The following is a 72089-nucleotide window of genomic DNA, read 5'->3' on the forward strand; positions in this document are numbered from 1 at the left end:
ACGATCCTATGAACATCGACCTCAGGGGAGGGATAAAGCGAAGAAAACGACAGAGATCTAAGATGATCTTAGATCATCATCATTGTCATGGAGAATAATTGATACCAAACCCAAACTGAAACAAAGAAGGACCCTTTAGTGCTAATGAGGTTCTGTAAATACTCCTATGAAAAGATGACATATACTAGTTTTGAATCCTATGTCACCTGACCGTCTCCAATTCAGTTTTCTTATCTATAAAATGAAGGATTAGAATGAATGGCCACTAAGATCCGTTCAAGCTCTAAATCTAGCTGCTATAAATTCATTATATGGAGACCCAGAACACTTCCTTCTCAGTGAAATCCACAGCAATGCAAAAGATATTGGTCTAACCATCCACCTGTAAAAATAAAAATGGACAGGAAAAATATTTAAATTTAAATTTAAGCTAAATTTAAATTAAAAAAAAATGTTAAACATACTCTAGACAATGAAATGCAGCTGAATAGGCACCCTATCAAGCTAGTCCATGAATATAGGCTGTACAGATGAGCTGGATGTAGAATTAAGTCAAAGGAAAACATTCGGTTGAATCACATTTGGGAAATTGCCCAGGACTTCCTATAATCGCTAACTTCTCACTGTTGTGAAAGCTCATCTTCTTAATGTAAATGTTTTCCCAGTGGTGCTCTCTCACTGTGAATAATGGAAGACTACAATCTTTGAAGAAGTAAAATGGCAAGAAACCCAATGCAGTAAGGCATCTTGGTTACAAGTAAACTATAGCATTTTAGCAACATTGACTTATAAAGGAGAAGGAGCACAAAAAAAATAGCATCAAGAACCTGTTTTTTTGCCAGAAAAGGGTATGAGCCTGCCATGTACTAAAGAGGAGTCAGAAAATGGTCATTCCATGTGTTCCATTGGTCCCTTGTGGTTAAAATATGTTGGACAAATCTCTGTAGAGGATGTATGGAAAACACATGGACAGAAATCAAACAGGCTTAGTGGAGGGTGAACAGCTCGATGATGGAGTGGACAGAGTGCCAGGTCTGGAGTCAGGAAGACTCGTCATCTTCCTAAGTTTGGATCTGGCCTCAGACATTTACTAGCTGTGTGATCCTGGGCCAGTCACTTACCCCTATCTGTCTGTTTTCTCATCTATAAAACCACATGGTGAAGGACATGTCAAACCATTTTAATCCCAAGAAAACCCTAAATAGGGTCATGAAGGAGAACGGTACATGACTAAAGCGACTAAACAACAAAATTGCAGTAAAGGGGAGTGAAATCTGCATTGGTGAATGAACTATTCACACGAGCCTGTCTTTCCATTTGGTTTCCCGTCACTATTTTGTTGGCATCACATTTATGAATTGTGAGTTTGGTCAAATGTGAACTGCAAGTTGTTTTCATTTGGAAAAAGAGTCTTTATTTGATGGGCCATGTAGGACCATTTTATATTCTAGACTTCATTATTTATAGAATAAACAATATTTTATTACCTATTATCACTAGCATTTATTATTTATGAAATAGATAATATTTTACCTTAGGCAGCCAGATGACATCATGGACAGAATGCTGGACCTGGCTAGAGTCAGAAAGACCTGAATTCAAATGTAGTCCCAGACATTTACTCTTTGTACGATCCTGGGCAAGCCGTCCAGCCTCTATCTGCCTTACTTTCCTCCTCTGTATAATGGAGATAATAACAGCACCTCCCTCCCATTGTTTTGGGGAGGATAAGATGACATCATACTTGTAAAGTGCTTTGTAAATTTTAAAGCATTATGTAACTGTACTAGCTATCATCATCCTCACCATCATTAGAATAGCTGTAGTCTTTCTCATAGCTTGTTAATTTAATGAGGACACATTTCATTTCCTACCCAATGCTTCATAGCATCATAGATGAACAATTTTAGAACTGGCTGGGACGTCAGAGGCCATTTGTCCAAATCCCTCATTCTAAAGAAAAAATTCTGTGGCCCCAGGAAGTAAATGGATTGTCCAAAAAATACTCAGGTGGTGTATGAAGTGAGATCTGAAATTTGCCCTGAATTTGAACATCTCCCTGAATTCCTATTTGTTTTCTCTTTTTTGAAAGCATCATATCTATTGGTGGTGAGCTGCGGGAAGGAGTCGGGAAATGGCATTTTTTTATTAAATGTTTTATTAGAAACAACATTACACATGAAGACAGACCACTAAACCTTGCATAGCAACTATTTAAATTTAAATTGATTTATTTCTGTGCATAATTTGTCATAACAATTTCAGTTGCTCTCAGAATCCCCATCAAAATCTCTGTGCATTCATTTTTATTGACTTTTCCTCATCTGATTTTGGTTAGGTTTGTTTTCTACCACCCTATTCTTCTTTCTTTGCTCTTTTTGATTTGCATTATAATGGTCTTTTTTTCTAGATTTCCTTGTAATCCTTGCCCACATTAATTACATTATATTATTACATTACATTTATGTACTGTGATTTATTTTAACGTTTCCCTATTGTTGGACATTTAGTTTATTTTGAAGTGGGTTTTTTTATTATGTATAATCTTGCTTTTGAAATCTTTGATCAGAGGGCATTTAAAAAAATAACTGTCATGGTATAGTTCCATATATATTGGTTCAGAATACATGATTTTAAAAGTATTAATGAATAACAATAGATTGGACTCCAAAATTTTTTTCTTAAGTTAGCAATCCTGCCAAGAATGAAGGAAGCTATGTATTTCTCTAAAATTCCACTAGCAGTGAATTTCTTTGCTTTTATTTCTTTTTTCAATGTTAATGGTGTACATCAGAATTGTTTTAATTTCTTTTCTCATAATTAGTAAGATTGGGAATTTTAAAAGTGACTCTTAACAGTTTATGTTTCTTTTGTCTATTCATTACACTTGATCATTTATCCATTGTAAAAAAGAAAGAGGAATGATAACTTTTCATTAATCTTTATAAATTTTAAACGTCAAGTTTTATGTCATATTGTCATGATTTCCCAATATGACATTTTTCTTTTGATTATATTGTTTTTATTGAATTGAAATTGAATTGAATTGAAAAATTGAATTGAAAAAAATGTGATTTCCAAATTTCAATTTTTACCAGAGCAAACTTTTGACCCCAACAATTCCTTCCACTTGTTGAATAAAAAAAATCTTCTTTTTTCCACATTGAGATAACTAATTTGTTTCATTTCCCTTCTCTTGTTCAAAGCTCAGGTTTTTAAAAAATGTTTAAATCTCTCATTTTGACAACCAGAGTTCATCTAAGTATATTGTATAAAGTAAGGAAGATCCAAATCACTTTCCTAACAAATTGGCAACTAATTTTAACCTTTATCCAATTTTTATTATCTAATGATTTGTCAAATACTCATCTTTTGCATATATTTAATTAGAAATCTAATGTTTCATTGATCTATTTCTTAATCTATTTTTGCCCAATAATAGTTTTAATGATTGCTTGGTAAAAAAAAAAAAAGCCTTGGTGTTCCACACCCTATCAACTGTCCAATTAGAATGACCTTTAATATCTTTGCCTCTTTGTTTTTCTACATATATTATTGTCCAGTTATATAAACAATATCCTTGCATTAAATACAAAAATTAATTAGAGAAATATTGCTATTTTCACCTGAACAATGAATTTCTTTCCAGGTAATAAATTCCTTTTTTATTTTGGTCATTATCATTTTATTGTTATTTATATGGGGTCTGCATATTCCCAAGTAAGTTAATTCTAAAATATTTGATGATTTTGTTTTTCATTTTAAACAGTATCTTTTAAAATTATGTTTTCTTCATCTTTATTATAGGTAAATAAGAAGGCAGATTACATTTTTGACTAATCTTGAATCCTGCAACTTTGATGAATTCATTTACTGGTAGTGGCGACTGGATTTTCCAGAAAGATTTTTATGGCATCTCCAAGAAATTATATTTTGACCTCTTTTTTTCAGTGTCAATACTTTGAGCATCATTTTCCTCTTTTATTGCAATTCTAATAATTTTTCATATGGTTTCAAAAAAAGTGATGAAAACAGGTACTACTTTTCTAACTATTTTTAGTGGAAGCGATTTTAATGTTTCTTCAAGGCCTATTATGCCATCTTAAGGCTTAATATAAGCTAGATTTTTTTTATCATATTGAAGAAAATTTCTTCTTATTTTTAGCATTTTTAATAATGAATGAATATTATAACCTATGAAAAACTTCTAAATCTATTGATATAACTATATTTTCTGTGTTTTGTTTTAGAATTTTGTTTTATAAATATCTTGTGTTGATAGGTGGTTTGTTTTTTGCTGAACTACATTTACAGATCTGTTAAAAAAACCTTGTTTGATCATGAATGTTTTTTTTTTAATATACAGCATTCTACTGGTTAATATTTTAATTGGCATTTTGGTATTTATTTTCACCATGCAAATTGGCCTGTCATTTATTTTTGATGTTGTGTTTACCTGGTTTTAAAATAAATATATTTGCCTTATGAAAAGTATTAAATACTGGTCCACATTTATGGTCATAAGTAATGTAAGTGATTAAATGTTACTTTTTCTTGAAATAGTTAAAAGAATTCTACTGTGAAATTGTGGATAGATCAGTTTTGTTTTGTTTTTTGGTGAAGTAATTATTTGTTCATTTATCGTACATATTTTTATTATTAATTTACTATTGTGACAGTGTATTTTTTGGTTCATAATCATTTGTTTCCTTTAATTAAAAAAATTATTAGGCTTTATCTATGTATAGTATTTACTGGTAATATTCTTCATTTGTTTTGTGTATGTTGTGACCACTTTTTCAGCTTATAATTTTACTGATTTGTGTTTTATGTTTCCTTTTATGATTAAAGTTGCTTTTAATGGTGTGCTAGTTTTATGGGCTTTTTCAAAAGAACCCCTTCCTAGTTCTATTTATTCAAATGTAATTTCATTTTCTATTCTATTTATTCCTTTCCTTTAACTCTCTCCATTTTTTATGTTTTTCAATCACTTTATATTCCTTTTGTTGTTAAATAATTTTCAGTGGTGTCCAACTTTTTTTACCCCATTTGAGGTTTTCTTGTCAAAGACACTAGAATAGTTTGCCATTTCTTTCTTCAGCTCACTTTACAGATGAAGAAACCAAAATGATCAGGGTTAAGTGACTTGTCCAGGGTCACACAGTTATTAAATGCTTGAGGCTAGATTTAAATTCAAGTCGTCCTGACTAGGCACTCAATCCTTTGCACCAAAATTAATTAATTTATTTCTTCTCTTAATTATTAGTGGAAACATTAAATGATATAAACTTGCTTCTGTGAACCACTTGCCCTGTTCTCACAGGTTTTGATAGATGGCTCATTTTTATAATTGTCTTTGAAGTATTCCATCATATTTCTGATTACTTAACCCAATCATTGTTCAAAAAACTACATTATTTTTCAGTTTCCATGTAGTTTTATAACTTTTACTAATGTTATTGTTAGTCATTCATAATTTTATTATATTATGATCTGAAAATAGAGCATAAATAATTTTTACCTTTTAATTTTTGTGAGGTTCCTTACTGTATGATCAGTTTTTATGAACTTATTGTTATCTACATTAACTGCTTTTCCATTAGAAAATTGAAATATTTTCATTCATGTCATTTATAATACAAAAATTTAATAGAAACTTGAATTTGATGGCTTCTATTATAGTCAAGATTGTATGCACACACCATATGTATATATATTTATGAACATACATAACGTCTTAATAACATATTACAATGGACCGAGAATATTATTATATTTCTTGCATTCTTATTATTCTGCCACTGTGGATTTTTCTTTCTTTGTTACTTTTAAGCATTTGTTTCGTTGTGTATTTTTGTTGATAAAATCCTATAGGCAGCATCTCTGAAGCAAATTCTTCGGTTTTCAAACAGTGTGGACATGACAGCAGGGAATATGATTTTGATGGTCAAATCCTATTTTTGAGACTGGAATTGGGATGTGTGTGTGTGTATGTGTGACAAATTTAGACAAACAGGACAGAGGAAGGTAGTTTGGGAATTTTCTGAAATTCCTCAGATTTTGGGAGGGGGAAGCACTCCAACTGACTACCTACCCATCTACCCATGAGTAGATATGACAGGATGGTCAGCCAAGGCCAGCTTATGAGGCTTATGTACCATAGATCTAAACTGTTGATGCTACAATCTCTGGATGTTTCAACGTATTAGAACCACAGAGTAGGGGTTTTTTGTTAATTAATTTTTTTCAATTAACAAGCACTTCTCTTATCTGCCTCCAGCAGTCTTCCTAAACACACACACACACACACACACATGCTTGGCCAAGCAAAACAAATTTTCCACATTGGTCATGTCCAAAACTACATGTGTCATTCTATGTGCCAAATCTATCTTCTCTCTGTCAGGTGGTGCGGAATATTCTTCATCATCAGTTCTCTGGAATCCTGGTAGGTCATTGAATTTATGATGATGATAATAATAACAACTGACATTATATAACTCCAACTATCCTAGGCACTGAACTAAGTACTTTACAGATATCTCATTGGATCCTCATAAAAACCCTGTGAAGTAGGTGTTATTATTATCCCCATTTTACAGTTGAGGAAACTAAGATAAATAGAGGTCAAGTAATTTATCCAGGGTCACACAAGCTAGAAAGTGACTCAGGCTGGATTTGAACTCAGGTTTTTCTAACTGCAGGCCCTGTGCTCTATCTACTATGCCATCTAGCTGCCTCAGCTAGAATTCTTAAGTCTTTCAAAGTGGATTGTTTTTACCATGTTGTTATTCTATGAATTGTTCTCCTGATTCTTTTTACTTTACTTTCCATCAATTTATATGTCTTCCTTCCCAGGGTTCCTTTTTGTCATTTCTATGAAGTATTCTATTACATTTTTATACCATAATTCATTCAGGCATTTTCTGTTTGATGAATCCTATTATATCTATTCTTTGGTGCCACAATAAGAACTGCTAGAAATATTTTTGTACCCGTTGATCTTTTCCTTCTTTCTTTGATCTCTTTGGGACATATGTCACACAATCTAATAACTTTCTCTTGATAATACCAAACTACTTTCCAGAATGGCTGGACCAATTCACAGCTTTACCAACAGTGCATTCATATGCCTGTTTTCCTATATATCCTCCATCATTTGTCATTTTCCTTTTCTGTCAACTTTGCCAGTCTGCTAGGTATGAGAAAGGAATTTCCCTTTCAGACAGTATCTTTCATGCAGGATCAGTTTTTTTCCCAAATAATCACATTTTTTCCCATTCCCTACTCTTTTTACTTTCTTTCTTCTGTTTTTCCTGAAACGGAGAGAAGTCAGGTCCCATTCTCAAACTGGCAAGACATTTCTTTATCTTGGTAGTATAAGATTTAAATTTAGGTTTTTTTACTAAATATGAGAGTTATTAAATAATATTGTAGTCACCAATTTTAAAATATTATAGCTTAAGTCAAAAAGACTTTAGCAGCTTTTATTTACAAAGAGGTGGAAAGAATGAAAGTGTAAATGTAGATAAAGAGATAGATTCCTCACAAGTCTACCAGCCCTTCTCTGGTCAAGTCTGGCTCAGCCCCAGAAGGGGCTTCTCCAAGTCTGATCTCCAAGTGGATGTCTTTTGGTAATCCTCAGCAAGATATCTGGTGGTGTCTTCAGCCAGAGTTTCACCAATACAGCCTCCTCCAAAGCCAAGGCAGAACTTTCAGCCACTCACCCAGCAAGCTGATGCAGGATCCAGGGAAAAAGTCTCTTCCAAGGCCAGGAAAGGAATCTCAGTCACTCACTCCAAACACCAGGAAAGGAATGATGTCCCAGACCAGGTTGTTCTCTTTTTATACCCCTTTTTCTATGTCACTTCCTGTCTCTCCCCTTCACAGAAACTAATTGCAGTCTTTCAATTTGTCTAGCACTGACCAAGGAGGGGCAGTGACCTTTTGAGGTGTAAACTGACTCTAGTAAGTGATTTGTGAACTCTCATACTTGCATAGTCAAATGATCTCTCTAGAAACAAATATTTCTGAGCCTATCATATGTTAGATATCTGCAAACATTTCCATCAAACAGTATTTCATTGCAACTATCAGATTGGTTCACACTTTCCAATGGGACATTCTTCTTTCTTACTGAAATGTCCCCTCCTAAAAACTTAAAAGTCATTTCAATTCTATTTCTCATCCAGCTACCTCCATGATAAAGACTTTGGCTCAGCTAAATCAAACTTTGTTGTGTAACACATAAAGTATTAACATTTGACCCAAATCTAAAAACCATTACTTTGAGGGATATATTTGTTAAAATTGCACACAACTATTAGATCAAAAGAGTGAACTGAGACCAGAGAACTTCTGTCAGCAAATAATGATCCTCCTGGAGCCAAGCTGGTGGTGCAGCAAAACTGCACCCAGAGGAGTGCTGGCTGACCACTACCCTAAACCACCCACCCACGACACCAGGTTCTGAGACTGGGCATAGGCCAACTTCAAGATCCCAAGACCTTGCCTACACCACCAACAACAGAGCATCCCAGACTCTAGTCTCACTCCTTGAAATCCCAGGCTCTGGCACCACCCCATAGTGAGTCCTGAAAGTCCATAGTCCTTTACCCTTTCAAGCCTTTGCTGTGGTGAAGACCCAGGGCAGAATGCAATGGAGTGCTGAGACCTATAAGCCACCAGCAGAGAAGTATTAAGAGTAAATTTTAGGGTTGAGATTGAATATATTATTTAATGGTCGCCAGTAATTAAAATTTTAAATCCCAATGAAATACTCAAGTCAGAATGGAATTTTATGGTGGCTTATATACAATAGAAGGAAGAAATTAAGAATGAGGGAGAGAGAGAAAAAGGGAAGAACTGCTCTGACCTGGCCTGAGCCAGGGTGAGTTCAGAGGCCTCAGCCAAGGGACCTTCCCAGAAGATTAAATCTAGCTTGGCTTCTAGCCACGAGACCTCCTCCAAGATGAGAGGCCTCCTTGGAGGCTGGTGCCTTCAGAAAGGTCAAGGGAAATGGAAGCCAGTCTTAACACTCACTACATGGTCACCTAAGGGAAGCAGTCTCAGGACCCATGCTCCACTAAGTCAAGTTCTACCACCAAAGTCCTCAAAGCCTCCCTCACAGGAAGAGATGTGAAATATAAAGGCAGTTCTTTACATCACTTCCTGTGTCTCCCATGTTCCAATGGTGGCTTAAACTTGGCTTAGGACAGCCCAGGGGGGCAGTCAGTTGTTTCTGATTTGTCAGTTGCTAGCACATGTGGGTCACTGACCATCCTCCCTTACAGTGGTAGTCTCTCGTGATCGAGAATGACTATTGTCTTTGTGCAGTTTCATCTACGGTGTACCCTCATGTGGCTCTGGAGTCCAAAGGCTGAGGCACAAATTTTGTGGCACACGGGGCATGGGACTCCAGTTGTTACGGGAGGTGCGTTTGTGGCCTGGTGTCGGCGTTCACGTGCAGCGGCAAGACGTTGACATCACTCATCTTCAAAGGTGGTGGCGGCATGGTTAATGTGGGTTTGCCAGCTGCTTCTGACAGAGGCAGCAAGTTCTAGTTGCTTTTGTGTCATGCCAGCCCACTTCAAGTTGGACTTTAGCTGATCCTTGAATCTTTTCTTTGGTCGGCCTTGTTTCCTGAGTCCAGCTGACAGTTCACCGTAGAATACCTGTCTTGGTATTCGCTGTGGGTCCATGTGGATGACGTGTCCAGACCATCGTAGCTGGGTTTTGAGGACCATGACTTCGATGCTGGTGCAGTTGGCTCTGTCAAGGACTTCCTGATTGGTGATTTGGTCCTGCCATTGGATCCTCATGATTGACCTGTGGGAGCTTTGGTGGAATTGCTCCAGCTGTTTCATGTGCTTCCGGTACAGTGTCCATGTCTCACAACCATACAGGAGCGAGCTGAGGACCACTGCGTTGTACACTTTGAGCTTCGTCGCAGTGCTTACACCTCTATGTTGGAGGACTTTGCAGCGCAGCCGCCCGAGTGCCTGGCTGGCCTTTTGGATCTTGGCATTAATCTCGTGGTCTAGGGACCCGTCGTTGGCGATGGTGCTGCCCAGGTACTTGAAAGTGTTGACGTTAGAAAGCTGCGTGCCGTCGATTGTAATGCATGGCTGGTTCGTTGGCCTCCCTGGTGCAGGTTGGAACAGCACCTCTGTTTTGCTGAGGCTGATAGTCAGGCCAAACAGTTTTGTTGTGGTGGAGAACCTCTCCACAATGGTTTGGAGATGATTTTCTTGGAGGGCCATGAGAGCACAGTCATCTGCGAAGAGAGCTTCCAGGATGAGTCTCTCTGTTGTCTTTGTTTTTGCAGTCAGGTGGGGAAGGTCGAATAGTGGGCCATCCAGTCGGTATTTGATGTAGACACCCAGGTCTAGATCCATCACAGCATGTCGTAATACTTGGATGAACGATAGGTTGAATAGTACCGGAGTGAGGACACAGCCTTGTTTCACGCCATTGGAGATGTTGAAGCAATCGGAAGTCTCTCCACCAGATAGGACTTCCCCTGTCATGTCGACATGAAAGAGCTGGATCAGTTTGACAAATTTTGCTGGGCAACCAAGCTTGCTGAGGATCACCCACAATGAGTCCCTGTTCACTGTGTCGACCGGCTTCGTCAGGTCTATGAAGACAATGTAGAGACTCAGGTTCTGCTCAAGGCATTTTTCCTGCATTTGCCTCACCGTGAAGACCATGTCGATGGTGCTGCAATCTGGTCGGAAGCCACATTGTGTTTCAGGCAGGTTCTGCTCTGAAACAGATGACAGGAGTCTGTTGAGTGTAACATGGGTGAGGATCTTTCCAGCAGTGGAGAGTAGTGAGATGCCTCTGTAGTTGTCACAGGCTGCTCGTGAGCCTTTGTTCTTGTATAGGGCTACGATGGAGGCATCTCTGAGTTCTGGGGGCATGTCTTCCTCAGTACTATGTGGAATGCCTGGAGTGCTTTTCCATTTAAGGCCTTGTACACCTCGGTTGGGATCCCGTCTTTACCGGGTGCCTTGCCTGCACTCATTTGTTTAATGGCTTTTTGGACTTCCTCTATTGAAGGAAGGACCTCAAGTTGTTCAATGGAACGGTTTTGGGGGATCTGGTCAAGGGCGCTTTGGTCGACTGAAGAGGGTTGGTTGAGAAGCTGACTGAAGTGTTCTTTCCACCTGTTGCTGATGCCTTTTTTATCTTTCATGAGAGTGTCACCGTCAGAGGATAGCAAGGGAGTGGTGATGGGTTTTGATGGCCCATAGATAGTCTTGAGGGCACTGAAAAATTGTTTGTAGTTTTTCATATCAGCAAACCGCTGGATTTCTTCTGCCTTTTTTTCCCACCATTGGTCTTGCATCTTCCTGATCTCACACTGTGCCGTGGCTTGGAGAGACTTGAATCTGTCTTTTTTAGGAGCAGAGTTTGGGTTATTTTGCCACTCCATAAAGGCATTGTTCTTCTTGCTCAATAGGTCTTCAATAGCAGTGTTGTCGTCGAACCAGTCCTGGTGGTTGCATTGTTTTGGGCCTAGGACTGCCTTTGATGTTTCCTTCACTGCGTCTCTGAACTGGTTCCATTTCTCGGTTGAGCTTCCAGTGAGTGGTCCCTTGACAGACAGCTTGTTGTCCAGGCAGGACTGGAATGTTTGCAAAGAAGATGGATCTCTAAGACGACTCACGTTGTAAAATGCTCGAACTGTCTGGGCGCTTTTTGGATGGCGAGGCGCAATGCGCATTTGAAGAGTCGCTCTAACCAATCGGTGGTCTGTCCAGCATTCAGCTCCTCTCATGGCTCTGGTGATCTTTACATCCTGGATGTCTTGCTGGCTTACAATGATGTAGTCAATGAGATGCCACTGTTTTGATCTTGGGTGCATCCACATTGTTTTATATTTGTTCGCCATTCTGAATACAGTGTTTGTGATGGTGAGTTCGAACTCTGAGCATTTGCTGAGTAGCAGTAGGCCGTTGTTGTTCATTTTGCCCACGCCGTGTTTGCCGAGCACTCCTTTCCATCTTTCGTGGTCCTGGCCAACGCGGGCATTGAAGTCTCCCAGTAGTATCAGCTTGTCATTTGTGGGCACTGAGTGCAGGATGGCACTCAGGTCAGAGTAGAACTGCTCGATGGTCTCCTCTGTGCTGGTCAGTGTTGGGGCATATGCGCTGATGATTGAAGCATACTGATCTTTGCTGAGAGGCAAACGGATCTTCATGAGCCTCTCGCTGATGCCTACAGGCAAGTCTGGCAGCTGTTTGAGCAAACTGGTCTTGATGGCCAGGCCAACACCATGGATTCTGTCTTCATTTGAGGCTCTACCTTTCCAGAAGAAGGTGTATCCAGTGGTGGGTTCGCTGAGTGATCCCTCTTCTGGTAAGCATGTTTCACTTAGGGCTGCGATGTCGATGTTATATCGCGCCAGTTCTTTACCGATTAGAGCTGTTCTTCTCTCAGGTCTTGGGGCATTCTCTCTATCAAGTAATGTCCTGATGTTCCATGCTCCTAGTAGGAGTTTCTTTGTATTTTTTCTTTGATTTCGACCACTTAAAGGGATGACCCTCCAGCCGCAGTGTGCTGACCGGGTGTTTGTAGGGCAGGCAATGTTTGGGACACCTTTTCTAGTCCCCTCCCTTGATTAGGGTGAGCAGTGCTGTCCTAGAGAGGGCTGTTCAGTCACCCAGGATGCTGCCGAAAGTCCCTGCTGCCCATAGGGCCGAGCGACCACTGGTCCGTGGGCCGCCTATGTGCAGGATCGTGACTACAACTGCCAGTGGTCACCTCCACCTGTTTCGTCGTCACTCCCCCATCGCCGCAGGTCTTGAAGAGGGTGGACGGGGTTAGGATAGATGAGTGTGCACAAAGATACTTGTGATTGAAAGAGATTTAAGTGAAAAAGTAGATGCACAAAGACAGTCCCACTCTCTTGGCGTTGGAAGCCTGGGTCCAGTGGCATGAAAAATTGTTACGTCTGGAGATTTCCTCAGCTGCATTGGATGGCCATGTTGTCCTTTATGCTCCAACACGCCCTAAGCACTCCACAGTGCTTTGCTGCGTCGCCCTCTCAGCCGTTGAACCTTCTTATTGGTGTCTTCCATCTGTTCTGCCGAAGCAGTCTTCACATGCTGAGTGAGCAAAGCCCTGGTTCACCATGGGTCAACGACCCGATGGCTACCCTCACAAGGTTTGGCCGGCCTGTTGAAGCCGTTGCCTGGGGTGTGGCCGCTGCCACATGCTAGCAGCTACTGGGAGCCACAAGTGAGAGCTGGGTGTCAGGTGGGGGTCAGAGGCTGGAGAGCTGCCCTAGAAGGACACAACAAGCCCTCCATACCAGAGATACTACCCCTCCCTGAGCACCCCATACACCCCATACATTCCTGGTTGCTAAAATTCTAAAAACTAAGCAGGGTGGAGTAAATATAAAATTCATAATCCCCCTTGATGACGATTGGGAGACTAGTCTCCCCAAATGATCACTAAACATAATTATCTTGTACCTCTAAAATCTTCTAAATACAGTTGCAACAAAATTTCACCTTCTAAGAGGAAACTACAATAGTTAGGCATAAGAGGGGAATAGAAGAGAGAGAGATCGAAACCAATGTTTTGCTGGGTGCATTGACAAAAACAGTTAGGGGATAGTCCCCTTTTGGCATAAAAGTGTACATTCAAAATAAATGTTCATTCAACCTTCAGTTCAATCAACCACATCCAAAGTTCATTCTGGATCTTGATGTATTGAAGGTTTTTCAGGCATCTTTCTGCAAACAGTTCATTCTCTGGATTTTAGGAGTTAGCAAGTTTCTTTCCTTGAACATCTTTCTTGAACAAAAATTTTAAATCTTGGATTTTTATGAAAATACAATCTCCCCCTGAAGTGGGTATTGAGAAACACCCAGTTCAGATCAGGATGCATGGTTGAGTTATGGGGGTATATGAGTCAATTATCAAAAGAAGAGAAAAAAAAAACACAAAAAAATAAAGAAAAAAATGAAAGAAAGTTAAACTTTGGGGAGAAAGAAAAAAATTCAAAATTAGAATCAAAATATCAAAACCCATGTATATAAAAATTTTGAGTAAACAATAATAATTTATAATAGGCCCTGGTATGAGGGTCCAATTAAACTAATTTTTATCCCACAAGTCTATAGGACAAAATGCAGTAATGTTTCACTTACCCATTTGCAGCAAAGACTACAGGAAGTTGCCATACTATAAGAAAGAAAAAGGACTAGATTTTTGTGTGTGTGATTGGGAAGTGTCATTCCCTGGACTGATTTTTTGTTGTTCTCAGGGATAGGGGAGCTGGGATGATAGCCAAACTTCAGTACTTGTCTGTGAGTATTTCATAAAGAGTGTGGATACAAGGGAGTTCTACATATTAACATAGCGTTGCAATCTTGAGTCTCACACTAGGTTCAAGTCCTTTTGTATTGGCTTAGAAGTTCATCAATCCTACCAGGATTGGTTTCTTTCTTTAGACCTGTGTGCTCTTTTTTTGGCACTATTCAAGTTAAGTTTGTGCTTCTTTTTTTATCCCATTTCCAAGAATCAGACACAGACATTAATCACAGACCCATAACATTTATCAATAAATGGCAGGTTCCCACAGTCTAAAGCTATTGGGTATGCATTAATATTATAACAAGTATATATATTTTAAACTTATATTACTGCAGAATAAAAAATAATATTTATTGTATGCACCTTAAGTACAAGAAATGAGAAAGGGGAAAAATAAAATATTCTAATCAAAATAAAAGAAAAGCAATAATAAAATAAAATTCAAGAATTCAATGTGTTTCCAAAAAACAGTATCCACCTAATCTTTGGATTATTATCTCCAATGCATGTGATAGGATACAGTCATTTAGTCTCAATAGAAGATGATCTCTTTACATGTGAGCAATGAATCCAAGAATCCTTCTCTCCAATTTTTATAAATGTTGGAGTAATTAGCAATATTGCTCCAGTAGGCTGGAAGTATTTTATATACATCTTTTCTCCTGGGTTTAGGTCATGAAATGAAAAGTCTAGATGTCCTGCTTGTACTGCAGCTCTTGATTCATGGAGTTCACACAGTTTGTGTGGTAATTCCTGTATATAGGAAGCAATAGAAGTATCTCCCCCTAATAGTGATGTATCTGCAGGGGTGAAAGGCTTAGTCTGTATAGTTGGATGTTCAAAAAGCATCTCAAATGGTGAGATGTGTAGGTCTCCCTTGGGCCTGCTTCTAAAATAAAATAGGGTCAGAGGGAGAAGTTCAGGCCATTTTAAATGGCTCTCAGTGCATAATTTGCCAATCGTAGTTTTAAGTTCTCTGTTCATTCTTTCAACTTGGCCTGAACTCTGGGGATGATATGATACATGGAATTTAGGAGTTATCCCCAAGCAAGAATATATCGGCTTTAGAACAGAATCAGTAAAATGACTTCCCCTAACTGAATCAATATGTGTTGGCAAAGTGAGGAATAATCTCTTTTTAAAGCACCTTAGCAACAAATGCCACTGTGGCTTGGGCTGTAATGTGATAGAGGCTGGCACTAGAGAAAAAGTGCCAGCCTGAAGAGTATATGAAATTGATCACCTTGACAGGGGAGGGACCCCAGGAGTGGAATCCTGAGGGGAAAAGACTCTGGCTGGGAGAGCAGTGAGGGTCTCTCCATCTTGAAACGTCAAAGAGAGAAGGTGAGTAATGTAACTGTGAAAATGTAGTTTGCCAAGACTATGAATTGTCAAAACTGTAAAGGTTTCGGCCAAACTGTAAAGATAAATTTTAGTGTCTTGATTTAAAATCTAAAATTAAGTGGTCACCATGGGAAAATTTCCAATTATGAAAATACCCAAGTCAGCTGGGGTTTATGGAGATTTTAATTAATACAAATGAAGGAATTAAGAGAAGGAGAGAGAGAAAGAGAAAATAGTAGAAAGGGCCTAGGCCAAATGGCCTATGTCTGAGCCTAAGGGAGAGCGATTCAGTCTTTATCACTCACCACAAGATCATCTCAAGAAAGCTCCAGTCCTTCACTGAACTTTTGAACTCTTGAACTGAGTTCAGAGTTTCAACTGAATTCAATTGACCTCCTTTTATAGAGAATTTTCTCTTATGTCACCTCCCCTAAATTTTCACATCTATCAATCATAGTAGATGCTTTTTCCCCAGGACTGCCCATTCTTAGTTCTCACTACTCTTTAGTTCTCACCTTCTCTGGGTAGATTTATATCTTCTGAGTACTTCACACCTCTTTTGTTAAGCTTGCCTTTCAGAAATTGCTTGACCTTTTAGTGATTAATTTAACCTTTATAGGTATTTAGCACCTTTTTGTATTAGATCTAAAAATAGACCTAGATTAAGGTTTTACCTTCATTATAAGTATGAGTTAGAGACTTTTCATTGTTCAATCAGGAGTTTTCAAATTTATCTTCCCCTAAGGCACTGTTTGAGTAGGGTGGAGTAATTTTAAAAGTTCTCAATACATTCCTGATCAAGTACCTCCATTATTAAAAATGGGGAATAGATTAATCAAATCTTCTAAAATAGAGTCTGAGTAGTTTTAAGATTCACAGATAAAGACTTTCTCCTGAAGGTTACCCACTTTTCCTTTTGGCAACTGGAAATCTTTCCCCCCCAACACTTCCCAATTGAAGGGAATTTCTGAAGAGAAACCTGAGCATACTTTACCTCAGCTCCTGTTGCCCAGAGGTGGGTCTACCTGACTTTCGCTCAGGGGGCTCAGGCTGCCAAGGCCTGAGTTTTCCCCAAAACTTGAGGAGGGAGGAAAAGGGTCTAGAAACAGGGTACCATTTTTCCCAATTTCCCTTACCCATTCTTCTCTACCCATTGTTCCTTTTGTATTATCTGATTGAGTTAGCATTAAAAGTTATCTGTTCCCCAGGATGAGTGTGAGTGAACGAATCGAGGGGAGATCTTTTTGATCTCGAGTAGTGGAGGGGGGGACAAGAGGGACAAGTGCGAATTGGGGAGAGCAGCTTTAGCTAAGGAGGGAAGGAATAAGGGGGAAAATCTTTAAACCCCCTCTCCTCTCTCTGAGCCAACCCATTACAGCTGCTGTCTCCCCTAAACTCTGCTTTGTGGGAAGGGAGGTTCTCCCCCCCCTCTCTCTTTCTCATACCAAAAGCCCAAGTCTCCTTTGCGGGTACATCCCTTCTCTCTCTTTCATTATATTATTTTTTTAAAAACAGGAGGAAATGCTTCTAGCCATCTGAATTGATCTACTATGACTAGACAAAATTTATATCATCTAGCCCCTGGCATTGTTATGAAATCTGTCTTCAGGTGCTCAAAAGGTGTGTAAGCCAGAGAATGCCCAGCAAAAGCTTTGCCATGAAAGGCATGTTAGTTATATGCTTGGCAGGTAGAGCAGGCTGTACACACTCTAGAGGCTATACCAAGGGCTATCCATATTCTTTTAACAGCTTCCACAATGCCCTGGGTACCAAAGTGATCATTCTTATGAACAGATTGGCAAATTTGATGATAGAAACTTTTAGGGAGCAGGGGTTTACCTTCAGATGACACCCATACTCCATTAATCTGTTTTGCTTTAATTTTTTGCTTCCATTTTCCCACTTCTTTTTCATTATAGGAAAATGGTGAATTTAAGTCATCAGAGGTTGTTAATGTTAAAATTAATTCAGGTCCTTCTATGGCTGCTAGCTTTGTAGCAGTATCTTCCTGATCATTTCCCCTAGAGATAGGGTCAGTGCCACCTGTATGGTCAGAGCAATGAACCACAGCTAGGATTTTGGGCAGCTGGAGAGCAGAAAGAACTTCATTCATAATTTCTGCATTAGCTATAGATTTTTCAGCTGAGGTTAAAAATCTTCTCTGGAGCCATAGCATCCCGACTGAGTGACAAATGCCAAAAGCATATCTAGAATCTATATAAATTGTAGCCTTTTTATCCTTGGCAATTATACAAGCGTATTTCAGGGCGATGAGTTCTACACCTTGAGCTCTAATATTTGAGGGCAGTGAAGGTGACCACTCAGTGGCAAATTCTGTGACTCTAGTGTAGTGTATGCTATCCCTCTTTAAAGAAGAACCATCCATAAAGAAGACTAGATCTGGGTTGTCTAAGGGAGTATCCAAGAGACTATCTCGAGATTTTTCTGCCATGGGCATTAGTGTTTCACAACTTTATAATGATTCTCCTGAAGTTGGTAAATCTGGAAGCAATGTGGCAGGGTTAAGAATTGTACAGCGTTTTAGAGTAATATTTTCATTGTTTAACTGGGATATTTCATATGTTGTAATTCGCTGATCAGAAAATGCCTATGTTCTATGCCTTAGCAACAATGCTTCTACCTCATGTGGGCATAAAATTGTCAATGGGCATCCTAATACTAGATCAACAGTTTTTGTCACTAGTAAAGCTGTGGAAGCTATACCTCTAAGCCTTGGTGGTGCTCCTGAAGCTTCTGGGTCCAGTTGGGCTAAATAATAAGCAATTGTGCACTGAGAAGGTCCCAAAGTTTGGCTTAAAACACCCAAAGCTACCCCTCTCTGCTCATGTACATACAAAGTAAATGGCTTGTTGTAATCTGGGATGCCTAGAGCAGGGGCAGACAGAATAGCCTGTTTTAGATTTGACAGTGGTGACAGGTGTTCTATCTCTAGTTTACGTGGTTCAGAAACTGAATCACTTGTTAGTGCTATAAAGGGCTTAGTAATATCCCCATAATAAGGAATCCATTGTCTACAAAACCATGTTGATCAAAGTGCTCTTAACTGTTTCTTAGTGGTAGGAGTGCTCAATTTTTGAATATTTTCAATTCACTTGGAAGAAATAGAACAGGCACACACAGTCAGAATGAACCCCAAATATTCTACTTTGGGGAGACACTACTGAACCTTATCCTTCAAGATCTTATGCCCTCTTTTGTACAATTCCAGAAGAAGATGTTTACTCTCTTCCTGACATGCTTCTGTATCTGTTGAGGCCAAGTGTAGATCATCTATGTATTTGATTAATTTGTTGTTTTTTAATTTTATATTATCTGTGTCTTGGCTCAAAATTTGTGTGAACAAACTTGGGTTTCCATGAAACCCTGGGGCAGATGGACCCATGTATACTAAGAGCACTTCCAGGTGAAAGATATGCCTGGAATCCTCATGTATAGGTTTGGAAAAGAAGGTTGAGCACAAGTCCACTACTATGTAGCTGTGCGTGAAACTCTGGGCGGGTAAAGGTGCTGGTCTGGAGGGTGTACCTTGCGGGCAGGGCTGTGCCAAGCTCAGACGGTGGGGAAGGAGCTAAAGAGGAAACATAGAGCTGGCAGCCTGGCCAGAGATGTGTATATCCTCCATATTTGCTGCAGCATTCCAGGAGGAGTTGCCCTCAGAGCACACCCAGACCAACTCAACTGAAATGAAACATCAAAAGCCTTCAGAACTCAGGGAAGCCCAGGCTCCACACCCCTCCCCCATTGACTGCTGAACTTTAATCCAATAAAAAGGCTCCAGAGGACAGGGAAGATCAAACCCCAACAACCTTCCCACAGAGACTGCACCAAGAGATCTTCTGTTAAATCTCCAAGAGGGGAGACTGACAGAAGCCCCAAAAACCAAAAAAAAATGAGAGGAGCAAGAGCACAGTCAAATACAGGGAGCAAAGAAGGGGGTAAATATGAGCAAATAAAAGAAAAAGAAGAAGAAAGATGAGGCAAAGGAGATGAAAGATGAAGTAAAGAGGATGAAAGATGAGCTACATAAAAAATCAGAATAGAAAGAGGATGACCAAAAAGCCAGAGATGAAATCCAGTCTTTAAGAACCAGAATACAACTAGAATTAAGTGACCTCACAAGGCAGCAGGACACTATAAAACAAAACCAAAAGAATGAAAAAATTGAGGAAAATATGAAGCATCTCATTCACAAAACAGAGGATTTAGAAAATTGTTAGAGGAGAGACAATTTAAAATTCATTGGTCTACCAGGACCATGACAAAAGAAAAAGCCTGGACACAATACTATAGGAAATTATTCAAGAAAACTGCCCCAGTATTCTAGAACAAGAAAGAAAAGTGGAGATTGAAAGAATTCACAGATCACCTCCTATACTTAATCCCCAACTGACAACACCCAGGAATGCTATAGCCAAATTCAAGAACTATCAGACCAAAGAAAAGATATTACAAGCTTCCAAGAAGTCATTCATATACCATAGAATCACAGTGAGGATTAATGCAGGATCTGGCTGCATCCACACTGAAGGACCAAAAGGCATGGTATATGATATTCCAGAAAGCAAGGGAACTAGGTCTACAACCAAGAATCAACTACCCACCAAAACTGACTATATTCTTACAGGAGAAAGTATGGTCATTCAACCAAATAGAAGAATTCCAAGAATTGGTAAAGAAAAGACCAGACCTGAACAGAAAATTTGATGTCCAAGCACAGAACTCAAGAAAATCATCAAAAGGTAATTTAAAAAAAGGGAAAAAAGAAAAACAAAACAAAACAAAATTTTAAGAGACTCAATTAGTTAAAATGATATGTAACAAAATATTCATAGCTGCGCTCTTTGTGGTGGCCAAAAACTGGAAAACGAGGGGATGCCCATCAATTGGGGAATGGCTGAGCAAATTGTGGTATATGTTGGTGATGGAATACTATTGTGCTAAAAGGAATAATAAAGTGGAGAAGTTCCATGGAGACTGGAACAACCTCCAGGAAGTGATGCAGAGCGAGAGGAGCAGAACCAGGAGAACATTGTACACAGAGACTAATACACTGTGGTATAATTGAACGTAATGGACGTCTCCATTAATGGCGGTGTAATGTCCCTGAACAATTTGCAGGGATCCAGGAGAAAAAAACACTATTCATAAGCAAAGGATAAACTATGGGAGTGGAAACACCGAGGAAAAGCAACTGCCTGAATACAGCGGTTGAGGGGACATGACAGAGGAGAGACTCTAAATGAACACTCTAATGCAAATATTATCAACAAAGCAATGGGTTCAAATCAAGAAAACATCTAATGCCCAGTGGATTTACGCGTCGGCTATGGGGGGTAGGGGGAGGAAAAGAAAATGATCTATGTCTTTAATGAATAATGCTTGGAAATGATCAAATAAAATATATTTTAAAAAATGATATGTATCCCTATAAGAAAAGAGATCATTGGTATATCTTAAAAACTGTTGTTATAACCTGGGCAGCTAGAAGAGTTACACTTAGGGGAAACAGCAACAAACTGTACAGGATGAAAGGACAAGACATAAATGGGTATATAGATGCATACATACATACATATATGTGTGTATACATATATATACAACTAGAGCTAAAAAAGAGGTTAATACTGCAACAAATGGGGGTAAATTTATATGTCACAAAGAAGCTCATGGCGTGAGGGGGGAGAAAATCAATACACTGGAAGGGTAAAGAGGTTGGAGATAAGAAATACTCAACTCTTAAGTGCTTTGCAATTGACCCAAAGAGGGAAGAACAATCCAATCCATTGGGACAGAGAATAGATTTGCACCCTATAGGGGAATAGAAGGGTAATAAACGGACTGGTGGGGAGGAAAGCAGTACAAGGGAGGGAAAGAGTGGGGGGATAATTTTAGAAAGACTACAGGGAAAATAAGGGGGGAAATAAGAAAGGAGGGGGTAGAAAGGGAAGTAAAATAAGGGTGGGAACTAGGGGAACTGATTAAAAACAAACATTGGTGTAGGAGGAAATAGTGAAAGAAGAAAAGGCAGGACCAGGAGTAGAAATCAAAATGCTGGGAAAAACACAGCTAATAATCATAACACTGAATGTGAATGGAATGAACTCACCCATAAAAAGCAAGCGAATAGCACAGTGGATTTGAATCCAGAACCCTACCATATGCTGTCTACAAGAAACACACATGAGGAAGGTAGATATGCATAGGGTAAAAGTAAGAGGATAGAGCCAAATCTATTGGGCATCAACTGATAAAAAGAAGGCAGGAGTCACAATCATGATATCGGACAAAGCCAAAGTAAAAATAAATCTAGTTAAAAGAGATAGGGAAGGTAATTACAGCCTGATAAAAGGCAGTATAGACAATGAGGAAATATCCGTATTCAACATGTATGCACCAAATGGCATGGCATCCAAATTTCTAAAGGAGAAACTAGAGGAGCTCAAGGTTGAAATAGATAGAAAAACTATACTAGAGGGAGACCTGAACCTTCCTCTATCCGAACTAGATAAATCAAACCAAAAAATAAAAAAAGAAAGAGGTAAAAGAAGTGAATTAAATTTTAGGGAAATTAGAGTTAGTAGACATGTGGAGAAAAATAAATAGGGACAAAAAGGAATATACCTTCTTTTCAGCAGCACATGGTACATTCACAAAAATTGACCATGTATTAGGGCATAAAAACACTGCAAACAAGTGCAAAAGATCAGAAATAATAAATGCAACCTTCTCCGATCACAATGCAACAAGGGTACATGGAGAGGTAAGTCAAAAATTATTTGGAAATTAAACAATATGATTCTCTAAAACCAGTTTGTTAAAGAACAAATCATAGAAAAAATTAATAACTTCATAAAAGAAAATGACAATTATGAGACATTCTTTCAAAACCTATGGGATGCAGCCAATGCAGTATTCAGGGGGAAATTTATATCCTTGAGTTCATATATTAACAAATTAGAGATCGCAGAGGTCAATGAATTGGGCATGCAAATTAAAAAAACTAGAAAGCAAACAAATTAAAAATCCTCAGATAAAGACTAAATAAAGATCCAAAAAATCAAGCGAGAAATTAATAAAATTGAAAGTCAAAGAATTATTGATTTAATAAATAAGACTAGAAGCTGGTACTTTGAAAAATTAAACAAAATAGACAAAGTACTATTCAGTCTAATTAAAAAAAAGGAAAAAAAATGACAGTATCCAAGATGAAAAGGGATACCTCACCACAAATGAAGAGGAAAATAAGGCAATCATTAAAAACTACTATGCCCGACTTCCGGGTAATCATGGCTGCAATCTAGACGCTGCACGCTTTCTCTCCCCAGCACCGAACGAAATAGACTACATCAAAGGAGCATAAAATCACCTTTGGAGGAACAGAAGGACTCCCCAGTACCCCACAGAGGCAAAGGTACGTGGGGCTTGAACATTTCCACACTAAAATAAGAAGGAAAAGCTTGCACAGAAAAGTGAACTGAGCCGCCCTTCCCCCACCCCACCTCCCCCACTAAACCAGAGTGAGCTACCTGAGCGCTCACCGGGACAGCGAGTGAGTGGGGAGCATCTCTGTCTGGGGGGGCACTCCAGGGTCCTTGGGATCTGGGGACTGCCAGGAAAAAACGTCTCAGGGCGCTTTCACTGGAGAAGCCAGCGGACTTCGGGCGGGCTGCGCTGAACAACGCGCGCTGATTATCTGGGCGGAGCTGAATACCTGGGCTCGGAGGCTGGGAAGAACTAGTCTGAAGCAACCTAAATTCACAGAAAAACCGCTCTTATAACCCAGACCCCAGACCAAAAAGGAAAGGGAAATAAAACCACCAAAGGGATGGCTCACATGGCCCAAAATCAAGCCTCCAGGAAGAAAGGGAAAAAAGTGACTATTGAAAACTTTTATGGTGGACGTACCCAAGGAAAAGAGGAGAATGAGGAGGAAATCCAAAAAAATTCAGAACACGCCTCCCAAAATGGAAACTATCAACAAGCTCTGGAAGATCTCAAACTGGAACTTATCCAAAAGATGGAAACCTTCTGGAAAGAAAAATGGGAGAAAGAGATCAGCTGTCTGACAGATAAGAATGCTCAATTGGAAAAAGAACTCAAAGCATCCAATAGAAGGGCAGACAAGGCTGAAAAGCAAATCCAGTCCCTAATGACCAGAATTAAGCACCTCGAAGAAAGTGAGATGATAAAACAGCAAGAATCAATAAAGCAAACCCAAACAATTAATGAATTGGAAGAAAACATAAAATATCTCACTGAGAAGGTCACGGACCTGGAGAACAGAGGAAGACGAGAAAATCTCCGTATCATCGGTCTCCCAGAAAAACCAGAGGTAAACAACAAATTGGATTTTATTCTAGAGGAGATTATAAAAGAAAATTGCCCCCACATTCTGGAGCAAGGGGGCAAAATAGAAATAGAAAGGATTCATAGAACACCTTCTATACTAAATCCCCAAAAGACAACGCCTAGGAATGTAATTGCCAAATTCAAGAGCTTCCAAGTAAAGGAGAAAATCCTACAAGAAGCCAAGAAGAAGAGCTTCAGATATAAGGGGGCTCCCATAAGGATCACACATGACTTAGCGGCTACCACACTAAGAGACCGCAAAGCATGGAACACGATATTTAGAAAGGCAAGAGAGCTGGGTCTCCAACCAAGAATCAACTACCCAGCAAAACTGACTATATACTTCCAGGGGAAAGTATGGGCATTCAACAAAATAGAAGATTTCCAAGCATTTGCTAAGAAAAGACCAGAGCTCTGTGGAAAGTTCGATATCCAAGCACAGAAAGCAAGAGAAACATGAAAAGGTAAATATGAAAGAAAGGGAAAAGGAGATAAATCTTATCTTTCTCTTTAACTCAAACTCTCTTCTATAAGGACTACATTTACATCTAATTATATATATTAATATGTGGGGAAAATGTTTTGTGTAACTCTCATAAATTGTATCATCATAAGAGTAGTTAGAAGAAACATGCATAGGGAAAGATTGGGGAATCAAGAAGATTTGGGGAAAGTTGGGGCAAAAAAAGGAAAAGGGAGGGGGGAACCGTGATAATACTAAGATTAACTTCAAGAAATAGGGGGGGAATCAATAGAATAAACTTTCCCATATAAAGATACACATGGGAAGGGGAGGGGAAGAACTCTCATATGAGAAGGAGAGGAAGAGAGCGTGAAGTGGAAGTACTTAAACCTTACTCTCAGTGAAATCAAATCTGAGAGGGAAGAACATCTAGATCCAGTGGGATCCTGAATTCTATCTTATCCATTAGGGCAAGAAAGAAAGGAAACCCAAGGGGGGGGGAGGGAGTACAAAAAGGGAGGGAAGGAGAGGGGGGAGGGGAAGGGAGCATAAAAAGGGAGGGGCTAGAAAGGGAAGCATCTCAAGGGAGGGGACTAGGGGGACTGACCTAAAGTAAATCACTGGTTCAAAAGGAGATAGCTAAAGAAGAAAGGTCAGAACTAGGGGAAGACATCAAAATGCCAGCGAATCCACAAATAACAATCATAACTTTGAACGTGAATGGGATGAACTCACCCATAAAACGCAGACAAATAGCAGATTGGATTAGAACACAAAACCCTACCATATGTTGTCTTCAAGAAACACATATGAGACGGGTTGACACTCACAAGGTTAGAATTAAAGGTTGGAGTAAGACCTTTTGGGCCTCAACCAATAGAAAGAAGGCAGGAGTTGCAATCATGATATCTGACAAAGCCAAAGTACAAATAGACCTGATCAAAAGGGACAGGGAAGGTAAATATATTCTGCTAAAAGGAAGTATAGACAATGAGGAAATATCACTAATCAACATGTATGCACCAAATGGTATAGCATCCAAATTTTTAATAGAGAAACTAGGAGAATTGAAGGAGGAAATAGACAGTAAAACCATATTAGTGGGAGACTTGAACCAACCACTATCAAATTTAGATAAATCAAATCAAAAAATAAATAAGAAAGAGGTAAAAGAGGTGAATGAAATCTTAGAAAAATTAGAATTAATAGACATATGGAGAAAAATAAATAGGGACAAAAAAGAATACACCTTCTTTTCAGCACCACATGGCACATTCACAAAAATAGATCATACACTAGGTCATAGAAACATGGCACTTAAATGCAGAAAAGCAGAAATATTAACTGCAGCCTTTTCAGATCACAAGGCAATTAAAATATTGATCGGCAAGGGTACATGGAGACCCAAATCAAAAATTAATTGGAAATTAAATAACATGATACTCCAAAATCGGATAGTTAGAGAAGAAATCATAGAAACAATTAACAATTTCATTGAAGAAAATGACAACGGCAAAACATCCTTTCAAACCTTATGGGATGCAGCCAAGGCAGTACTTAGAGGAAAATTCATATCCCTGAGTGCATATATTAACAAATTAGGAAGGTCAGAGACCAAGGAATTGGAAATGCAAATCAAAAAACTTGAGAATGAACAAATTAAAAACCCCCAGAAGAAAACCATACTAGAGATCCTAAAAATTAAGAGAGAAATTAATAAAATAGAAAGTGACATAACTATTGAGCTAATAAACAAGACTAGAAGCTGGTACTTTGAAAAAACAGACAAAATAGACAAAGTACTGGTTAATTTAATTAAAAAAAGGAAAGAAGAAAGGCAAATTAACAGCATCAAGGATGAAAAGGGGGATCTCACCTCCAATGAAGAGGAAATTAAGGCAATCATTAAAAACTACTTTGCCCAACTATATGGCAATAAATATACCAATCTAGGTGATATGGATGAATATTTACAAAAATATAAATTGCCTAGACTAACAGAAGAAGAAATAGTTTTCTTAAATAATCCCATATCAGAAATTGAAATCCATCAAGCCATCAAAGAACTGCCTAAGAAAAAATCCCCAGGGCCTGATGGATTCACCAGTGAATTCTATCAAACATTCAGAGAACAGTTAACCCCAATATTATACAAACTATTCGACATAATAAGCAAAGAGGGAGTCCTACCAAACTCCTTTTATGACACAAGCATGGTACTAATTCCAAAGCCAGGCAGGCCAAAAACAGAGAAAGAAAACTATAGGCCAATCTCCCTAATGAATATAGATGCAAAAATCTTAAATAGGATACTAGCAAAAAGACTCCAGCAAGTGATTAGAAGGGTCATCCACCATGATCAAGTAGGATTCATACCAGGGATGCAGGGCTGGTTCAACATTAGGAAAACTATCCACATAATTGACCACATCAACAAGCAAACCAACAAGAATCACATGATTATCTCAATAGATGCAGAAAAAGCCTTTGATAAAATACAACACCCATTCCTACTAAAAACACTAGAAAGCATAGGAATAGAAGGGTTGTTCCTAAAAATAATAAACAGTATATATCTAAAACCATCAGCTAATATCATCTGCAATGGGGATAAACTAAATCCATTCCCATTAAGATCAGGAGTGAAACAAGGATGCCCATTATCACCTCTATTATTTGACATTGTATTAGAAACACTAGCAGTAGCAATTAGAGAAGAAAAAGAAATTGAAGGCATCAAAATAGGCAAGGAGGAGACCAAATTATCACTCTTTGCAGATGACATGATGGTCTACTTAAAGAATCCTAGAGACTCAACCAAAAAGCTAATTGAAATAATCAACAACTTTAGCAAAGTTGCAGGATACAAAATAAACCCACATAAGTCATCAGCATTTCTATATAATTCCAACACAGCTCAGCAGCAAGAACTAGAAAGAGAAATCCCATTCAAAATTACCCAAGACAAAATAAAATACTTAGGAATCTATCTCCCGAGACAAACACAGGATCTATATGAACACAACTACAAAACACTTTCCACACAACTAAAACTAGACTTGAACAATTGGAAGAACATTAACTGCTCATGGGTAGGACGAGCCAATATAATAAAAATGACCATCCTACCCAAACTCATCTATCTATTTAGTGCCATACCCATGGAACTTCCAAAAATTTTTTTTACTGATTTAGAAAAAAACATAACAAAGTTCATTTGGAAGAACAAAAGATCAAGGATACCCAGGGAATTAATGAAAAAAAATACAAAGGAAGGGGGTCTTGCAGTCCCAGATATCAGACTATATTATAAAGCAGCGGTCATCAAAACAATTTGGTACTGGCTAAGAGACAGAAAGGAGGATCAGTGGAATAGACTGGGGGCAAGCAACCTCAGCAAGACAGTATATGACAAACCCAAAGATCCCAGCTTTTGGGACAAAAATCCACTATTTCATAAAAACTGTTGGGAAAATTGGAGGACAGTGTGGGAAAGATTAGGCTTAGATCAACACCTCACACCCTACACCAAGATAAATTCAAAATGGATGAATGACTTGAACATAAAGAAGGAAACTATAAGAAAATTAGGCGAACACAGAATAGTATACATGTCAGACCTTTGGGAAGGGAAATACTTCAAAACCAAGCAAGAATTAGAAAGAATTACAAAATGCAAAATAAATAATCTGGATTACATCAAATTAAAAAGTTTTTGTACAAACAAAACCAATGTAACCAAAATCAGAAGGGTAGCAACAAATTGGGAAACAATCTTCATAAAAACCTCTGACAAGGGTTTAATTACTAAAATTTATAAAGAACTAAATCAATTGTACAAAAAATCAAGCCATTCTCCAATTGACAAATGGGCAAGGGACATGAACAGGCAATTCTCAGCCAAAGAAATCAAAACTATTAATAAGCACATGAAAAAGTGCTCTACATCTCTTATAATCAGAGAGATGCAAATCAAAACAACTCTGAGGTATCATCTCACACCTAGCAGATTGGCTAACATGACAGCTATGCAAAGTAATGAATGCTGGAGGGGATGTGGCAAAGTGGGGACATTAATTCATTGCTGGTGGAGTTGTGAATTGATCCAACCATTCTGGAGGGCAATTTGGAACTATGTCCAAAGGGTGATAAAAGACTGTCTGCCCTTTGATCCAGCCATAGCACTGCTGGGCTTGTACCCCAAAGAGATAATGGACAAAAAGACTTGTACAAAAATATTCATAGCTGCGCTCTTTGTGGTGGCCAAAAATTGGAAAATGAGGGGATGCCCCTCAATTGGGGAATGGCTGAACAAATTGTGGTATATGTTGGTGATGGAATACTATTGTGCTAAAAGGAATAATAAAGTGGAGAAGTTCCATGGAGACTGGAACAACCTCCAGGAAGTAATGCAGAGCGAGAGGAGCAGAACCAGGAAAACATTGTACACAGAGACTGATACATTGTGGTACAATCGAAGGTGATGGACTTCTCCATTAGTATCAATGCAATCCCTGAACAATCTGCAGGGATCTAAAAAAAAAATACTACCCACAAGCAGAGGATAAACTGTGGGAATAAAACCATCACTGAAAAGCAACTGCTTGACTACAGGGTTGGAGGAGACAAGACTGAGGAGAGACCCTAAATGAACACTATAATGCAAACTCCAACAACAGGGAAATGGGTTCGAGTCAAGAACACATGTGATAACCAGTGGAATCATGCGTCGGCTATGGGAGAGGGAAAGGCGGGGGGGGGGGGGGGGAGGAGGGGAGGAAAAGAAAACGATCTTTGTTTCCAATGAATAATGTATGAAAACGACCAAATAAAATAATATTAAAATTAAAAAAAAAACTACTATGCCCAATTATATGGCAACAAATATGGCAATCTAGGAGATATGGATGAATACTTACAAAAATATAAATTGCCTAGACTAAAAGAGGAAGAAATAAATTACCTTAACAACCCCACTTCAGAAAAAGAAATTGAACAAGCCATCAAAGAACTCCCTAAGAAATTCCCCAGGTCCAGATGGATTCACAAATGAATTCTATCAAACATTCAAAGAACAACTAATCCCAATATTATACAAACTATTTGACAGAATAAGCAAAGAAAGAATTCTACCAAATTCATTTTATGACACAAACATGGTACAGATCCTAAAGCCAGGCAGGTCAAAAACAGAGAAAAAAAAACTATAGACCAATCTCCTAAATGAATATGAATGAATATTAATGAAAAGATGCAAAAATCTTAAGTAGGATACTAGCAAAAAGACTCCAGCAAGTGATCACGAGGATTATTCACTATGACCAGATAGGATTCATACCAGAAATGCAAGGATGTTTCAATATTGAGAAAACCATCCACATAATTAACCATATTAACAAGCAAACCGACAAAAATTACATGATCATCTCAATAGATGCAGAAAAAAGCTTTTGATAAAATACAACACCCATTCCTATTCAAAACACTAGAAAGTATAGGAATAGAAGGGCCTTTCCTAAAAATAATAAACAGTTTATATCTAAAACCATTAGCAAACATCATCTGCGATGGGGATAAACTAGAAGCCTTCCCAATAAGATCAGGAGTGAAACAAGATGCCCATTGTCACCTCTATTATTTAAAATTGTACTAGAAACACTAGCAGTAGCAATTAGAGAAGAAAAAGAAATTGAAGGTATTAAAATTGGCAATGAGGAGGCCAAGCTATCAGTCTTTGCAGATGATATGATGGTTTATTTACGGAATCCTAGAGAATTAACAAAACAGTTACTTGAAATAATCAACAACTTTAGCAAAGTTGCAGGATATAAAATAAACCTTCATAAGTCATCAGCATTTCTATATATCTCCAACCCATTTCAGCAGCAAGAATTAGAAAGAGAAATATCACTTAAAATCACCCTAGACAAAATAAAATACTTAGGAATCTACCTGCTGAGACAAACACAGGAACTGTATGAACACAACTATAAAACACTCTCCACATAATTAAAACTAGATCTAAACAATTGGAAAAACATTGATTGCTCATGGGTGGGACAAGCTAACATAATAAAAATGACAATCCTTCCCAAATTAATTTACTTATTTAGTGCCATACCCATTGAACTACCAAAAACTTTTTTACTAACTTAGAAAAAAAACATAAAGTTCATTTGGAAGAACAAAAGATCAAGGATCTCCAGGGAAATCATGAAAAAAAAATGCAAAGAAACTAGAACTTGCAGTCCCAGATCTCAAACTATACTATAAAGCAGTGGTTATCAAAACAATTTGGTACTGGCTACAAGACAGAAAAGAGGATCAATGGAATAGACTTGGAGTAAATGACCTCAGCAAGGCAGTCTATGATAAACCCAAAGATCCCAGTTTTGGGGACCAAATCCCACTTTTTGATAAAAACTGCTGGGAAAATTGGAAGACAGTATGGGAGAGATTAGGTTTGGATCAACATCTCACACCCTACACCAAGATAAACTCAGAATGAGTGAATGACCTGAATATAAAGAAGGAGACTATAAGCAAATTAGGCAAACACAGAATAGTAAACTTGTCAGATCTTTGGGAAAGGAAAGGCTTTAAAACTAAGCAAAAGCTAGAAAAAACCACAAAATACAAAATCAATAATTTTTACTACATCAAATTAAAAAGGTTTTGTACAAACAAAACTAATGCATCCAAAATTAGAAGGAAGCAACAAATTGGGAAACAATCTTCATTACAAAAACCTCTGACAAAGGTCTAATTACTCAAATTTATTGAGCTAAACCAGTTGTACAAAAAATCAAGCCATTCTCTAATTGGAAAATGGGCAAGGGACATGAACAGGCAATTTTCAGTTAAAGAAATCAAAACCATTAATAAGCACATGAAAAGGTGTTCGAAATCTCTTATAATCAGAGAAATGCAAATCAAAACAACTATGAGGTAACACCTCATACCTAGCATATTGGCTAACATGACAGCAATGGAAAGTAATGAGTGCTGGAGGGGATGTGGCAAAGTAGGGACACTAATTCATTGCTGGTGGAGTTGTGAATTGATCCAAACATTCTGGAAGGCAATTTAGAACCATGCCCAAAGGGCGCTAAAAGACTGCCCTTTGATCCAGCCATAGCACTGCTGGGTTTGTACCCCAAAGAGATAATAAGGAAAAAGACATGTACAAGAATATTCATAGCTGCACTCTTTGTGGTGGCAAAAAACTGGAAAATGAGGGGATGCCCTTCAATTGGGGAATGGCTGAACAAACTGTGGTGTATGTCGTTAATGGAATACTATTGTGCTCAAAGGAATAATAAAGTGGAGGAATTCCATGGGAACTGGAACAACCTCCAGGAATTGATGCAGAGTGAAAGGAGCAGAACCAGGAAAATATTGTACACAGAGACTGATAAACTGTGGTACAATCAAACATAATGGTCTTCTCCATTAGTGGCAATGCAATGACCTTGAACAACTTGGAAGAACCTAAGAGAAAAACCACTATCCATATCCAGAGGAAACACTGTGGGAGTAAAAACACCAAAGAAAAACAACTGCTTGAATACATGGGTCGAATGGGATATGGTTGGGGATATAGACTCTAAATGAACATCCTGGTGTAAACAACAACTTGGAAATAGATCCTGATCAAGGACACAAGTAATACCCAATGAAATTGCGCATTGGCTGAGGGAAGAGTGGGTGTAGGGGAGGGAGGGAAATCATGTGATTACTGTAACCAAAGAATAATGTTCTAAATTGACTAAATAAACTTATTTAAATGGGAAAAAATAAATTGACTAAATAAAATTTAAAAAATAGAAAACAGTTTAAAAAGCCAAATTGGTCAACTAGAAAAAGAAGCACAAAAATCCAAAAAAGAAAAGAATTTTTTAAAAGCAAATAATCTATTACACCAGTGATGGTGAACCTTTTGGAGATGGAGTGCTGGGCCCCATCCCTACCCCATACCCCAGGGGGATAGTGCCATGTGTAATAAGTAATAATAAGGGGCTATATATTGATCCATAATTGATAACTAACAGATCAGACTGTTACCTACTTCTTCCTCCCTTCCTCCCTTTTCCTCCCCTCCCCCTTCCTTCTTCTTTTCTCTTCTTCTTCTAAATCAACTCAGGGGTGAGTTTATGATGTTTCAAATGAAATAACATTTCTCTTCTCTATCTTAAATAAAAGGGTTTATTCTGGAAGACAGGAAGGGATAAGGAATGGAGGTAAGAGGGTTGAAGATTTCCCTAATACTACAATTAGTCTTAGGTTGGAGGATGGTGGAATATAGTTCAATTGAGAGAAATGGCTGATAGATCTGGAAGTTCAGTCACTATCATCAACAGTGCAAGTCAGAGAGATATCTAGACTTTTGTCTTTCTTTCTTCTGCCTTCAAAGCCAAAGGACCACCTCCTTTCTGTCTTCAAGGTTATAGACATAGCCCTTCAACTAATCTCTTCCTTTCTTCCAACTGCTTCACCCAGTAACATTCCAAATCAGAATATTCTCATTTGAATGACAGGTCAGCACTCAGCTGCTCCTGTATTTTTTTTGCATGCTTTTCCAATCTCTCTCTCTTCCACACATGCCCTTCCCACCCCCCAGAGACCAAGTGCCATGCCTTGCCCCCCCAACTGAGTGCTGGGCTCCCCCCCCTACCCTACACAGGGGAGGGGAAAAGTACTCCCATTGGGTTGCTGGGTGGAGGGGTAGATAAAGTGAGGAATATCCTCAGAACTATAGAAAGGGGGAAGGTGACTCCTGTGCCCTGCTCCCCTCTAGCTCTGTCTCCTGTAAGCTGCCCACCTTATCCCCTGTGTGCTCCCATTGGACTGCTGGGCAGAGGGGCAGGGAGGCATGGTAGAGAAGGGGAAGGACATAGCTCTACCCGAGTCCCTCTGACTTTCTAGTAAAAAACTCTGGTGGGGAGGTTGCCCACATGCCCACAAAATGCTCTCTATGTGCCATCTTTGTCACTTGTGCCATAGTGACATCACATTTCCATCACTGTCCTATTCTATCTCACTAAAGCATTACTATTTTTGTTTCTTCATTGTCTGATAGCTTTTTTATAGCTTTGATTTTTTTAAATAAAAACCTCTGGAAAATAGTCAACAAGTTAGATTTTATAGTCTTCATAGCATCTTTTACCTATGTAACAGTATCATACAAACTGAATGAAAAGTACTGAATCACTGAAGGTAAAAAACCAGAATGTCAGAATTGCTCAGTGACTTTTAAAAGGTTATGAGCTGGGCATGCTTATTCAAATTTTTGCCTTATAATTAGCATACTAAAAAGAAGTGAAAACAGATGGCTTGAGTTGAATATATGAACTTAAAATCAGTTTCATCCTTGTGTAAGTAATTATTGCTAAATATTAATAGGCAAATAAATAAAATCAAATTGTTAATAACATATTTTATAGAATTAATCTGAATCAAAGCCTCATCTCCAGACATAATTACTGAAAAGGAGGATTAAAAGGCTCTAATTAGTACATTGGACATGGCCAAAGACCATGCCAGACAAGTGTCAGTAAAAAGAAATAGGAAATATTTTCTGGAAAAGAGATAGGTAAGAAGTAACAGCTGTCACTAAAGAGTATTTGATTAATATCTTCTCTGTCTCTCTCTGTCTCTCTCTGTCTCTCTCTCACTCTCTCTGTCTCTCTCTCTCTGTCTCTCTCTCTCTTTCTCTTCAGATTGATGGGAAGCAAGGGAATTAACAATTGGGAGAATCAGGACAGCCATCTAGAAAATGGCACTTGAGTTGAGCCTTGAAATGATCTATATTTTTCCAAGAGGCAGAGGTTATGAGTAGAGAAGTATTTCAGGAATGGGAGACATCCTCTGGAAAGGTACAGCATCAACCATGTTTCTGTTTAACCAGACATGATCTTTGCTGCCCATTTCTTGGCAGAGGGGTGATGTATCCTAAATATATAGTAAGACTTACATCTTGGGGCATAGCAGATGTGAGAATTTTCTTTGCTCAATTATGCATATTTGTTACAAATGTTTTCTTCCACTTAGATACTCAATTCATTTGATTGTTCCAGTGTGGATGGATAAATGATTATAGATCTCTTTTAGCAGACAATGAAATGTCTTAGATGTAATCAACACGATATTATCCACAAACGGGAATATCTCCAGGAACTCACCATTGTTGATACTGGATTTTCTCCATCACAAGGGTTAATATCTTTGACTAGCATATATCTCCCTTTTTCATTCATCACCTGATATTTATTGTCAAAGAGTTATTTGATAATTTTATTTATGTTAAGCCTTCCAAAGAATTCTGAATTATCTTGACATATGAGTGGGAGACACCTTAAAGTAAAGGAACCTGTAAGGTGACATTTTATCCTAACAAGTTAAATGTTTTACTGTAATTGACAATGGAATGAGATATTATCTATATCATTTAGTCATTTGTGAAATAAGGATGAGTCAGCTATGAGATGTGGTAAATTATTGAATATTACTTACAAAAGCCTGTTTGCTCCTCCGAAACCATCCTTGAAGCTGTCTTCAATGCATATAGAGGTGACTCATTTTATATAGATGGAAGAAAAAGAATATGGATAGATTGTTATTGATTTACTTTCGAGAAGGTTTGAGACTTTTTCATGCCTTTTGTTTCTTCCTGTTCTTCAGAAAACTTGTACTTTGGTACCTCAGGACCCTCATAATTATATCTTGCATATATATATATACTTGAAACAGTCTGGTTGCTTTTCCTGTATTTGTTCTCTTTAGTGTCACTTCAGGGATTGTAGTGTTAGGGTCCAAGTATGATGATTTCCCTATCTGTGTTGGAGAAGACATTTTGTTGAAATGGTTATAACAAATACTTTTCTTTCTCTTCTATTTATAGCCTTTTAAAAATGTTTATTTCTTTAATACTACTGGAATGACTTTGTGAGTTGGATATCTTGCCAAACTTGCTTTAAACAGGTTTCTACCCCATCCCCAGTGTTTCTCTACTTTATGAGATACACTATTCGTAATTGTTAGTCATCCTTTTTTGCAGGATTTTATGGATGAATTTACATTCTGATCTGGTATTGCATTCAAAATCCAGCTTCCTATTTTGCAAGAAATTAGATTTTTTTCCTAAAATACATTTGGTGTTCTTTTGGTCTCTTTGTTTTAGTAATAAATTTACATTCATTTAACTTCTGAATGAAATTATTATAATCAGAGTCAATGTCATTTCCATTATCACTTTCCCATTAAAATTTTTTCATTAGCTTGTTTAAATGATTGGGGAAGGGGGCAGCTAGGTGGCTCAGTGGATAGAGGGCCATGACTGGAGATATGAGGTCCTGGGTTCAAATCTGGCCTCAGACACTTTCTAGCTATGTGACCCTTGGTAAGTCACTTAACTCCCATTGACTAGCCCTTACCACTCTTCTGCATTAGAACCAGTATATAATATTAACTCTAAGAGGGAAGGAAAGGGTTTAAAAAATAATTAAAGGTAAAATCTTAACTGTATGAAACATCTTTTCTAATCACTATTGCTTCTCCTTGTTTATTATAAATTCTGATCTCAAATCTGACATGTACATGATCTATGCATAGACAGACACTTCAGGGATAATTCTGATATTAAAAATACTTTTTCCTGTCTTTTAAAATAGAGTAATTTTTCATTCCTTGTGATGTCATTTGGTGTTTACCATGATGCCTACCAATTCTGTACTTTTAAAAATATTCATGATTTGAATTTAGCAGTGGTACTCTGCAATATAAATGACTACTTGTTGTAAAAGTCTATTTTTTTTAAAAAGTTAAATAATTGCTTGCAGTCCAAGAAGGAGAAGTGTTCCTGATCCATTAGTTAATCAACAAGCATTTATTAATCAGCTTCTATGCAAAGGTACAGAGACAAGAGCTGGAATATCGTGTGTGAAGAATAGTAAGGTGGACAATTTCGATTTCATGAAATGATATATAATAAGGTTGAAAAAGTTATTTAGAGCAAGTTGTAAAGAGTTTTAGGTATCAATCAAGAGTTTGCAACTAATTCTAGAATTAGAGGAAAGCTACTGAAGTTTATTGAGCAGGGTAATCAAATAGTAACCCTATGCTTTAGATAAATAGCTTTGATAATTGAGGGGAGATTGGGTTGGAGAGCAGAAAGACTTGAGGCAGGGAGACCAATGAAGAGTCACTGAAATGGGTAGGTAGGGGACGATGAAGACCTGAAATAAGGTTGTGGCACCAAGAGTAGAGAATTCACACATGAGAGATATTGAGGTAGAAATGACAAAAAATGCAACTGACTATATACCAGAGGGTAAAGTAAAGGAGAGGGAAGATTCAGAGATAATTCTGAGACTGCAAATCTGAGTGACTGTATCTGGGCAACTAAAAATTATACTATCCTCAGCAGAGATAGGGAAATTCAAGATGGAAGGAGATCCATTTTGGGCACATTCAGTTTGAAATGCCCTGCAGAATGCCGGGTTTTAAATGCCTTATAGGCAATCCTTGACACAGGACTTGAGGTCATTTAGAGATTAAAACCAGATCTATAGATCCAGCAATCAACTGCATAAAGATGCATATGGATGATTGAGCTCATGGAAGTTGGTGAAGTTATGGATATTGGACATGAAATGAATGATGATCCCACATGAGACTGGGAGTAGAACTGAGTGAAAAAGGTTTCATGAAAATCCCAGTAGAAGAGTGTCCAGATGAAGGTGGGTAAGTGCTTCAGAGATGTCAAAAAGTTTAAATGTTGCAAAAAGGGCTGGTAACCTTCGATAGAGTAGCTTCAGCTCAGTAATGACTTTGGAGAGCACCAATGCTGGTTGCCCACATTTATAGGACATGCGTTTACAAAATATTCAAAATAACCCTGTGAAACAGGTAATGTCCATATTCATGTTAATATATATAATATATATATATAACATAATAATAAAATAATATCTTAAAATAAGTCTATTGATCTCTAGTTAGGAACCTCTACATATCACTTCTCTTTAATATTTGGCATTGGGAGAGATATGAATCCATTTGGATCTCAAGTAATGCCTAGATAATGTTATTTATCAGGCAACTTCACCTGTGAACTTGATCATATACTCTAACTTTGACGACAGACCGGAAGAGGAGTATGCTGTAATGGCTAGAATCCTGGCCTTGGGATCAGAAAAATTTACATCTACCTGGGACTTTTCCACTAAATGATAGAAGGTTTTCTATTTAAGCTGGTGAGAAGGAATTCCCTCATTAGGAGTATGAATGACAAAATCATAAGCCCTTCCTGTATTTCACATTTTCCTTTGGTTAGACAATAAGAAGGGGGATTTGTTATCTTGACTTTTATATGTAGTTGACGAGGTAAGCAAGCTTCCAATTTACCAGTACTTTAGAAGCAATTACATTTTCTTGTTTTCCTTGGAGGGGGGGGGGAGGTAGCATTCTAAGCTGGGTGCCACAGAAGCAGTGACACAGGCATAGAAAATTAGTTGCTATATGTCAAAGCACATTATATTAATTTAATTTAATGTGTTATAATGACTTTGTAAGTATAGGTGTGATTTATCAAACTTTGTGACTACACAATACTAAGTAAAAAACAGTCAACTTTAGGCTATTAATATAATCAATGTAGACAGCTCATCTGAATATACGAGATTTTTTTCAGTCTAATTTATCCCACTTAGCTCTCCATATTGACTATATTAGCAGAATAAGGAAGAAAATATTGCATATTGATTATATTGATATTATTAGGATGAAGCATGATTTAGTTGAAGTAGTAGTATCCTGAGAATTAGAAGCAGCATGATATGGGAAAAAAGCAATTGATTTTAAGATAACATGGATTATATGCTATCTTTAAAACTTAGTACACATGTGACTTTGCTGTGTTTGGCCCATGGTCTTATCATCTGTGAAATTAGGGCAATACTGATCTGGTTCAGAGAAGGCTTATAGGAATGATGAAGAGTCTTAAGAACATGCCACATGACAAATAGTTGAAGGAACTGAAGATTAGAGGTGAGAAACCTTGAGAAGAGAAGACAGAACAAGTGTGAACAACTGCCTTTGAAGGGCTGTTATTGGATGTATTCTATTTTTTTCTGGTTGATCATAGATAAAAATATAAAAAACAGGTGGAAGTCTCAAAGAAGCAAGTATAGGCTTGATGTCAGATGAAATTTCCTGACAATTGAGGCCATTTAAAAGTGGAATGGGAGCTACAGAAACAGCATATCAGACCAAGAGAGTGAAATAAGAAACATCTGAAGTGGAGTAGGGCATAAAACGTCCTTACCCTCCTAATATCCCCGACAAACAACCAAAAATAATTCCATAGAATAATGCTAAAAGCATCAAAAACAGGCAAGAGTCAGGGATAAAGCTGAACAGCTAGGGATAACTAGGGAGGGAGGTTTCTGACTTCCTCAGGGTCAGTCCCTTAGTCATAGACCCTGGGGGCAAGAACAGAGCAAACAGAATGAAATCAACAAGGTAGTCACTGGGGGAAGGATTGGCAACCTCACTTTACTGAGCCCTGAAGCTTGTATCCTCGAAGATACCACTGGAATCCAAAGGCAGAGAGCCCTGGGAGCAAGCTGTGTCTGCCTTGGCCTGGCCTCCAGAGACCCCAGGTGGCCCACAGCTGGGATTGAAGGAGTAGACACCACATAGTCTAAGGGCATGAGGCCCTAAGGGCAGGAGCTCAAACTTTGCTGCTAACAAACAAGAGATTATCTTTTACATAAGACCCAGTTTGACTCCTGACTAACCGAGATAGGGAAGAAAGTAGTAAGTATTTCTCTTTCCCTTCCACTTCTTACAATTCTTCATAGTTCTCCAGGCAGGGGTGTACTGGAGCCTGCTTACAATTGCTAAAAAGAACAGATTGTTCAGTTTTTCTGAGTGAAAATTTATACCTCAGAAATTCACAAACACTAGAATTCAAGGCCTAACTTACTGATTTTTTTTTTAACTGTCTAGACTTAAAGTGATGGAGCTAATGTCAGCATTGCAGACTTAAACCTAAAAGTGTGTCTTGCTGCACATTTTTAAGACAGCAAGTTGTTAAACATTTACCAGCAAACAGCTATCTATAAATACTCTGGTTTATTAAGTAAGATGAGGGTCAGCCTCCAGAGAACTACAGTAATTACTATCTTGAAACTTTGGGCAAGTCACTTAAATTCTCTCAATCTTCCTTTGGTGCCTTGCCTGTAAAAGAAATGACAAGCAATAATTATTAGAAGCCTTGACCAGTCCCTCCTAAATCTTAGAACTGTATTTCCAAATGTCTACCGCACATCTCCACCTTGATGTCCCATTGGTACCTCAGACTTCAAAATGTAAGACTGAAATCATTTTTTCCCTCAAAACTTTCTCATCTTCCTGACTTCTCCTAGTCACCCATATTGGAAACCTCAATGGCATCTTTCATCCTCCTTCTTATAGCCAAGCAGTTTCCAAACCCTATCAATTTTACTTCTCCTATGTCTCTTCTTTTAACTACAGTATCACCATTCTTGGGGGTAGCTAAGTGGTACAGTAGAAGAGCACTGGACCTAGAGTCAGAAAGATCTGAGTTCAAATCTGGATTCAGACTAGCTGTGTGACCTGGGCAAGTCACTTAAACCCTATTTCCTCAAGCCTTCATCAGTAAAATAGGGATACAATGGAGAAGGAAATGGTAAACTACTCTAGTATCTTTGCCAGGAAAACCCCATGGAATCCCTGGAGTCATATAGAATTGGACATAACTGAATATTACCACCACCCTAGTTTTGATTCTTCTTTTCACTAGAAATACTGCAATAGCCTCCCAACTGGTCTCCTTACCTCCATTCTCTTAACCCATCCAATTCATTCTACACACCACTGACAGATGAACTGAATTTTAATTATCTTTGAAACTCCTTCACTGTCTTACATAGTGTTTCACACATAGTAGGCACTTCATGTTTGTTGAGTAACAAATATGTGCTAGTTACTTTTTCATTTGATTTTAATGAGTTGAAAAATATCTGTTCATATAACATTATGAATCAACATCTTGGTCTTCAAATGGCAGTGACAGATGGCAGCTCCTTAATATACTAATGTCGTAGGAATGTGTAATGACTGTCAAATTTTGTTAGAGTCAAAATTTTACTGCTAACAACATTTAAAAATATACAATTCAAACATACTATAGAAAATTCAATGGAAATTGTTCCAAACGTCAGTTAGCCAGTCAATAAACTTTCATTAAGGATTTACTATTTGTCAGTACTATGCTGATTCAAAAATAGCCAAAACATAATCCCTACACTCAAGGAGCTTACACTATAATTGGGAGGAGACTACATGCAAACAAATATATACAATGCACAAATATATACAATATACAACATATATAAGTTTAATAGGAAATGATTATCAGAGGGAAGCCACTAAAATTAAGAAGGTTTGGAAAGATGGATTTTAGTTGGGAATTAAAAGGAAACCAGAGAAATCAGCAGGTAGAATTGAGGAGGTAGAGCATTCCAAACATGGAGGATAGACAAAGAGAATGGTCAAAGTCCAGAAATGGAGTCCTGATCATGGAACAGCTTCAGGATGTCAGTGTCACTGGGTTGAAGATTACATGTCAGCAAGTAATGTATAAGAAGCCTAGAAAGTTAGGAGGGGGCTAGGTTATAAAGGGCTTTGAATGCCAAACAAAACGTTTTATATTTGTTCCTGGAGGCAATAGAGAGCTACCGGAATTTATTAAAGAGGGAATGACATAATCTGACTGACACTTTAAGGAAATCACTTTTTAATGGCTGAGTGGAGAAAGGATTGGAGTAAGAAGAGGCTTGGTGGGGTACAATCAGTGCATTATGTTTTCATGTTCTACAAATATTATATAAACCAGACTTTTGGTCTTTTGGAAAGCTTGGGCTCTAAATAAGGGGGGGGGGGAAGAACCACAATTTTTATAGTGTTTTAAAGTTGGCAGAATGATTTATAAATAGTTCATTTGATAACAGAGAAGTGTAAAGATTAAAATTGATGTACAATAACTAAATATTATATTGTATAAAGTTTTATTAACAATAACTAAAGCAAAAGAACTGCCTGAATTCAGCCTGGTTGCAGGTCAAAAAAAAGAGCATGGGAGGAGCATACATCCACCTAAATACCAATAACATGATCTTGCCAACGTGTAGATTACAGGGAATTTTGGGAAATACTAAGGACTTCTGGGGAATGAAGTCAAAGGTTCAAAATCTCCATTTAAAAGGATTATGGAAACATAATCAACTTAAAAATTGCAATAATTTGTGGATATAAGAAAAAAAAGAACAAAACCAATGATTACTAGGTTGACAAAAAGTCAATTTGGGGGCAGTCCTCTTTGGCATAAGAGTATACATTCAAAACAAAGGCATGTCAGCCCCCCATAGTTCAATTCACATCCCAAAGTTCACTCTGGATCTTCTGGTACAGCATGTGGTCTCTGCAAGCATCTATCTTCATGGGGCATTCTGGATTCTGGAAGGTAGCAAGTTTCTTATCCTAAAATTGCTCAAATTTAAATCAAAGTTCACAACAATAACTTGACCCCCATGAGGTGAATAATAACAAATACAGGGATCACTCAGGGATACACGGCTGAATTTAGAGGTATATGAATCAATTTGCAAAAGAAAATAAAAACATGAAAAAATACAAATAAAAGAGAAAAATAACTTGTGGATGAAATACAAAATGTAAAAGTCTTATGTCTAAAAAATTTTAAGTAAAGGAAAAACAAATCTATAACAGGTCCTTGAATCAGGACCAATTAAAATGATTTAAGCAACTATGCATTTACCCAATCAGTAGCCAGGACTATAGAAAGTTTGCCACACCATGAAAGAAAAGGGACTAAATTTCAGCAGCAAATGGGAGACAGGATGGCAGCAAAAAGAAGGTGCTTAATAGAATGTGACTCAATGAAGTCCTGCACTTAACACATGTTAAATAGCCACAACCTCGAACCCCAAACAAGTTCAAGTTCTCTTGTCTTGACTCAAAATTACATCAATCCCACTGGGACCAGTTTCTTTGATCTTGTGCTCCATAGGCATTATTCAGGTGCTCTGTGCTTCTTTAGCACTGTACAGTGGCTCTTTTGTATATTCTCTTCTTCTGGAATCAGACCAAATCATGAATCAAAGCCCCATAATTTTTAAATAATCAATGGCATCATTTTTATAGTTTAAAGCTTTTGGGTATGCATTAAAATGAGAACAAATGTATTTGAAACTTATATTACTGCAAATTCAAAAAAGTTAAAGAAAATCTTCTCAATACTGTTGACATGTGCTTCAAATACAAAAAGGAGAGAAAAAACTCACATATTATATTGTACATGTAAGGAAAAACAATAATAAAAAAAATTTTAATAAAAATATATAGCTTATAATCAATGACATACTGTGTCAGCCAAGGAGAGGTAGAATGCAAAGGTTCCTCATCAAAAATGAGATCCATTTCCTTTTTAACATAGCCATGAACCATGGTGTGGGTACATTATAATTTTCAGAATAAAACAGTAATATAGTAGATAATGCACATTCAAAGAAGTATTCAAGTCCCCCAAATTCACAATAGTTCACTTAATTATGATAGCAAACAAACCCGCTTCCATATTTCTTATAAGTTACTGTATGACATAAAAAAACAAAACCTATGAACTGATGGATATTTGTCACAATTTTTACAGATGTTGCAAATCTATGAACCTTGGAAAATATATCTTTAAACAAAGTAAAACTTTTTTGGGTCTAGAACATCACCAAGAAATCTAGATTGTTCTGGTGGAAGTAAATTAAATGGAAGAGTTAAATTATTATGCATGCACAGAAGCTCTTTTTGAGTTTTTGCTTTACATGAACTTTTTACCTTTAATACAACATTCTTTATAATATATATACATATATATATATATAAACATCCATTCAGAAACCACTAGTTATCTAAAATTATCTCTGAAGACTCCTTAAACTTACAATTTAAATTATTAGCTCATTAAATTCTCTAAAAGTGGTATATAGCTTTTGATGAAGTCCATCCTTCATAATCTATGTGACAGTTCACAAAGGCAACATGTGATCTTTGATGAATCTAATGATAAGGTTTTGGGCAAGATGTTCATGGGCTTATACAATATTTTGTTCTTCAGCAAAGGGATGAGGGTGGCCTGAGCAGGAAACTGCCCAGCTTTGGAGGTTAAACATAAATAGGTTAAGGTCCCAGCAGCAGTAGGTTCCAGATAAGAACCTGGGGGGGGTGCCATCAATACCGGCAACATTCCAACAATGGTATATACCAGATAAGGACTGAGAAGGGGGCCATAAATACCGGCAACATCCCAACAATGGACTGGGGGGGGGGCATACATGCTGGAGGGTATATATATATCCCAGTATCCCCATACTACAATGGGAACTCTTTTGGCTGAGTTTTCCTAGTGTGCATCAGATCAATAAACGACCCTCTTGCTAATTGCATTGTCTATTGGTCTTCCGTGGTGGTGGGTGAAAACCCGGTTGCTAACATTTGGGGGCTCGTCCCTCGTCCCCACCTCAAAACCCCTTGACAGAAGGGCCAAAGGCACTGCCTTGGACCAGACCTTCAGGTGAGCCGAGTGGATTGTGAGTGTGTGTGTGTGTGTGTGGTGACCGCAAGTGTATGGGGGAGAGGAGGACTCTCTCTGAACATATGGTCCAGTGGATGACACTCCGTGCCTGCGGTTTGTTCAGGCCATCTTTATGCTAAGTTCCAAGGCCCATCCCGTTCTGGGGTAAGGGGTTAGCCCCGCAGCATCTGTCTGAATCTCCTATCTGTTTCTGAGAGTGGACTCTGTTGTATCGCAATTTTTGTCATCCCAGAGGGAGCCATTCGGGAACCAGGGGAAGCGCTTGAGATCTGTCTGAGGGATGGGGAAGGAATACGGTCCAGGGTACTTACAGAACTTGGAACTTTCAGGTGGTTTGAGTCCCCTGAGAACAGAGTTCAAGTCTCTGTCAAACGGAGTTTGAGACTCCATCAGGTTGGGATTACTCTCAACTAGCTTAAAGGAAAAGGGGTTAGAGTCCCCTTTTGGGAAGATATTGCACCCCTAAGAGAGACCAGGAGATGCCCCATGATCCCTACGTGATTTTATAGCCCTAGGTGGCTCTTATAGCCCTAGGTGATGTTTTTATATACACTGAGATTTTTTTGGTCGCAAGGGAGGCAGCCACTGACAAGCAGTCGCCAGTATCAGGATTCTTTGAACTCCCCGGTATCACTCCCCTCCTTATCTTTCTTCCAGCCCTAGGTGATTTCTTTAGACACACTGAGGTTTTTGGCCGCAAGGGAGGGACCGGGTTGAAATACATTGCTCAGCAGTTGTTAACTCTTTCCTTGCACACAGGGAAGGAGTGCTTGTAATTATTACCTTCAACTTTTTGGTCTCAACAATAGATAATCAGCCTGCTTGTCAAACAGCTTGCTTTAAGGTTTATGGTCTTTACAAGTTTCATATCCACGCTGGCAGACATGCCAAGAAATGAGATCTCTAAGATAAGCCCCTAAGTCGGGGGAGTGTACTCTTGCCTGCCTGAAACCTAGTGGAAGTCCATGTATCTGTTGTTTGTCTTCTGGCTTTTACTGTTTGTCTCGTGTGTCTTTCTATATTTGGACAAACGTGTATGAATGTGAGAGAGGGTGTCCTATAGGTTTCTTTGAATATTTGTTGTGATTAGATTAAACAAAGAAGAAAAGGGAGTTTAGGATGATGTGTCACAAAGGGGAATTAATTTTGCAGTGGCTGTTCCCCTGCTCCCTCTGCCTGCATTCCAACCAGGCAGGCTATGAAGGAGTAAAGTCTGCATGGGAGGGGATTTAGAAGTTCCTTCCTTGAGAAACCCAGTTGGTTCTTGAACAGCTCACCCCAACACCAGTTGGGAGCAGATAATAGTTTTGTCCAGATACTACAAGATCATTTTATTAGAAATCACTGTCAAGAAGAGGGACAGGTTAGATAGAATTCAGAGAGCCGACTTCCGGGTAATCATGGCTGCAATCTAGACGCCGCACGCTTCCTCTCCCCGGCACCGAACGAAATAGACTACATCAAAGGAGCATAAAATCACCTTTGGAGGAACAGGACTCCCCAGTACCCCACAGAGGCAAAGGTACGTGGGGCCTGAACATTTCCACACTAAAATAAGAAGGAAAAGCTTGCACAGAAAAGTGAACTGAGCCGCCCTTCCCCCACCCCACCTCCCCCACTAACCCAGAGTGAGCTACCTGAGCGCTCACCGGGACAGCGAGTGAGTGGGGAGCATCTCTGTCTGGGGGGGCACTCCAGGGTCCTTGGGATCTGGGGACTGCCAGGAAAAAACGTCTCAGGGCGCTTTCACTGGAGAATCCAGCGGACCTGGACTTGGGGCGGGCTGCGCTGAACAACGCGCGCTGATTATCTGGGCGGAGCTGAATACCTGGGCTCGGAGGCTGGGAAGAACTAGTCTGAAGCAACCTAAATTCACAGAAAAACCGCTCTTATAACCCAGACCCCAGACCAAAAAGGAAAGGGAAATAAAACCACCAAAGGGATGGCTCACATGGCCCAAAATCAAGCCTCCAGGAAGAAAGGGAAAAAAGTGACTATTGAAAACTTTTATGGTGGAAGTACCCAAGGAAAAGAGGAGAATGAGGAGGAAATCCAAAAAAATTCAGAACACGCCTCCCAAAATGGAAACTATCAACAAGCTCTGGAAGATATCAAACTGGAACTTATCCAAAAGATGGAAACCTTCTGGAAAGAAAAATGGGAGAAAGAGATCAGCTGTCTGACAGATAAGACTGCTCAATTGGAAAAAGAACTCGAAGCATCCAATAGAAGGGCAGACAAGGCTGAAAAGCAAAACCAGTGCCTAATGACCAGAATTAAGCACCTCGAAGAAAGTGAGATGATAAAACAGCAAGAATCAATAAAGCAAACCCAAATAATTAAGGAATTGGAAGAAAACATAAAATATCTCACTGAGAAGGTCACGGACCTGGAGAACAGAGGAAGACGAGAAAATCTCCGTATCATCGGTCTCCCAGAAAAACCAGAGGTAAACAACAAATTGGATATTATTCTACAGGAGATTATAAAAGAAAATTGCCCCCACGTTCTGGAGCAAGGGGGCAAAATAGAAATAGAAAGGATTCATAGAACACCTTCTATACTAAATCCCCAAAAGACAACGCCTAGGAATGTAATTGCCAAATTCAAGAGCTTCCAAGTAAAGGAGAAAATCCTACAAGAAGCCAAGAAGAAGAGCTTCAGATATAAGGGGGCTCCCATAAGGATCACACACGACTTAGCGGCTAATACACTAAGAGACCGCAAAGCATGGAACACGATATTTAGAAAGGCAAGAGAGCTGGGTCTCCAACCAAGAATCAACTACCCAGCAAAACTGACTATATACTTCCAGGGGAAAGTATGGGCATTCAACAAAATAGAAGATTTCCAAGCATTTGCTAAGAAAAGACCAGAGCTCTGTGGAAAGTTCGATATCCAAGCACAGAAAGCAAGAGAAACATGAAAAGGTAAATATGAAAGAAAGGGAAAAGGAGATAAATCTTATCTTTCTCTTTAACTCAAACTCTCTTCTATAAGGACTACATTTACATCAAATTATATATATTAATATGTGGGGAAAATGTTTTGTGTAACTCTCACAAATTGTATCATCATAAGAGTAGTTAGAAGAAACATGCATAGGGAAAGATTGGGGAATTAAGAAGATTTGGGGAAAGTTGGGGCAAAAAAAGGAAAAGGGAGGGGGGAACCGTGATAATACTAAGATTAACTTCAAGAAATAGGGGGGGAATCAATAGAATAAACTTTCCCATATAAAGATACACATGGGAAGGGGAGGGGAAGAACTCTCATATGAGAAGGAGAGGAAGAGAGCGTGAAGTGGAATTACTTAAACCTTACTCTCAGTGAAATCAAATCTGAGAGGGAAGAACATCTAGATCCAGTGGGATCCTGAATTCTATCTTATCCATTAGGGCAAAAAAGAAAGGAAAATTAAGGAGGGGGAGGGGGGAGGGAGTACAAAAAGGGAGGGAAGGAGAGGGGGGAGGGGAAGGGAGCATAAAAAGGGAGGGGCTAGAAAGGGAAGCATCTCAAGGGAGGGGACTAGGGGGACTGACCTAAAGTAAATCACTGGTTCAAAAGGAGAAAGCTAAAGAAGAAAGGTCAGAACTAGGGGAAGATATCAAAATGCCAGCGAATCCACAAATAACAATCATAACTTTGAACGTGAATGGGATGAACTCACCCATAAAACGCAGACAAATAGCAGATTGGATTAGAACCCAAAACCCTACCATATGTTGTCTTCAAGAAACACATATGAGACGGGTTGACATTCACAAGGTTAGAATTAAAGGTTGGAGTAAGACCTTTTGGGCCTCAACCGATAGAAAGAAGGCAGGAGTTGCAATCATGATATCTGACAAAGCCAAAGTACAAATAGACCTGATCAAAAGGGACAGGGAAGGTAAATATATTCTGCTAAAAGGAAGTATAGACAATGAGGAAATATCACTAATCAACATGTATGCACCAAATGGTATAGCATCCAAATTTTTAATAGAGAAACTAGGAGAATTGAAGGAGGAAATAGACAGTAAAACCATATTAGTGGGAGACTTGAACCAACCACTATCAAATTTAGATAAATCAAATCAAAAAATAAATAAGAAAGAGGTAAAAGAGGTGAATGAAATCTTAGAAAAATTAGAATTAATAGACATATGGAGAAAAATAAATAGGGACAAAAAAGAATACACCTTCTTTTCAGCACCACATGGCACATTCACAAAAATAGATCATACACTAGGTCATAGAAACATGGCACTTAAATGCAGAAAAGCAGAAATATTAACTGCAGCCTTTTCAGATCACAAGGCAATTAAAATATTGATCGGCAAGGGTACATGGAGACCCAAATCAAAAATTAATTGGAAATTAAATAACATGATACTCCAAAATCGGATAGTTAGAGAAGAAATCATAGAAACAATTAACAATTTCGTTGAAGAAAATGACAACGGCGAAACATCCTTTCAAACCTTATGGGATGCAGCCAAGGCAGTACTTAGAGGAAAATTCATATCCCTGAGTGCATATATTAACAAATTAGGGAGGACAGAGACCAAGGAATTGGAAATGCAAATAAAAAAACTTGAGAATGAACAAATTAAAAACCCCCAGAAGAAAACCATACTAGAGATCCTAAAAATTAAGGGAGAAATTAATAAAATAGAAAGTGACAGAACCATTGAGCTAATAAACAAGACTAGAAGCTGGTACTTTGAAAAAACAGACAAAATAGACAAAGTACTGGTTAATTTAATTAAAAAAAGGAAAGAAGAAAGGCAAATTAATAGCATCAAGGAGGAAAAGGGGGATCTCACTTCCAATGAAGAGGAAATTAAGGCAATCATTAAAAACTACTTTGCCCAACTATATGGCAATAAATATACCAACCTAGGTGATATGGATGAATATTTACAAAAATATAAATTGCCTAGACTAACAGAAGAAGAAATAGTTTTCTTAAATAATCCCATATCAGAAATTGAAATCCATCAAGCCATCAAAGAACTGCCTAAGAAAAAATCCCCAGGGCCTGAGGGATTCACCAGTGAATTCTATCAAACATTCAGAGAACAGTTAACCCCAATACTATACAAACTATTTGACATAATAAGCAAAGAGGGAGTCCTACCAAACTCCTTTTATGACACAAGCATGGTACTAATTCCAAAGCCAGGCAGGCCAAAAACAGAGAAAGAAAACTATAGGCCAATCTCCCTAATGAATATAGATGCAAAAATCTTAAATAGGATACTAGCAAAAAGACTCCAGCAAGTGATCAGGAGGGTCATCCACCATGATCAAGTAGGATTCATACCAGGGATGCAGGGCTGGTTCAACATTAGGAAAACTATCCACATAATTGACCACATCAACAAGCAAACCAACAAGAACCACATAATTATCTCAATAGATGCAGAAAAAGCCTTTGATAAAATACAACACCCATTCCTACTAAAAACACTAGAAAGCATAGGAATAGAAGGGTCATTCCTAAAAATAATAAACAGTATATATCTAAAACCATCAGCTAATATCATCTGCAATGGGGATAAACTAAATCCATTCCCATTAAGATCAGGAGTGAAACAAGGATGCCCATTATCACCTCTACTATTTGACATTGTACTAGAAACACTAGCAGTAGCAATTAGAGAAGAAAAAGAAATTGAAGGCATCAAAATAGGCAAGGAGGAGACCAAATTATCACTCTTTGCAGATGACATGATGGTCTACTTAAAGAATCCTAGAGACTCAACCAAAAAGCTAATTGAAATAATCAACAACTTTAGCAAAGTTGCAGGATACAAAATAAACCCACATAAGTCATCAGCATTTCTATATAATTCCAACACAGCTCAGCAGCAAGAACTAGAAAGAGAAATCCCATTCAAAATTACCCAAGACAAAATAAAATACTTAGGAATCTATCTCCCGAGACAAACACAGGATCTATATGAACACAACTACAAAACACTTTCCACACAACTAAAACTAGACTTGAACAATTGGAAGAACATTAACTGCTCATGGGTAGGACGAGCCAATATAATAAAAATGACCATCCTACCCAAACTCATCTATCTATTTAGTGCCATACCCATGGAACTTCCAAAAATTTTTTTTACTGATTTAGAAAAAAACATAACAAAGTTCATTTGGAAGAACAAAAGATCAAGGATATCCAGGGAATTAATGAAAAAAATACAAAGGAAGGGGGTCTTGCAGTCCCAGATCTCAGACTATATTATAAAGCAGCGGTCATCAAAACAATTTGGTACTGGCTAAGAGACAGAAAGGAGGATCAGTGGAATAGACTGGGGGCAAGCAACCTCAGCAAGACAGTATATGACAAACCCAAAGATCCCAGCTTTTGGGAAAAAAATCCACTATTTCATAAAAACTGTTGGGAAAATTGGAGGACAGTGTGGGAAAGATTAGGCTTAGATCAACACCTCACACCCTACACCAAGATAAATTCAAAATGGATGAATGACTTGAACATAAAGAAGGAAACTATAAGAAAATTAGGCGAACACAGAATAGTATACATGTCAGACCTTTGGGAAGGGAAATACTTCAAAACCAAGCAAGAATTAGAAAGAATTACAAAATGCAAAATAAATAATCTGGAATACATCAAATTAAAAAGTTTTTGTACAAACAAAACCAATGTAACCAAAATCAGAAGGGTAGCAACAAATTGGGAAACAATCTTCATAAAAACCTCTGACAAAGGTTTAATTACTAAAATTTATAAAGAACTAAATCAATTGTACAAAAAATCAAGCCATTCTCCAATTGACAAATGGGCAAGGGACATGAACAGGCAATTCTCAGCCAAAGAAATCAAAACTATTAATAAGCACATGAAAAAGTGCTCTACATCTCTTATAATCAGAGAGATGCAAATCAAAACAACTCTGAGGTATCATCTCACACCTAGCAGATTGGCTAACATGACAGCTATGCAAAGTAATGAATGCTGGAGGGGATGTGGCAAAGTGGGGACATTAATTCATTGCTGGTGGAGTTGTGAATTGATCCAACCATTCTGGAGGGCAATTTGGAACTATGTCCAAAGGGAGATAAAAGACTGTCTGCCCTTTGATCCAGCCATAGCTCTGCTGGGCTTGTACCCCAAAGAGATAATGGACAAAAAGACTTGTACAAAAATATTCATAGCTGCGCTCTTTGTGGTGGCCAAAAAATGGAAAATGAGGGGATGCCCTTCAATTGGGGAATGGCTGAACAAATTGTGGTATATGTTGGTGATGGAATACTATTGTGCTAAAAGGAATAATAAAGTGGAGAAGTTCCATGGAGACTGGAACAACCTCCAGGAAGTAATGCAGAGCGAGAGGAGCAGAACCAGGAAAACATTATACACAGAGACTGATACATTGTGGTACAATCGAAGGTGATGGACTTCTCCATTAGTATCAATGCAATCCCTGAACAATCTGCAGGGATCTAAAAAAAAATACTACCCACAAGCAGAGGATAAACTGTGGGAGTAAAAACACCGCTGAAAAGCAACTGCTTGACTACAGGGTTGGAGGAGATAAGACTGAGGAGAGACTCTAAATGAACACTATAATGCAAACTCCAACAACAGGGAAATGGGTTCGAGTCAAGAACACATGTGATAACCAGTGGAATCACCCGTGGGCTATGGGAGAGGGAAAGGCGGGGGGGGGGGGGGGGGAGGGGAGGGGAGGAAAAGAAAACGATCTTTGTTTCCAGTGAATAATGTATGAAAACGACCAAATAAAATAATATTAAAATTTAAAAAAAAAAAAAAGAATTCAGAGAGCCAGGGAACAAGAAAGCCAGCTCAGCCAATCAGAGGGCTACTCTCAGCAGTTTAGCTCAGCCTCATTTAAAGGGGAAGTACACTGAAACTGTTTTAGTGAATTTTCTCCCTGCAAATATTTCTTCTTAAGAATGGATCCTAAAACACTGATTTTTTTCCTTTCAAAGCATGCTTGCCACAAGTTGTATGTTTCTGTCACAGTCTCGTCTCTATGTAAAAATGGGGGTGATGCAAGATTAATCCTCAACAGAGGACAAAAGTAATTACCTGTTCAATGATTTTTCCCCTCTTTCTTCCTTTGGATGGGCCCTCAAAGGGAGGGGGGGGAAGAGAAAAAATTTTCAAAACAGAAAAGGGAGATTTGTACTCCACAGAGGCACTTTTCACTTTAAAAAAATAATTAATTCTAAGGGTTGATATATGCAACTTGGGAGGATTGATAATGATTTTGATATGGTACAAATGTAATGTATTGCGGTTACTGTTTGTCAGTTAACTGTGAAATGTTGCCAGATTTTTATTGAGCACAAAAACTCCTGGTTAGAAGTTTGTTTTGTTAAACCTTGCAATGCATAATGATTTCAGTGAATTTGAGAATTGTCTAAGTGTGATTGATAGCCAGCCTGACACAGAGAAGAATGTTTATTCTGTATGGACAGAAATTGTACTGGCTACTTTATAGATGTAAAAGTCATTCAGAAAAATTTATGTTATTGAGAAGAACTTATTCTAGAATTTTAACTTGGGAATCTTTCAAATCAGAATTATTTTAATGTATGTGCTATCAGAACTAGCAGCAAGAAATTATATGACACACAAGAAGTTTTTAAAGTGGTTAATCTGTGCATGGGATTTAATGGTATAAGTGCTAAGAATTTGATATTTTACAAAAGAGGAAATTTTTAAATGATGTTATCTTTGATCAAGGTTATATGAATTGTTTTTAAATGTGCAAAATGCATAGGAAGGAATTTGTAATCTAGAGATGAACATGTATGTATTTAGATGCCAAATGCTGGAAATTAGTAATGCTGAGTGAATACAAAATATGTATGCATTTGTCTCACACGAGTTTGGGAATTTATTGGTTGATATTTTGATTATATGTTGCAAACAGTAGCCAAAGAGTGGGTAGGATTTTTAAAATGGCGTATATGTGAAAAATGCTTGCTCAGAATTTTATAATTGTTATGTGAGTTGCTGCTAAAATATGTGTTTAAGTATTGTTTAGATGTGAAGAAAAGCTCATTGTAAACCTGTGCCATAGATTTTGTTCATACTCAATGGTTACCTCAGTTTACCAATTTGTGTTATGAACTAAAATTTATAATGGATGAGCACTATGCTAAAGGTGCAGTGGTTCAATGATGTAATCCTTTACATCAGAATTCTTTTGGGTTACCGATTAGCAATTGAAGTGATACCAGGGGGATAGTTGTTTGACTTATGATGGTAAAAGCATGTTAGAGAATGTGGGGAGGTATGCTGGGTTTGAATTCGGAAGAAAGGGGCTTTGATCTAAAGTCCATAAAGCTTTATTATGTGGGTTTGTAAAGGAAGAATGGAAGGTGTGTTCTGCTTTTTAAACAGAGGGTTTTGAAGGAAGAAAGAGAGAGAAAGACAGAGAGGGAGAGAGAAGGTGAAAGAGAACAGATAAATTTCTGCTCTCATAATTGGATCTTTAACATAGGGATAATATATAAAAGTAATGCATGTGTTGTGGAAAAACCACACATGATTCTTTAATTTCTCTGGACAGTTATCCTGAAGTTCCTACATGGCCTTGTCTTAGTCTTTCAGGTGTCCTAGGTCCAGGAGATGATACAGCCCTGATTTATATTACTATGGAGCTACTTAATTCAGCACTCATGTTCTTTATTTCAGGTTTTATGACTAAAGTGTGATGTGTAAATTATTGACAAAATACATGAGAATAATTTAGTGATCAGCCTTGTAGGGATATCAAAGGCTTGTTTGGGGGTATGGAGATTTGTTTCTGGACTGCTGATAAGCAGAATTTCTCTCAGCTGAAATAGATGAAACTTGTCTTTTAAAGCAAAAGAAGGCTTCTGGGATTTAATGGTGACAAAGTACACCACGGACAAAGAATGTTCTGGAATGGTTACAGAGGCATATTCTGGTCTCCCCTGGGAATGGACCTCTTCTGACCATCTAGGCTGTTAATTACCTGCATGTGAAGTCACTTACTGGGTCCTTTGGGACCTGAGGAAATATTTTCCTTGGTGACAATATACCATGATCAGCACATAATGCAAATTGTGATATTAAAGTTTCCATTTCCTCAAACAACCCTAATAATTGAACATTCTCAAATTGTTAGGAACATACTTTGAGAAGTAGGTGATGTTTTGGATGACTTGTATTTGCAGCATTGATTTACCACAATTGAAGTCTGGTTCTTGAGCTTGGGAATATAGCTCAAAGCTTTCTTGAATTTCCCCAGCCTCTGGGATAAGGAAATTCATCTGTAAAATATTATTACTCCAGTGTTTATAGATGTTATAGTTAATGTGTACTTTGCAAAGGGATATTCTTTAACAGAAACATCACATACCAGCTCTGCAAATAACTCAGGGATTTGATTTTCCTAAAGGGATCTGTTCCTATCAGAAGATGATTTCTGAAGATACCCAAATGAAAATGTGTGATGCCGATTACTGTTGTACTAATGTTCTGTTTCTATCTGCTATTCTAGTATTTGCCCCAGTACACTTCTATCTTAGGGGCTGACTTTCCCCCTTGTGACCTGTCTGCCGATTGGGGGAAGCAGTGGCTGGACACCCTTCAGATCTCCAAGTAGGTATCCACTGACCTGGGACCCAGGCATTCACTGAGGGCAAGCCCCTAAAGACCCTGTGTCTGCAGCCTTTCCCTCCCTGATCAAGTTCTGGCTACTCCCCTGTGGGATAGGTGTTCGTATGCATTTGTGACCTCAGAAATCATTCCAACCTGAAGCCCTGGACATTGCCTATAGCCAATTCCTCTCTCCTGACCATAGGTAGGGACAGCTCTACACCCATTCCCAGCTATGAAGAAGCTACAGAATACTTGGACTTTTCCCCTTTTCCCCTTAGATACTTGGAGAGGGGAGGGGATAGGACGGCAGGGGGCACTGAACCAGGTGGGGCCTGAGATTCTGGCCCTCCTGGTGGCTGTGTGGTTCCCCTATGGATGGCTGGGTCTGCCAGATGGCAGGACTCACTTACCAGAAGCAGTGGGGAGACAGCTAGCAAAAAGAATACATGACACCACACATAGGAGAGAGAAACTGCTAACCCCTGGTTTTTAACTCTTCTCCCTGGCTCACTACCCTAGTCATGTCCCTCATAGGGCCCCTTATAATCTTAATCCTTCTCTTAACATTTGGCCCCTGCATTTTTAACCGCCTTGTTTGGTTAGTGAAAGACCGGCTGGATGCTATCCAGGTGTTGGCCCTCCGACAACAGTATCAACCCCTAGCCACCTTCAAGCCCCGGGCTGAGGGCTTCGAGCTGCCTCAGCGGGCAGGCCTTCCCTCTGCTCCCTAAGAGAAAAAGAAGTAGGAAATTAGGGAGGCCTGAGCAGGTAGCTGCCCGGCTTTGGAGGTTAAACATAAGTAAGTTAAGGTCCCAGCAGCAGTAGGTTCCAGATAAGAACTGGGGGGGGGGGGGGGGGGGGGGGCATAAATACTGGCAACATTGCAACAATGGTATATACTAGATAAGGGCTGAGAAGGGGGCCATAAATACCAGCAACATACCAACAATGGACTGGAGGGGGGGGGGCACACATGCTGGAGGGTATATATATCCCAGCATCCCCAGACTACAATGGGAACTCTTTTAGCTGAGTTGCCCTGGTGTGCACCAGATCAATAAATGACCCTCTTGCTAATTGCATTGTCTATTGGTTTTCCGTGGTGGTGGGTGAAAACCCGGACCCTAACAGGTAAAGGTACAACTTAAAGATCAATATAGGCAAAACATAGTGGCTTTAAATGATTCAGTATTACAGAAAGGTATTGACTAGATTAATACAGATAAACTTTAAAAAAATTAAACCTTAAAGCAATCAGTAAATACAATAATATAAGAAAATGAGAAGGTGCAGGCAGGCAGTGCAGTCAAAATCCTTTTTTTTTTTTACCAATTGCTATAGACTTGTTCTATATTATAGAAGAATAAAATCAAAATAGTTAGCAATAAACTTCCAGATCTCATTTTAAAGTTTCCTTTGCCCTCCCCCAGTATTTATCATCCATTTGTATCTCTTTTGTCAGAGCTCTTGAAGTTTCTGATAGAAGCACTGGGCAGAATCTCCACTTTGCATGTTGAGAGTCTTTAAGACTTTTAGAACTTTGTCAAAATATTTGAGTTTGGTTTGTAGTTTAAGTAGCATAGTTCACTGAATATTCTTGAGGGGGAAGTAAGCAGAATGAGAAATAGCCAATGAAAATGCAAGCTGTTATTAAGAGATTCAAGCAGAGCCAATATGTGCTTTCTAGCACAAGCAAGTCAAACTGTTCTTTGAGAGTTTGAATAATGGTTTGGAATAGTTTTTTTTTTTCCAAAAAATAAAAAATAAAAAGGCAGAATGGAAAGGAATTAGTTAGGAGACTTGGAAAAGTATTGTTCTTTCACCTCTTCCCTAGGGGCAAAATTTCCAAGGAAAACAATAGAGTATTTGCATATGATAGAAAAAGTACTGCTCCTTGTTGTTTGGGGTCAAGAAAAAGAAGGGGGAAAAAAAGGCTTATTTCCCAAAACTGACTAACTTCCTTCTAAACTAGAAGTCCAGGATTAGCTTAAAAAAAATCTGCTTGAAAAGAGAATGTGTGGGGTTCTTTCCTCCACACTTAAAATAGCTATGGCAGGCTAGAAACACACACATGGAGTGTGGAAAGGGATTGGGGTGGAAAGATTTTTATATGTCACCCTCTGTGGAAAAAAAGGGCTGGGATTGGCAGGCTCTTGTGGCGGGTCTAGTCTCAGCAAGAGGAGGCTCTAAGCTGGGTGGAGAGCAGTGAGGAATGCTGGCTCAAGCAGATAGATGGGAGAAACCACGGGTGGCAGCAGCAGGCAGCATTACAGGGCCCAGGGACACCCTGCCACAGGACCCTCATGGTGGGCAGCAACCAAACAAAATTACTATCTTTACTGTAAGGCTATTTGCTCAAAAAATTTTGAGACTTCTTAATCGCTTCATGGTAAGCCAAAAATGTAAAGATTAAAATTAATACACAATAACTAAATATTATATTATATAAAGTTTTATTAATAATAACTAAAGCAAAAGAACTACCTAAATTCAGCCTGGTGGCAGGTAAAAATAAAAGAGCATGGGAGGAGCATACATCCACTTAAATACCAATAACATGATTTTACTAATGTGGAGATGCAGGAGAGATTATAGGGAATTTGGGAAAATAGTAAGGACTTCTGGGGAATGAAGTCAAAGGTTCAAAATCTCCATTTATACAGAAGCTAATTAATTTTTTTTTTTAGTAAACTGCAAGAAAGAAGTCTGATGACAGCTAATGAACAGAAAATATATTTTTTTATATAAAACTGGCTAGGAAATTAAAATTTCTAAAGAAAAAAGATCATCTTTCATCATTCTTTGCTGAAATAATGAAAACATCCATTTCAATGGTAAATTTATCTAATACAACAACAACAAAAAATGCGAACATATGTTTCTGCCTACAATTTTTGGAAGATGACAAAACATTTTATTTTAGGTTCCTTTCAGGAGATGATCAGTGAATTCAATTTTTTTTATTATTTAGAATATTTTTTCCATGGTTCCATGATTCATGACTTCTCTCCACTTTCCTCCCCCTCCCACTCCCCCACCCCGAGGAGCTAACAAGTTATAATACATGTATCATTGTTCAAAACCTATTTCATTTATATTTGCTATATTCTTATTTGCAATGGAGTGATCTTTTAGCATCAAAACCCTAATCATATCCCTATTATATGGTCAATCATATATTGTTCTTTTGCATTTCTATCCCACAGTTCTTTCTCTGGATGTGGAGAGCATTCTTTCTCCTAAGTCCCTCAGAACTGACCTTTATCATTGCATTGCTGCTAGTAGAAAAATCTATTACATTAGATTGTGCCATCTCTGGCTACAATGTTCTCCAGGTTCTGCTCCTTTTGCTCTGCATCAATTCCTGAAGATCTTTCCAGTTCACATGGAATCCCTCCATTTCATTATTCCTTTCAGCACAATAATATTCCATCACCATCAGATACCATAATTTGTTAAGCGATTCCATAATCAATGGACATCCCCTCATTTTCCAATTTTTTTGCTACCACAAAAAGCTCAGCTATAAATGTTTTTGTACAAGTCTATTTCCTTATTATCTCTTTGGAGTGTACAAACCCAGCAGTGGTATGGCTGGATCAAAGGGCAGACAGTCTTTTATAGCCCTTTGGGCATAGTTCTAAATTGCCTTCCAGAATGGATGGTCCAATTCACAACTCCCAGGAGTGTATTAATGCCCCAATTTTGACACATCCCCTCCAACATTTGTCACTTTCCATTGCTGCCATATTGGCCAGTCTGCTAGGTGTAAGGTGGTACATCAGAGTTGTTTTAATTTGCATTTCTTTATTGATAGTTTTGATTTCATCTTGTGAAAACTGCCTATTCATGTTCCTTGACCATTTGTCAACTGGGGAATGGCTTGATTTTTTGTAAATTTGACTTAGTATAGTATAGTAGTAGTCTCTCGGTAACTGAGGATGACGATTGTCTTTGTGCGTTTTCATCTATGATAGATGAGTGTGCACAAAAAACACATGTGCGTGAAGGAGATTTAAGTGGAAAAGTCGATGCACAGAGACAGTCCCACTCTCTCGGCATTGGAAGCCTGGGTCCATTGGCACAAAAAGTCGTTACACCTGGAGACTTCCTCAGCTGCATTGGATGGCTATATTGTCTTTTGTGCTCCAACACGCCCTAAGCACTCCACAGTGCTTTGCTGCGTTGCCCTCTCAGCCGTTGAACCTTCTTACTGGTTTCTTCCGTCTGTTCCGCCAAAGCAGTCTTTGACTTAGTTCACTATACATTGGGGAAATTAAGCCTTTGTCAGAGAGTTTTGTTATAAAAATGTTCTCCCAGTTTGTGCTTTTCTGAATTCTATTTTCTGTATTGCTCTCTTGCTTTAATATGAACAGGTTTTGCATAATTTCTTGAAATAAGATATTGACACTTTTTGTGGTCCTTGCTTTCAAGTAGTCTAATGATTTCCATATTGTTTTTCAGGTCAATTGGTATGCGATATTTATATTTTATTCTATTTTTTCAATCTTTTGACTTTGTTTTAATATTTATTATTGTCTCCTACAGTCACTAACAGTTTACTTAGTCTTAGAATTTTCAATGCGTGTTACTTGAGTAGCATTTTGTACCTCTTGTACTAAAGTTTTGATTTTCTTTTCAAATATTTTCCTCCAAGGCTTTCATTTTATCCATAATTTAAAAAGCAAACAGAAACCCCTTTCTCCCCTCCCCTTTAATTCTCCTAGGAATTTGAATTGATCACATGGCTAAGCTTTTCTGCTACATTTTATTTCTTTTTAATTTCTTAATTTATTTATTTTGCTTTGCTTGTAGGTGTTTTGAAGTTATTCTTTTCTACCATGTCTGTGTCTTGGGCATCTGTGTCATCATAATAGCTCTTTATCTTTTTTTTTATTTTACTCATTTTCCACCTTTACTTCCCAAATTGAGGCTTTGTGTTAGGAGCAGGCTTGGATCCCTTTTATCAGGACTGTCATAGTGTTATATGTTCCTAACCTGCATTCTGTGGGGTCCTGCTATATTCTATGGGTAATGAGGATTGTGTTCTTCAAGGATCACAGGATCAGCTTGAATCAAGAAGTTGTCCTTTCAGCCTTTTGGGGCTCTAGACCCATTTATGTCTAAGCAATACAGACCCAGATTTGACCCTGAATGATGTTCTAATCCTCAGACTTTCTCTAGGAAACCTTTCATCTTCTAGGAAACCTCTCATGCTACTGACCTAGACCTGGAACTAGGACTGAGTCCACTATTTGCACTGCTGAGCAGATGGCCAATCTCTCTTATATGAGATCAAATCTTACCTCTGCACAGTTTGGTCTGAGCTCATGACAGGATCTGCACTACCATCTAACCCCTGGACCAAAGATCCTGCCCTGGTCATTTACCTATTGGTTCAATTTTTTAGCTAGAATTGGAAAGATGTCCTGCTGTGGTTTCTCCTCAGAGATGTTGGAGCAGATGTGGTAGGAGTGCGACCATCATGCTTCCTCCTACTCCATCATTTTGGCTGATTTCCTTAAGACTACAAAATATTTGTTTCCTATACATAAAGTATGTTTTTTTATATTCATTTTAGGTCTTAATTGACAATTAATAAGAATTTCTTTAGCATCTGCTATGACCCAAGCGTTGTGCTAAATCCCATGGATAAAAATACAAAAAATTAAACAATCTCTACCCTCAACTTGCTTACATTCTAACAGGAGAGATGAACACATAGTGTATATACAGAATAAATATAAAAAGAAATAAATTCAAATACATACAAAGCAATTAAAAATAATATAGTTGGGAGTGGAAGCTTCATGTAGCATGTAATACTTGAATTACATCTTGAAGGAAGAAAGAGCTCTGTAAGGCAGAAACTACATTACAATTATGGCGATAGGAGATATGTATACTGTGTATAAGGTAAAGAGAGAGAGGGCCAATTTGTCTACATTTCAGAGTGAAAATTTGTACAAGAAAGAGGTACAAAAAGGTTGGAAAAATAGATTGGGAGCAGCTTGTGAGGGTCTTTAAAAGCAAAAAGAAAGACTTTATATATCACCCTAAAAGCAATAGGAAGCCACTGGAGTTCATTAAATTGAGCATAGTATGGTCAGATATGTGCTTAAAAGGGAAATCATTTTGGCAGCAGTATATATAGTAACATGTACTATAGTGGTGAGAAACTTGGACTGGTAGAACAATTAGTAGACCTTTGTAATACCTTAACTTGTATAGATAATAATAATTTTTCAAGGTTATTCTGGAGGAAGAATGTGTTTTTATATTGTTAAAAGAACCTTAAAATAAATATTAATGTCATTCTACATCTCAACATGCTTTAATATGAGGGTATTAATTTGTTCTCAAAGAAATCATTTTCAAGGCCTTTGAAAATAAATATTTTGGAGATGAAATAATTTTAATATTTCAACTTATTTATAGAAGCACATTGCAAATTTAATGTCTTCCCCAAACCAGAGAATTCAGTTACAATAACCTATTATGTTGACTGAATTCTACCTCCCACCTTCCAACCTAGTTTTTTGTGTTCAGACAGTGTCTAATTCTATTTATAACTGACTTAGAATGATGGAGAATATTGGATTTGGAGTCAGAAGACTTGAGTTCAGATCCTGGTTTTTCCCCTAGTTCTATGACCTTTATTTAAATTGCTCAACTTCTTTGTCTCGTTTTCTTAATTGGTAGAATGGAGGTATTGAGTTATCTGATCTGTGCTTCTCCAGCTCTGGATTCTATGATCCCATATCTGTTGATGCTTCACATAGACAGAAAATAAATGGAGTCTCATCCCTAGAGTAACTGCTGTCACAAAAGTTATTTCTCACATTATTATGGAGCAAATAGGAAGTGCATTGGATAGTGGCTTTATCCCTGGCTTAAGTGTCCTTATCTGTAGAATGAGGAGGTTCAACTAGATTACCCCTAAAGACCCTTCCAATCCTAGATCCATGATTTAAGATGATTAGTGGAGAGAAATTGATTTGATTTTTCATAGTATATAATATGCTATAATTTCAAATTGGTCTAAAGTACCCTGACTTCAGGAAAATTTGAGTTTTCCTCAAACACTTAACACTGTGACCCTGGGTAAGGCATTAAACTTCTTTTTGCCTCATTTGTCTCATCTGTAAAATGGAGATGATGATGATAGCACCTACTTCCCAGGAATTGTTGTAAGGATCAAATGACATATTTGTAAATCACTTAACATAGTACCTGGCATGGTTGTTGTTGTTGTTAAAGCAATGGCAGCCTTCTCTAAATTCCACAGATATCATCATGGGCTTCATTTACATTCCTTCTCAGTGCTATGCGGTATAACATCAAGAACACTGTATCTAGAGTCAAAATATTTGGGCTATAGTCATAGCACTGGTTCTTCCTTGGCTGTGTGACGTAAAAAATAACTTTTTTTTTTTTGCTTGGACCTATGACTTCCCACGGGTAAGGAACAACTTGTGAGGGCACTTCTTTCACCAATGCAGATCCATAACGGTTCCACAATTTATAATCTTAAAAAGCTGCAACTCATTCCTTATATAGAAAACGAGTCCAATAAAACTTACACTTTCCTGTTCCTTTACTCACCTCTCTGTATTCTATCTCCTTTTAGAATCTAAGTCCCTTGAAAGCAAATATTGTTTAGTTTCTGTTGTGGTACTTTGTACAGTGTCTGATACATAACAGATGTTTAATAACTATTTGTTGATTGATTAATGTCCAACTTGTTTCATAAGAGCCCCTTTGCCTGCCCTATTTCAAAGGTTCTTCTTAAATAAGAAGAAGCACAAGAAAAACAAATCACTTTTTATCCCTGGCTTTATGTTTCTCACTGTAGAATGAGGAGGTTGAACTAAATCATCTCTAAATACACTTCTGGTTCTAGATCTATTATTTAAGACAAATAGTGGAGAAAATTTTATTTGACTTTTCATTTAATATAATATGCTGTAATACCATATTGGTCTAAAGTGTCTGTCTCATATTTAACTTTTTAAAACTCGTATGCATTTGTACAATATTAATGTAAATGGACCATAAATGTTTTGAGCTCACTATCTTTTCATAGATAAACAGGTAAAAACGGTAAGTCATTTATTCAAAGAATTTTAGAGAAATTTCAAAGAATTTAGTCTACTTTGCTCTACCTATAAAACTGACTTTGGCAAATTATATAGCCAATGTATGTGCTGTGATTTTTAGGGGTATCCAGAAGCTCAGTTGACCAAAAATGTACCTATACACTTTAATGATACATAATATTTCACAATTAGAAATTCATTACTTTGCCTTAAGATTTTTTCCCTCTGTACCCCTACAAGATAGACTGCATTAAGTCTCATTAGTCATGTTTATCTTACTGTGAAGGAATTTATCACAGACTTTCCTAAAATCAGATTTTGATGCAGAGAGAAAAATGGAAAGTAAGTAGGGGCCTGAGATTTAAAAAGAGAGGCATGCTGTTGATGAGGGGAGAAAGGAGAAGTTAAAGGCATTGATTACAAAATTTCACTATTTTACATAAATTCAGGCCTCCATATTAGTGGTATCCTATTAAACATATAAGTACATTGTTACTCTAGTACAATGGTGGTGAACCTATGGAATGCATGCCAAAAGGACGCATAGAGCTCTCTCTGTGCCCTTTTGGCATGCATACCATTACAGTATACCATACAGTAGAAATACCATAGACCCTGAAGTTATAGGATATGGGTTCAAATCCTAATTTTGGTATTTATTTATTCATTCATTCTACATGTGACTTTAAGCAAGTCATAACTTCCTTGGACCTCAGCTTCTTCCTCTACAAAATAAAGGATCACTCAAGTCTGTAAGAATGATATTAGAAAATAAGTATTGTTTTATTAGTTTAGGGATAAGAAGTAAAGTGGCTGACTTGAGAAATGAACTAGAGTTTGAAGCAGAGCTGAGAGAGCATGTTAATTTCAGATGTGACAGTTATAACTATTTTTCTATGTCAATTACTCTCTGGCAGTTGGGGGTTGGTCTCTGGCAGTTGGCAGAGACACACTCTCAGAGACTCGCAGGGCTAGAGGAGGTAACATCTTTGCCTCTCTCTCAGTCTGAGGGAAAGATCTGAAGAAGCTCAGTGTTTTCCTTTCTCAATTTGGGAAACAGTATTGAATATCTATTGTGATTTTTATAAATTGTTTAATTCTGAGAAAACCAAAGAAAAACCTGGTCTTTGGTTTGGACTCTGAGTGATTCAGAGTCCTGACTTGATTCTTGTTGATTCTTGTTGAAATTCAACCAGCTAGCCTTTGCTATTTTATAATTTGAAGGTGAAGTTAAGATTTATAAGGATAATAGTGGTAGTTTTTATTTAGATAGTATAAATTTGGGTTAGTCAGATCAGGGAGGATTAGTGTAGCCTGTGAAAAACAGGAGAAGCTGTTCCTTGTGGAACCTGGGAGTTTATTTGGGTGGATTTAGAATCCCTTAGAATTAGAAATCCTTTATTTATCCTTATATATTTCAATAAACATTTTATGTTTATAATAAGAGTCTCTTTAGCATTCTTGTACCTGGCCCTGAAGGGAAGTTCACATTTGAGCTTCATTTCATCACTGAGGATACTTTTGATTACATCTATCAAAAGTATCCAAACAGTTTGAACTTGATTGGAGAGTTAAAGTGTCTGAATAGTTTTGAACCTATATTGGAACAGTTTTTCCATCTAAATATTTTATTTTTATAACTTGCCAAATTTATTTTTACAAGTCCCTTCCAGTTATTAAATCTATGAGATGCATGTGTATATTTGTCTGTCTTTTGGAGCATTCTTCTGTCTATCTGTCTGTCTGTCTCCCTGTCTATCTATCTATCTGAACTATGCAAATTCTGAGGCATATTCATTCCTTTTCTCTGCTCTCTATACCCATTAAAGAATTGGGTTCCAATAGTTGCTAGCTACATTTCCCTGCCAGGGTTCTTGAGTACTCCTGAGGCCTGGAGATGATTTTCTGATGCTATTGGTTGAGTTTCAACTGGTATTTTTTCATCTAAGATTGTCAATTGATAATCTATTCAAATAGCCTAAAGTAGTCAAAAAAAGGCATTTACTAAAGGGATTCAATAAGAATAGGTAGTAGAAAATATCCCTTCAATATACAAACTGTCTGAAAAGTATATAACTGAGTCCAGATGAAAAAGTGAGCTCAAGCTTAAAGGGCACATGGAGTAAAGGGGTGATTAAATAGCTCCTGGTTATTGGAAGCCTTTTCTTCCATTTGTGGAGCATTTAAGAGATTCTTATGGTAAATTGAGAAGCATAGTGAATCTGTATCCATCTCTCCTTGGCTTGTAATGCAAACACTTGTCCCTAGCTAATCTGGAGATGTTATCTATGATATCCTCTGACCCTTTCCAAACATAAAGGTCCTTTGGTTAAGGTACGGTCAGTGATGGACAATTGAGACTTGAATAAAGGAAATAAGATGTTTCTCTGTCATCCTCTGCCATTCTGTGTGTATAGAATTCTACGCATTCCAATTTCTAGAACTGACTCCCTTCTTAACTTGCTATAATTTACAGATGATCTCTAGATGTATCCTAAGTTTCATCATTCTCTATCTGGAATGATTTCCCTTCATCCACTGACTTAAAAAGATTTTTCAAACTTAGTCTTAAAGTCTTTTTCATTGATTGAGATGTGTTCCCACTTTGCCAAGATATTTAGCTAAAATGGGATTGGGTAGTTTTAATCCCATTCTTCCATATATATTATAAATAAAATTCAACTTTTATGTGAATGTAATCTCAGTTTTTAGAAGATCAGTCAAATGATCTAAGAAAAAAATAATAATTTTTATGCTCTTTTCTGAACCTCAAGAAGGCTGGGCTTCCCAACGAAAGAATTCCTCAAATCACCCAGCTTCCTAGAATGCCCATACAACTAAGACAACTCTCTAGGAGATCTAAACATGGTTTTCATGAACATTAAGGCTATGATTTTTCATTTTGGCATGATTCATTAGGTAGATGCACCCACTGACAGTTTGCAGGGTATGGTGCCTGATGTCTAAAAAATTTAAAGATATACATAATAGGCTGCATAAAGAATCAGAGTTGTGCTGAAGGCAGCTTGAATAGCCTCTTGACAGTCAACTGCTACATTCCCAACATAAGCATTTATACCTAGGAAATCAGCCAGTGCTACAAATCAGGGCTTGATTTATTGTTCTGTTGATTGTATAGAATTAAGCAAGTGATGGAGAAAATGTTAATAATGCAGATTAAATTTTAAAATGTATACTTGAGTACTTAAAAAAAACACAAGTTGTTAAATATTTACCAGCATACCCCTGCAGAGAGTCCAGAATCAGGGAAATAATAGCAGGCAAATGGAGTCCAAACCTTCTGGCTTTATGAAATATAAGAAAAAAAATCAGCAGGACACACTTTTGGGGCCAGAGGATAAAATTATGATTTTCATATCTTTGTATCATGCAACCTGGGCCATCAACCTTAAGACCATACCCTCCCACCCCAAAACATCTTTCACCCTGCTCCCCACAACTCAACTTCCATGTCCAAAGTACTATCTTAGTGGTCCTGGTTCATCTTCTTGACAATTCCTCCCCAGATCTCCTGTTCCTACCCCATGGTCATGGTGATGGGTGAAAACTCATTACATGGGCTTTAGAAGCTCCACTATAGGACCCCCTATGGCCCCACCATCACACACTTTTCCTGCCATGCCACAGACCATGTATGCCAGCCCTCATCCTTTTATACCTCTTGCTTTTGATTGCAAGAGCAATCAAATCAAAACCATTACTATTTCTGCAAAGTGTGCCTTAATAATAATAAAATAATGATTGCCCTCTGTCTCCCCTCTACAACCCTGGGACTTCACCCTTCTCTAGACACCATTCCCCTATATCTGTTATCTCCTCTTATAAAAATGTAAGCTTTTGGAGTGGCACAGACTATCTCTATTTTTTTCACCAGCACTTAGAATAGTGGGTAATTCCTAAAAAGATCTTGCTTTTAAAATTAATTCATGTGTACTCTTTCTTAGAATGCTGTAGTCACTTCTAGGAACAATAAGTCAAGAAGGATGCTATTACACTTAGTGGAAGATAATGAAGATGGTGAAAGGCCTTGAAACTAAACAATCTTCGAATTAGTTGTAGGACTTGGGATATTTAGTCTAAAGATGGAAACACTTAGAAAAGCATGAGTTCCATATTCAAATATCCAAACAAATATCAAGTGGAAGACGTATTGGGCTGCTGGTTCTGATTAGCCCCAGGGGGGAAGACTAGAAACAAGACGTCAATATTGTCAAGAGGAAGACGTCAGAAAAAAACTTCATAAAAAATAGCTCCGTCTGAAAGAAGAATCGGCTGCCTGTGGAAATAGTGAATTCTCTTACACTGAAGGTGTTCAACACCCAATGCCCCCTTGTTTCATATGTTGTATAGGGGATTTTTGGTCCTGTACAAGTGGGACTAGGTGACCTCGGAGGACATTTCCAACTCTGAGATTCTGCTATAATGTAAAATTCATAAGAATGTAAAAAATGTATTTGCCCTTTAACCTCACGCAGACTGCAATAATCAGGAAAGAATCCCTCATTCTACTTAAGGGCTGCCTGCAGAAGTTTGATCATCCCAAAGCGGCCCATTCCCTACCTCCCTTCTCACCCAATAAGGCAGTCTATGACCCTCTAGCCTCTTGTTGCTTTTATAATTAGTCCAGCTTTAAATCAGTTACACTTTCCTAATGTGGATATTTTCTCATTTTAACACTTAAACCTAGCGTTGTTGGTAAGGCCAGACGTGATTATGAGTCTGTAACTCACTGCAGTCCCAAGTCTGACATTGGCTTTTATCCTAGACCCAGTAAACAGAACTCCAAGTGCCTTCTGCCATATACATCCCCAGACCCTAGCCAGATTACAGTACGAGTCCAGCCACACTTCACTCCTCCTCCAACAAAATTGTCAACTCTTGGCCTATCAGACAGTTTATGAGACTCTGTATTTCTCTCCTTTTTTTTTTTTCATTTGGAGCTGGTGAAACATTGGAAGTTTGTGTCCATAAATGGGGCAAAGCAGCCAAGTGCGAATCCAAAGAGATGGGGTGGAAGCGATGGCATACGTGGCTGGATGCATATTTCAGGAAATGATATTGTGGACTTGAAGGAAGGATATGGGAGTATTCTCTCCATACCTGGACCTACCATTGACTACATGTCTTGTTCTACTAGGAATGAACAAGCTGATGAATAAGCATTCTGGGAAGACACCAAAGATGAGGGTCCCAACTATTAACAGAGTATTAAAGAAGGAAAAGTGGTTGGAAATGGAATTAATACCCCAGGTCCCCCATTCAGTTAAAGAGTGACCTTTTGGGGAGGTTTTCTAGCTCCAACATTGACGATGCTTACTAGCACCCAATGGAAACAACTCAGGGGAAGTCTGAGTTTGAAGACATGAACTGTGTCCCTAGAATTCTTGGGACTTAGTTAAGGACTGCCTAAAGATTGAAAGGAGGTTGGGGAGTATAGCTTGAATGGTAGTTGTTTTAATATGTTTGATCTTATGATTTTTATTTATTTGGTTCTTTTGAAGAACTCCGAGTCTCAAATCAGAAAATGAGTTTCAAGTGTTTTTGCAGACTTTAAGCAGTCAATTATTCTTATTTTTATGGAACTACATTTCTCCTAGTAACACAGGTTCAGAGTTACTCTTGACTAAAGTCTCCCCATCACATTATTTTATCTAATAAATGTCAAATCCTGTCAAAAACATCTTGTATATCTATCCCTTCCTTTCCCTCCAACTATGATTACAGGACCGCATCACCTTTTAGTTTGGCTATTCCAATAGCCATCCAACAGGTTTCCCCCTGCCCCAGGCTCCTACACTCTGCTCCCTCACTCCATCCTTCACATCAGTATCATATGAATCTTCATAAGTCTGGCCCCATCACTCTCTTGTGGAAAGTCTTCAGTGGCTCTTGACTATTTGCCAAGTATAATTGTAATAATTAAATCATATTAATACTAATCATCTCTAACTTTTATATAGTGCTTTAAAGTTTGCCAGGAGCTTTTATATCTGCTATCTCACTTGATCTTCTCAACAACCAGTGAGATAGGTGCTATTGTTATTCCCATTTAACAGATAAAGAAATTGAGTCTGAGATAAGTTAAGTGACTTGCCTACAGTCACATAGCTATGACTGTCCATTCTGCTATCTAGCTGCCTATGTGGAATACAGCATCAGAAAATCATTCTCCAATACCTTAGGTTACCTCTAAAACCCTGAGAGAGAAAAGTGGCCAACCTTGCACTGAGAACTTGACCTGGTAGTCCAGTGTGAATTAGGAAAGTGAGCCAAGAGCCTGTTCCACATATGAACCTCATCTGGGATAAACCTTGGAGCCTTTATATTGGCAGAGGCTTTTTGGAGAAATTCTCCACCAGGGACATTTGTCATTAAATGGCCTACTCTATAAGATCTACCAGAAAAAAAAATATTTTTTTTCTTCTTTTGTTTTAGATTGTAATTATACAGTCTGTTTTCCATAAAGCTTCCTAATACACCCAACTAGTTCTTTTGCAATAACCTTTGCTAGTCTCAATAATTATGTATCAAAATCTTTTTTTTTTTAATTATCCAACTCAGTATAAGTATTGAGACTAATAGGTGTGTGGACTTTTACATGCCTAAAAGCAGTGCCTAGCTGTTCCCTAAAGCAATGGTGTCAAACTCAAAAAGAAATGGGGGCCACTAAACTGTACATAAGGATGTCTGTGGGTGGCATATTGACTTAGTTTTAAAAGGTTTTATATGCATATAAATAACTTTATTTAAGAGGTTATTCGTTTTAAGAGATTATTTTGGTTTGTTTATTTTAAGAGGTTATCTGTTTATCTGTGTTCAATTGTGTTTTTATTTCTTTTGCTAAATATTTCCCAATAACATTTTAATCTGGTTTAGGCTACATTCAGAAGTGTTATAAGCTGCTTAAGGGCTGTGGAATCTGTGTTTGACACCCATGTCATAGCAATTTTTTTTTCTTTCAAGCAGACCTAGAATCCTTGCTGTACATAAGTCCTGATGGGCTATCTTTTCTCCTTCATCTAGTATCCAAATCCCTAAATCGTCTTGTTTTCATATACCTGTCCAGCATTAATTTACTGTACTCCCCCTTTATGCATGCTATGCTGCAGCCAAATCGAACTGCTCTCTTTCCCTTGATAACTTCCTGCCCTCTCCCATCTTCATGCCCTCAAACATATGGTCTCCCATTCTCGAAACAGATTTCCCTCTCCCTCACTGATGCCAATGGCATCCTTTTTTCTTCCAGGCACATCTCAGTTTCTGCCTCCTTCATGGTTCCTCCCCTGGTTTCCCTTCCTAGAAATGATTTTTCTCTCTCTTCAGCTCTCTCAGGGGTCACTTTTTTCTGTTTCTTCCATGTCCTAAATCATTTTCTCATGTGGCATGTAAGCTATGTATGTTTCTCTGTCGACCAGAGTATAAGCTTCCTTATGGCAGGAAGTGGCCGTGTCTTCCCTTCCCCACCCCATCAGTATATTCTCAGGAAACAGATCAGTTAACACATGGCAGATACTTAATGAATTTTGAATTGAATTTTCAAATTCTTAAATTGTTTTAATGAAGTGAAAAGCTATGTTCTACGTTATCAGTTACCTTCAAAGAGACAGAAATATCCAAGGGACATGCTTTTGAAGAGAAACCAATCAATGTCACTAGGCCTATATGTCTGGGAATTTCGATTTTATATTTCACAATTCAATCCGTCAATATCCAGATCTGGCAGGCTTGAAAGTTGCCTTCTTGACATTGATCCCATGACAAAAATTCTTCCACAGAAAGGTGGACAAAATCATGGACAACATTGATGAGGAATATGTATTAACATGGACCTGTGGATTAACAACCCAAAATTTCAGTAGCAAAAAATGATCATTTTCCCAGAACTAATCTTGACTTAAAATTATAATAATTCAAGCATTAACTAAGTATACTAACTATAATTATCTCCTGTTGGAATAAAATGCTTCTAGCTATTAAGCATAATACAAAATCATGACTTTTAAAATTAATAACATATAATAATGAATCTCTAGATCTTTCAGATGTTTAAATGTCCCAGAAATCAACCTCATAGCTGAAATTATGATAAAGATGATGATAATTATGATTTACTGTTCTTTTAAAAATACATACCTCATGGTATAGTCATTTTAGTCTGCCATGTCATAAATTACCATTTTATTTTAATAGAGACTGAAAATAAACTCAAAGCAGTGGTGATTTGCTGCTATAAATTCCTGATACCCACATATGGCATTCAAATGTGTCCAGTGGTTATGCTATGTTTGGCAGTGAACTTGGGGCAAATATTCTTCATAGCTTAATTTAAGTTTGAGCCCACTTTTCTTAGGAATCAGGATGGCTAGGGGTGGTATCTCTGGCGCTCAGAGAAAATGTTTTATAACTTTTGTTTTTGCTGAATCTTCTCAGTAAATATTCCCAGTTTAAAGGTAATTGGTACTAATTGCTTTAAATAATGGTTGGCAAACTGACCTTCCACCATTTTATTTTTTTTACTGTCAGTGAACTAAAAATGAATTTTTACATTTAAAAATGTTTAAAGCATTCTTAGCTCCTTAATTATATAAAACAGGCCAGGTAGTTTGCCATTGTCTCAAAAAGCATACTGGAGCATTAGTCCCTGGTAGTTAATCTCAGTGAGAATTCACTGGAATGGGGGCTCAAAGTGATAGCCTTAAAGAATGACACTTTCCCCTTGGGAGTGTCTCATCCTATGGGGGCCCTGGCATAATTGAGATAAAGATCCTCTAGAGTTTATATAAAGGTTACAAGGTTATAGAACAGTCTATTTTAGCCTTAAAACCAAAAACCGGGAACAGTTGTTTATAGGAGGGGGGAGATCTGGACTTGCTGATTGGGTAGTTAAGAAAGGGAATTTCCAAGCAGGGTTACAAGAACAAGAAAACAGAACATATTTGGGGACTTTCAAAAGCACAAAACAGAAGCTGAAGACAATATAGAATCAACTTATTAATGCTCTTTTAATACTCTCTATCATCTCTGGGTTTTTGCAGAGGCTCTGTCCTTCATTCTGGAGATAGATTCCCTTTGGCTCTACCTATTAGAAGCTCTCGTTTTCTTGGATGCTTAGCTCAAACAAAACTTCCTATTTAAAGC

Source organism: Monodelphis domestica, chromosome 8 (genome assembly GCF_027887165.1).
Source record: "Monodelphis domestica isolate mMonDom1 chromosome 8, mMonDom1.pri, whole genome shotgun sequence".
NCBI lineage: Eukaryota > Metazoa > Chordata > Mammalia > Didelphimorphia > Didelphidae > Monodelphis > Monodelphis domestica.